General features: G+C 34.6%; 1 protein-coding gene across 30 annotated transcripts; it reads left to right on the top strand.

Moving 5' to 3' along the window:
• The first annotated feature begins 16,688 nt into the window (after nt 1–16,688).
• LOC128982782 (myosin heavy chain, muscle) lies at nt 16,689–70,394 on the top strand. 30 transcript variants are annotated; one of them, XM_054401763.1, is made up of 36 exons: nt 16,689–16,706; nt 22,759–23,022; nt 24,541–24,684; nt 27,096–27,252; nt 29,057–29,084; nt 29,486–29,591; nt 30,554–30,646; nt 33,166–33,229; nt 33,610–33,708; nt 34,779–34,882; nt 37,030–37,167; nt 37,535–37,654; nt 37,959–38,108; nt 41,262–41,432; nt 44,017–44,196; nt 44,321–44,480; nt 46,324–46,376; nt 47,202–47,289; nt 47,461–47,578; nt 51,082–51,202; nt 54,595–54,731; nt 56,431–56,557; nt 56,747–56,956; nt 60,467–60,739; nt 60,886–60,986; nt 61,405–61,663; nt 61,941–62,194; nt 63,162–63,240; nt 63,873–64,118; nt 64,291–64,487; nt 64,926–65,275; nt 65,462–65,702; nt 66,715–66,856; nt 67,090–67,569; nt 67,890–68,315; nt 70,097–70,394. In XM_054401763.1, exons 2-36 carry the CDS (start codon nt 22,816–22,818, stop codon nt 70,184–70,186), a joined length of 5,913 nt encoding a protein of 1,970 aa, XP_054257738.1. In that variant the 5' UTR covers nt 16,689–16,706; nt 22,759–22,815; the 3' UTR covers nt 70,187–70,394. The 30 variants fall into 30 exon arrangements, with proteins under 30 accessions (XP_054257738.1, XP_054257729.1, XP_054257726.1 ...); XM_054401754.1 differs by lacking the exon at nt 51,082–51,202 and adding an exon at nt 50,465–50,594; XM_054401751.1 differs by lacking the exons at nt 41,262–41,432; nt 51,082–51,202 and adding exons at nt 39,605–39,775; nt 50,465–50,594.
• Nucleotides 70,395–72,089: the final 1,695 nt, after the last annotated feature.

Genomic DNA, 72,089 nt, shown 5'->3' with positions numbered 1-72,089 from the left:
TTCTGAAGGCAGGTTGTAAACCAGCTTGTGGATTTTCATATTTAGGCCTTTTACATGACGTTCTCTTTCAGCATTTCTTGTGTTAGTTGAATTCCTGGATACTCTTCCACGTTTTGCAGTTCTTCCCCTACCCAGTCTAGTTACTTCACTCATTATAATAAACGGTATCAGCATTCTGACACATACTTTCTCCCATAAGTTTGTCAACAACCTTTATCATGTGTAAGTGGTGAGGGTAAATATACGCAAATGGGATTTGTACAATTTTGTTCAGAATTTAAAGGGCTATAACATGCTAAATTTTTATCAATATCGTTCGGGCGATTTTTGGGAAAATCCGATTTTTCTGTTATTTTATGGGGGTTTTATGAGAAAATGACATAATTTACAATAACTTTTGAACCGTAATTTTGAAAGAAATGGGATTTGTACCATTTTGTTCAGAATATAAAGGACTATAACATACTCAATTTTTATCAAAATCGTTCGGGCCATTTTTTAGAAAATCGTATTTTTCCGTTATTTTATGGGGTTTTATGGGAAAATCCCCATTAAAAATAATAAATTCTAAAAAATTAAAAAAAACTATCAAAACTGTAAGGATCATAACATACTATGTTAAATCAAAACCGGATTTTTTTCTAAAATCCTATTTTTCGTTATTTTATGGGGTTTTTATGGGAAAATAACATATTTGACCATAACTTTTGAACCGTAATTTTTACAGAAATGGGATTTGTACCATTTTGTTCAGAATATAAAGGACTATAACATACTCAATTTTTATCAAAATCGTTCGGGCCATTTTTTAGAAAATCGTATTTTTCCGTTATTTTATGGGGTTTTATGGGAAAATCCCCATTAAAAATAATAAATTCTAAAAAATTAAAAAAAACTATCAAAACTGTAAGGATCATAACATACTATGTTAAATCAAAACCGGATTTTTTTCTAAAATCCTATTTTTTGTTATTTTATGGGGTTTTTATGGGAAAATAACATATTTGACCATAACTTTTGAACCGTAATTTTTACAGAAATGGGATTTGTACCATTTTATTCAGAATTTAAAGGGCTACAACATACTTAATTTTTATCAAAATCGTTCGGGCCATTTTTGAGAAAATCCGATTTTTCCGGTTTTTTATGGGTTTTTATGGGAAAATCCCCATTAAAAATCAAAATTTCAAAAAAATGAAAAAAACGCCTGGAGATACCATGGATTAGAACCTACATACCAAATTTCATCGAAATCGGACCACAGGTGTGGTCTCTAGCTCTGTACACATCCAGACACACAGACACACACACACACACACACACACACACACACACACAGACATCACTTCGAAAACCACTTTTTTGGGTCCAGGGGGACCCAAAACGAATATATCCACTCAAAACTCAAACTCGAAAATTTTGACGAAAACAATACTTTCTCCATATACTATGGTATAGGGGGAGAAAGTAAAAAGGGAAAACCAAAAAATTAAACGAATACATTTCATTTTGAAACATTATTTAACAACATTGACTTTCAGAATAATTAATTGTAAACATTACAAATAAATAAGCAACAGCTGATTGATTAGAATGCAGTCGTTTTTCAGTCCCCATGCTTTTCTTATGGTGGATATTTTACGTTATATTTCGTTTTCTGGTAACTTTATGGGAATTTTGCTATTTTTCCCGAGTCCCTGGGGTCAATGCCTTTAATTTAAGACCCCTCCCACCTTTCTGCGACTTCCTAGACGTCCAAAATTTTCTGGTAAAAATTTTGTCTTACAGAATTATATATAAGGATAGATAACAGAGAGCCATAAGCAGAACACCTATCGACCACTTCACAAAACTAGGAAACTTGACTATTTTCATTATAAGTCATAAAGAACTTGACAAGAGGAAAACAAGTTAGTATTTAGTATTAAAAACAATTGACAATTTTTCAAAATTATTTTAAACACACAGGACGTCTAACGTGCAACAAATAATTGTTGATAAAAGTCCATCAAACAACCCCAACTAACATGTTTTGAATGATCCAACCATGTCCAACATAACAACACCATAAACAACAAAACAGTCTCACGCTTTTTTAAAAATAGAGTGGTGAATCCAGTTATAATCCATTCATCTTTTTAAAAGTTCTAACATAGACAACCAACACACAAGTGGACTTATCATCCCATTGTACAATTTTGAAGCACGTTTTTCGTGTCTAGTTCATGCACGGTGACACTGGGCGCTAGTGTCGACGAAATTTTGTTTCTATTATTTTAGGGTTAATTTCTTGATTTGTGTTTTATTGTTTGTTTATAGAACTAGGGGACATGTTATTGTTTAAGACTAGATCGTATTATTTGGTTAAACTAGGTTTTAAATTACTGTAATAACGGGCGGGAAGCGAATTGTAAACAAAACACGACCTCTACATAAACCGTACAGAACTAACAATAAAATTTTCTTCAGCTGTTCCTTAAGGATGAGAAATCTACTGGTTCTAACTAAAAAAACCTATATGTAGAGTATTTTTCCTTGTGTCATGGACATTAATAAAATTAATAATCATCCGGCAGTTTGCATTGGACAAGTCGGTGAAATATGAACCATATCTTCTCTGCGTTGTCTCCCCGTAGCGAGGCACGGGCAGAATACTTACAATACCACAAAACGAGAATAAGGTAGTAATAACTTAATTATGGTATAGTGTTGGGGTAAATAGGTATCACTGTTCAAATATGTAGAGGGCTTTATGATTTCTATTTATAATAATTATTGTTTACAGGCAAGTTTAAAAAAACAAATACCTCATACAACATGGATAAAACTAATAAAAATAACTTGTTAGAACTCGTGTGAAATAAATAACTTTTACAAATATTATATAATAAAGAACTGATTTAATGCAACAAATATTTAAAACATTTCTATGTAACAAAACTGTAATGTTCCTTTCTTTCAAGATGTCAAAATACTCTTCACTCTTAAGCCTAGATACATGGTTGCAAATTGTTTCTTGATCTGTCACAGGAATAGAGATCTTGAAAGAGTCATTTACATTCTGAAGAGTAACAAGGTAATTTTTGTGAGATTTTTGTTTTAGATTTACTCCACCAAACAAACTATGATTTATGACTTCACTACCTGTTTCTTGTAGACCTAATTTAGTGACACAGTCCTTAGTTATGTATGACCTCTGTGAACCTGGATCTAAAAGTACTCTTCCCAAATACTCTTTACCTTTCTCATCTGCAACCTTAACTAATAGAGTCTGTAATAGAGTTTCTCCTGTACCATTTCCAAAATTACTGAGAACCTCTGACTTAGGCTTAGTTATACTTTGCTGCTGTAAGTCTGGTTTGTCAACATCAATTTTAGATATACTTTCGTACAAGTCCCTACACATGATCCCATAATGCCTTTTACGACAGAAGAGGCATTTTACAAATACCTTGCACTTTTTTGCTGCGTGACCTTGCTTCATGCATACAAAGCAGCAATTTTTCTTTCTCGGATGCTCTTTTCTTCCATCTAAAGTTAATTGTTGAAAATAGGAACAATCTTGAGCATTGTGCCCTCCTTTAGAACAATAAGTGCAGTTACTCACCAACCTTCTAGGACCCTCTGTACCAGTTGTCAATAGAGCTGCTATCATAGGTTGACTCTGACGAGGTTCGTGTACTGTTGACATTTTCCTGGGGCTGCTGCATTTTCCATTATTGTCTCCTGGAGTGGCAGATTTAAAACTCGAAAGAGCAAGTGCCAGCCTCTTTTCACTTTCCACCTCAGCCTTTAGAAAATCAAGAAGTTCTTCTAGAAAATTACTAGAAATTACGATATCTGACAATGTAGAAGTTGAGGGTGTGTGTAGTAACCTACTTGAACGATGCCGCTCCCAGGCTCGTAATATTTCTTCGGGCAAAGCACATTCTACAAGAGGATACAGCATTGAAGCATACTTGTCTGAAGTGACTCCTGAAGTTTCAAAAGCCCTCCCTTAACTGTGTTTTTAATTTGTCATACAGTCGGCACAGTTTAGTATTAGGACCTAGCGTTACTTGTTGGATCACTAAACTGAGCAGTTCACTCACATATTATACTCCTATTTAAAAGTTATCCCTACCAAATCTTGCTTTTAATTGTTCTAGGGCCTTTACATAATTAGTTCCCGATGGTGGAAAACTTTCTACTTATTCCCTGGGGTTTAAAACGATCCTGGTTTTAAAGATTGAATGAGGTATTGGAGCTTATCCTCAGGTTATAGATCAGGATCCTCGTGGACCTTTTTAAACTTCCTCTAAACCCTTATCCAATTTTTGACATCTCCATCAAACTGGTTTAGTTGCAATTTAGGTAGACTTAAGCCCTTCTTAGGTGCTAATTTAAGACTGTGAACGGTATCTCCGACTTCACTTCTTGACTGTTGGCTTAGGCCAACCTGAATAAAGAAATGGTAATTTTTAGCTCTCATTCAAGATAACATGTCTCTGTAAGATTCTGTAGTATCAAATTCATCTTCTAAGTCCTCTTCTTTTGTTGCAGGATTTCCAAACAAGGCTTCCTTGATGTCTTCGTCTAGCTTAAAAAGCCTATCAGCTTTATCTTGCAGCTTGTTTAAATTACTTTTAAATATTACTTCATCTTTACTATCTTCATTCAGTAATTGGTCCATTTCATTTCTGCACTTTGTAAAAGTACTTCTTAGTTGAGTCCTTTCAGTCTTTAATGAGCTCAGCTTATCCATTGTAAGTAAAATATAAGCTTGGTCCTACTCTGAATTTAACTATACATATCCTGTCACGGTCGCTACTATGTTAGAACTCTTGTGAAATAAAGAACTTTTACAAATATTATATAATAAAGAACTGATTTAATGCTGATACATAACAAATATTTAAAACATTTCTCTGTAACAAAATTGTTATGTTCCCTTAAAAATCCTTACAACTCTTCTCAATTGTTTAAATAAAATTAAAACATAAAACATATGTGACTTAAAATCAAAGCCTAATAAATAAGTATATTTGATGATGATCAATCTTGAATCTGTACGATATAAAAATAACGAGATTTCCAACATAACTAATAAAAAACTGATAATAAAACTAAGAAACTATACAAAAAAAAAAAACTATGGATAGTTTTCCAATCATAAGTCTTTTATGATACAAAACCTTATTTCTGGACATTTGAATCAGCTGACTAAAATGCCAAAAGTTTGACCACAACGAGAGTGAATAACAGATTGATGTATCTACGTTAAGTGCACACTGGAAAATATCAACCGAGCGTCCACCGAAAACATTTAGGAATAATAAACAAAGCCCTTTATTTATAGGTAATTTAGTTAAAATAGGTTTGCCTCGAAATAGTTATTCCAACTTATAATTTGATGTTAATTATCAGTGGAACTGGAATGCAATCTGCAATGCTTATTCATGTTTTGCTTCTTTTTTTGGGTGAACAGGATTCACATAAGCTGTTCATTTTAGTTGTTGAGGCCAACGAGAACCGTTTAAGTGGTAAACAATATATTTATGACACTAAACCTCTAATATGATCAGGTACATACCTTTACGTCAACAGTTCCATTTTGTAGTGAATAACTCACAACATGTTTCGCCTATTCAGGCATCGTCAGGTGGTATCCTAGCAAGAATGCTTTGTCTTCATCCATGATGGAGTCGTCAGGAAACATTTAAATAAATAACACACACATTACGCACGAAAACCTTTAACAAATAGAGTAGGCCTACTATTACCGGTCGCGGTACGGAGGCAGACTGAATTTGCTGGAATTATGTAACACCGACCCCTCCTCCGTTATCAGTAGTTGTACTACAAAGGTCAAACTGTTCTGGTCTATTGTTGAAGGATATTATGGCATTGAAGATAGAGTGTGATTTGAAATTTAACTGGTCATTTAAAATATGGTTTTTATTGTGGCTGTCTTGGAAGCTTTTGTAAATTTCAAACTGTTCTAGAGAATCCAATTTATTTCCTTTATTACAAACATGGAGAATTTCCAGGCTATTGTCAATTGTATCTATGGTGTGATTTTTATCTAATAAATGCTGGGCGAAAGTGGATTTTTGTTTGTCTGCTCTGGGGTCGGGGCGATGTTCCTTGTGTCGTTGAGTAAATTTTCTTAAATTATGGCTAATTAATGGCTGTGTTGGTTACAAAAATGTATACATTACATAAGAAGCATAAATGCTGCTTCCATAATAGTGAACTACAATATGACCATTTTACTGACTATAAATATACTTCAAAGAAGACTACAAAATAAATGACATGGACTGTACTAAATCCAAGCAAAGCTCAGTCCCCAGTAACAGTTTTATAAATAGCACCAATACTAAAGCATGATAAAATGTTATCATATTATTCGTTTGGTTACATAGTTTTAGGCTGTATTTTATAATATTATTTTTCGTAGACCAGAATGAAAACCAAATTTATTACAAATCTATTCTTTATATAATTCAGTTTTAAAAATCTTTGTACAACTAAATCTAGTGTTCTACTGGACCGATTTTATTAATTAATGGGTCGTTGGAAAGCTTAATGCGTGTAGATTTGCAAATTATGCAAGTTTGTTTTTGTCATGAATCATGTTAAAAACATGTTTTCCATAAGAAATACATTAAAATGGGTGTTTCCGCACTTTTTATTTGTGTGCGACTTTTGGCTGCCATTTTTTAAGTATTTCCAAGAAGTGCATGGTATCAATTCGAGTAGATTTGCAAATAATTATGAAAGTTTGATTTTATTACATATTTGAGGTAAAAAAAAGAGAAAAAACAATTAATACATCTAAAACAACTATTTTCCAAGTTTGTATTTGTAGCCAACCTTAGGCTGCCTTTATGGAGTATTTTCAAGAAATGCATAATAGTAATTTGTAGGAAATGTTATTCTATATCAAAATATCACCTTCCACTTCGGTCAATTTCCTCACCATTTCAAGTTATTTGCAAAAATATTAGGCAGCCTCCAAATTTATAGTGGTGAGAAAATACTGAATTAATAATATTGTAATTACATTTTGTACAATTAAATCTACAGTTCCACTGAACCGATTTTATTAACTAAAAGTCATTGTAAAGCCTAATTCATGTAGATTTACAAAACAAATTTAACTCCCATAAGAAATGTACAGGAAGGCAATTTGTGTAGGCCTATAGCTCGAAATATACGTCAAAATGAATGTCAATGGCAAATCTATGATGCGTCCATACCTTTAGTTTAAGGCCAAAATTATGAAAATCGGTCCGGCAGAAGAGCTAACCCAACTCGGAAAATAAAAACCAATAATTTTTATAGATGACAATACAGAAATTGGTTTACCAGTGTGCATAATCATACGAAACTTGTGATTATAATTTAACAGCTTATTGTTATATTGTTATTTAATAGATTTTTCTTTGATTAAATGTTGTTGTTAGCAATTTTCATTTGTGTTCAAAGTGTGTTCTTTATGTTAAGTGTGTGATTCCAAATGTTATGTGCTTAATCTGTACCATTAATATTAGTGAGTAAAGTGGTGTATGGATTTCATAACCATTACTTTACTAGAGACAGTTTCATTTAACCACAACGGGCTCTGTTACTAGTCATAAATATATATTTTTGATTTGTTTAACCCCATAAACAAATAAAACACCACGATCAATGTTTGTTTCTCTGGTACTCTCATCTTATCTGAAATACTCTTTCCAGTCAGTGTTCACTCTCGTTTACCCAGAGTCAACATGTGTTCCTTGCTCCTTGTTCTTTCTCTTAATTATCAGTATACAGTAGCTATTCGACTGGTTTAACGTTACATAAATAACGTAACACGAATTAATTTGTAAAGCTATGGGTTTTCGCATCCCTTCCTCCCACAAGTCAGTGACTTCCGGTTGACTGTCACAGGACTTTAACCAAAGTGTTGTGTCTGGAAGACCTCCTAATACTAGTGTGAAAAACATTTCGCTTAAAGTTAAGATTCTACAGCTAGAGTCCCGTCTTTCCTGTCCTGGAGAAGATTCATTCATCAAAGACTTCCTAGTTTCCTCCTCTTGTGATCTTCTTACTCTACGCTTTAACCGACTGCTAAACATCTTCACTACATCAAACGCACTCACATGCAACTGTGTATTTAATGATTTGGTTTATTGTAAATACTCTAACATATTCCCTCATTTTAAGACATGTATTGTAAATTTAAGTTTGAATTTCTTATTCGTTTCTCAATCCAGTTTTACCACTCTCTAATTTGTATTGATGTGTCAAAACCGAATCTCAAATCTAAAAACCATCAACACTTTGGAAAAGTCTTGGTTTCGAGATTTTATCAGCGAGTTTTGAGATTCATAAGTTACTAAATTGAAAATGTTGCCACAATTACTTTGGAAACTGCTGATATTTTTGTTATTATTATTGTTCATAACACTGTTTACACACAAGCTAATAGCAATGGAGCAATAATATCACCATTAACACTAATGAAATAAGTCAATTGTATTCTGAACTGTAAAAGGCATCTTGAGTACAGGAGCATTGGTCAGTTATTTATAATCTACTTATATATAATTAAGTTTTAAACATCTTTGTACAACTAAATCTAGAGTTCTACCATAGATTAAACCTTTTATGTATGGTTCTACCTTATCTATGGTTGTACTAAACCGATTTTATGAATTAATGGGTCGTTGGAAAGCTTAATTCGTGTAGATTTGCAAATACTTATGAAAGTTTATTTTTGTTATGATTTATGGTAAAAAATCACCACATGTTTTCCATAAGAAATTAATTGAAAACGGTGTTTTTCACACGTTTTATTTGGGTGCTTCTTTTGGCTGCCATTTTTAGTATTTCTAAGAAGAACATGGTATAAATTTGTAGGAAATTTTATTTTCTTTCAGAATATTACCTACACTTTGGTCTATTTCCTCTCCATTTAAAAGTTATTTGCAAAAAAGCTAAGCAATCTCCGAATGTTTTCTAATGGGAAAATACTGAGTTAGGGATATTTTTGTTTAACTTTGTACTACTAAATCTAGACTTCTACTGGGCCGATTTTGTTAATTAATGGGTCATTGGAAAGCCTAATATATGTAGATTTGCAAATAGTTATGAAAGTGTGATTTTATTAAATATTTGTGGTGAAACAGGAAAAATAACAAAAATATATTGATAATTAAACACTGTTTTCCAAGCTTCTGTTTTCATGTTTCTATTAGCGGCCAGCTTTTGGCTGCCTTTATTAAGTATTTTCAAGAAATGCATAGTAGTTATTTGTAGTAAAATGTATTCTCTTTCAGAATATCACATCCACTTTGGTCGATTTCCCCTACATTTAAAAGTTTTTGGCAATAAGCTAAGTCACCTACAAATTTATAGTGGTGAGAATATACTGAATTAGATGTATTTTTGTTTAACTTTGTACAACTAAATCTAGACTTCTACCGGACCGATTTTGTTACTTAATGGATCGTTGGAAAGCCTAATTCCTGTAGACTTGCAAATAATTATGAAAGTTTGATTTTTTGAGGTGAATAAATAAACAACATTAAAAACGCATTTTTTCCAAGTTTTATATTTCCAAGTTTTATAATTCCAAGTTTTATAATTCCAAGTTTTATAATTCCAAGTTTTATAATTCCAAGTTTTATAATTCCAAGTTTTATATTTCCAAGTTTATATTTATAGTCAACTCTAGGCTGCCTTTATTTAGTATTTTAAAGAAACACATAATAGTAATTTGTAGGAAATCTTATTTCCTATAAGAATATAACCTTCCACTTTAGTCAATTTCCTCACCATTTCAAAGTTATTTGCAAAAACGTTAAGCAACCTCCCAATTTACAGTGGCGAGAAAATACTTAACTAAAGATGTTGTTGTTAAACTTTGTACAATTAAATCTACAGTTCTACTGAACCGATATTACTAATTAATTGATCATTGGAAAGCCTAATTCGTGTAAATTTGCAAATAGTTATGAAAGTTAGCTTTTTTTAAGATTTAGGTGAAACCCGTCAAAGTCGACAGTTACTGTTGAGGTTGCAAGCATAATCGTTTGACTATACATCGATGATAAATAACTCAATTTTTTGAACAATTTGGGTTGTTCGTGATTTAACAGTGTGCTTCAGGTACGTCCGATTTTATTATTAAAATCGGATTAATCAATAATTCAAATGGAAGCTGGAATTTCATTTAAGGTTCTTAGGTCAAAACAAATAGAATAACGTAATTAGAATTGAGTAAATATATCTCAAACTAAATTCCATATTATCCAATAGTCAATGATATAATTAAATTTGTGTTTTCTCATTGAGCGATACTGTATCTTTAACTTAACTGATTTAAACTAACAATACCGGTATGTCAAGTGAAAGCCTTTGATATATAGCCTATATACTATATATGTAAAAAAACAATGAATAAATAAACTATTAATTAATAACAATAAATAAAATCTTATCTAAAAAGTAATAAAAGCAATAATTTAATAAATAAACTATATCAGCAAGCTGACACATTCTTTCATTCTTTCTCCCATTAGCGTTTCATCAACCTTTATCTTGGGTAAGCAAGCGGTGGGAGTAACAATGATATTTCATAAGGAAAATCACTAAAGTTGCAATTGCTTTTGAACAGTATTTTTTAATAAAATATGGGGTTGCACTATTTTGTTTAGAATAGTAAGGACCATAAAATACAAATTTTAATAAAAATTGGCTGTATTTTAAAATCGGATTTTTGTTTATTTTATGTTTTTATGGGAAAATAACTTAAGTTACAATAACTTTTGAACTAGAATTTTGACACCAATGAGAGTCCATTTTGTTCAGAGTTTAATGGACTATAACATACTAATTTTTTTTTCAAAACCGTTCGGGCAATTTTCAATAAAATTTTATTTGTCCGGTATTTTATGGGGTTTTAAGAGAAAAACACCATTTTAAAATCAAAAATGAAAAAAAAATCACCTGGAGATACCATGAATAGAGGTGTCATCTACCATTACTGTGGGTGTAGACTCATCGTCTCTGCGACGAATTGAAAAATGAATGTAACTTGTTTTTGATTTTTTATTGTTTAAGTTTTTAGGTTGGAATTTTTGAATGCAGGCGTTCAGATTGATGAAGCTTTCAATTTCAAGGGTTTCGTGGTATTCTGATAAAAAAATGGAGAGTCGTGTAATCTGCACACCGTATGACCTTCCCACTGTTCATTGAGGAGTGGATGCCATTGAAATAAATCAGAAACAAAACGGGACCAAGAAACGATCCCTGTGGGACACCTTGATAGACCCTTGAAGTCTTTGAATAACCATCCGACACCTGTACATACTGAATCCTACCAATGAGGAATGGCTTCAGCCAGAGAAGGGGCACCCCGCGGATGCCACTAAGCTCTAGTTTTTGTAACAGTATGTCATGGTCCACACAATCAAACGCCTTAGAAATTTCGATTAAAACACTTAGTTTTTTTGCGATTGTCTAGTCTCTCGAGGCCATCTTCAATTAGCTTGTTTACCGCATCAATGGTGGTTTTTCCGGTATAAATCCATACTGATTCTCTGAGAGAACATTCGAGAACATTATCAAATATATTCTCAATATTTTCTCAAATAAATTCTTTTGGACATCTTACTTAGAACTGGTAAGATTGCAATTGGGCGGTTGTTGTTTGAAAATTGTGGATCATCCTTTTTGAAAATTGGAATGACTTTTGATGATTTGAATGCAGATGGGAAAGTTCCAGACTGAAGAGACAAGTTAATTAATTTTGTTAATGGGGTTAGAATAGGTAAATATACTTGCTTAAATACGCACATTGATATGCCATTCATGTCTTTGGATCTTTCGTAGGTTGGGGATAAAACCAGGGAGAGACAGGACTGTGCCAGAGTGATTGATATTTGATAGCTTTCTTGTTTTTAAATTTGTATTTCCTTTCGCGACAGACAGGAAAAATTAATGATATTCATTCGCTACAGCCTCTGGTTTGCTTGTCCTTATCACATATTTTACTGTCCTTGATCATTTGGGTTTTAATAATTGGCCCTGACAAATGAAACAGCGAGTCTCAGTCAGTAACCAAGCTACATAAGGCATTTGACTTCGTCTTACACTCATCCTTCACTCATAGTTGGGTAAAAAATTATAATATGCGCTTACTAACCTCAATGGAAAATTTAAAATTGCCACGACGGCGGATTTTTATAATAATGATCCATACTTAAACTGTCAGATCTTCTCGGCCAGGTAGACAGGGAGAAACGGGAAACTTACAATTCCCATTTCCTTTCTATTTTTAGCGAATTATAGGGAAGTAGCCATTACCGTAGGTGGCACGGTAAGACTTAGACCCGGGATCGATTTCCTATTTCATTTGGATGCCACCCCCCCCCCCCGATTCGGTAAAATTTAAATTTATACATGTGTTTTAGTGTGTCTGTGAACGCCATAACTCGACATAGCTTGAGTTGGTTTTTATGGAATTTGGTTAAAAATGTATGGTGGGATAAACTTAAATAAGTTCGCGAACCAGCAAGATCGGGTCATGTGAATGGGGAATAATAGGGGTTTAAAGTTTTTAAAAAATATGTTTTTTCACACCATTTTTACCCATGTGAATGTCAAAATTTCAATTACGATCTTTGTGTAGACCTTAAAGGCAAATCATTTTGTACATTAAAGTGCTATAAATTACAAGCGTATAAATTATAAGCGTTATTTTGTACAATTAAAGGTAACGTATAGAATAAAAACAAAATTGTATATTAAAAACTACCATGTTATTCCTTTGGAGAAAAAGAAAGCTGCAATTTAGCTGCTGCAAAATGCTATAAATTGTTATGAAATTTAGCACATTTATTAATTTTATTCTATACTATTAACATTTGGAAAAAATATTGTTTTACCTCCACTGTATCAGCAAGCCTAAGCACTAAATGTAATATACATCTATTAAATCTAATCTTATATATTTAAAAAAAAATGTGGGTTTTCTTTTCTGAGTTCGTTTGGCTCTTCTACCCGACCGATTTTCAGGGTTAGGTCTCAAATTGAAGGTATGCACGTACTGGTTTCACATCAATTATCGGCATATATTTATCTACAGTCCAATTTGGCTTAAAATGTAATATACATCTATTAAATCTAATATTATATATTTAAAAAATGTGGGTTTTCTTTTCCGAGTTCGTTTGACTTTTCCACCCGACCGATTTTCAGGGTTAGGTCTCAAATTGAAGGTATGCGCGTACTGATTTCACATCAACTATCGGCATATATTTATCTACAGTCCCATTTGGCTTAATACGTAAACAAAATTTGCTCCCCTTGTATTTCTTATGGGAGTTAAATTTGGGTTTTCTTCCGAGTTCGTTTGGCTCTTAAACCCGACCGATTTTCATAATTGGGGTCTCAAACTGAAGGTATGCAAGCACATATTTCACATCAAGCATCGGCATATATGAAATTGCCACACCACGATTGGAAACCCTGTTTTATTTATTAATTTATTATTTATATTTAAACAGTAATTTTAAGTTTTTTTAAGTTTCTATTTTATGGGTGACAGTTTATACACATAAAATATGTACGTAGGCATGTCAACTCTTTCTACTTGAAACGTCAATTGGTTTTTATTTATACTTCAAAACATGTATCCTATTGTACGTATTGCATTATAATGTTCTGTAAGTTCTACGATGCATATACCTGAAATTTTAATAATATTGATTCCCCATTAAATATATAGGTACATTCAGCGCATTGCTTTTTTATCTATGAATAATATAAAAAAACAATACTATCTAGATAACAAAAAAAATTATATACTGTAGGTAGATATTAAGTGAAGAAAAATGTAAAAAAAAACCTTCTATAACAAAGGAAAAAGTTTACATAGGCAGGGCCTGTGCCTGTACTCGAGTTGGGATAAAGTTCCTTTCAATGGGAGGTAAACAAATTGTATGATAAAATAAATCAAATAAATTTCTAAATTTAAATTTCTTAAATTTTATAATTTTGTCTTGCTTGAAACTAAACTTTCAGTGTTTTCTGGACTAACATTAAGGATAAAAAAAACTCGTTGTACAAACTGGGTTAATGAATTACCTGCACCTTCGTATATTTTCAAAGTTACTTTTTAGTAAATACAAGAGGACTTTGAAATCCAATGATAAAATATCAGTGTATTGATTCTTTAACACCAGTAAAGCACCATAGCGGGTTAAGAGCTTTAGTGTTACACACATTAAAAAGCATTCCGAATTTATAGATCAAGAAGCCCACCTAAATATGGCAGCCGAAAACTTTGAATCATAATTTATAGTAAGTCAATCTGTATAATTTTAGACAAGATTTTAAAACGCATGTTACCTGTACTTATTTGTCTTATAGTAGGACCTAGATTTATGTGTATAATGTACGAATAATGTGTTTTCTAAATATATTTAAGGCTTACAAAGTGTAATACGTCCACAGTATTTTAATGCCTACGATAATTGAAGTGACCTTGCTTCTAATACAGATTTGTGTTCCTACAGAAAATAGTTAAAGTTAAATATATAAACTTTATGAATAATTGTTTCATTAGAACAATAATTACAAACAACTGCAAACTTAATCCTTCAGAAAAAATTACTTCTGCCTGTAAACTAAACTACTAAAATATTACTTAATTTAAATTGAAAGTTAGTATAGTTTTTAAAGTTGTGAGATCTAGATAAAGTAATGAGCAATGATGTGTTTCAAAATTGTCATTGTTATAGGTAAGGGGAATAAGAGACTTTCCTATTTCCGTTTCTTCCTGACTGTTGCCAAACTGACCTTAGGAATCCACAGTGACAGTTTCAGCATGGCTTATAATAAAAGGTCGTGGCATTTTCAATGTGCCAGGGTGCGTCGTTCAAGGAGTATTTAAATGGATTAATAAATCATCACTGTTGAATGAATAAGATACAAGGGGTTTCACCTTTTCAGATCATGTGGCTCATCACTGGTCCACGCGATGAAGAAAAATAAATGGGTAGAAATGTAGAGTATCAACATTTTAACAATAGTAAAGTTAGTTATATATGTGTATGGATTTCAAATCAAGCTTAATATTGTATCCGGATGCACAAGAGGAAAATAACAAATCTAGGTATTAAAAATACCCCTGCTACAGCAAACCTACAGACTAAGCGAATTTCCATTTACCTGGCTGGATTTCTAGAAAAATATTCCCTGAAAATGGTCAGATTTTTTTCCCTATTTAAATAACATGACTTTTAATGAGTACCTAGGTATGATGCTACAGGGAAGGTAGGTGTGTTTTGTATTGAAATGTTGATAGCTTAGTATGAAATAAACAAAATTGCTAGATTTGATTAAAATATATCCATAAACAAGCAAATTACAACAGTTCATTTATTCTCCATAAGAATAACATGGACATTTTAAATTTCAAGTTTTTTATTATCTCCGTAACCGTTAGGCATACAACAACACTTCGATATACAAAATTATTTGTTTTTTGTGCTCTACAAAATAGCCTGGAAAGAAATTGTGAAAGTTTATGTTTTTGAGTCAAAAATGGGAAACCCCAATGTTTACCCCATAAACCCCCTTATAAACCCCCGTTACCATAGTCCGATCATGCTGGTTCGCAAACTCGTTCGAATAAACGTAGGTTTACACGTAAATTGAAATGAGAATCGGTCCCGGGTCCAGTCCTTACCATGAGTACAGTTAATTCCCTACGGTCCTACGGTAACAGCTAATTCCCTATATGGGAAATGTAAATGTAACCTATAATATTATTATTAAACTGCAAAGTCTTGTTTGTAAATAGATTGTAGTTGTAATTTTGTTATTAATTGATTGTATATATTGTTCATTGTTTAAGTCATTTGAAATCTCTGTCTTGATTGTTATTATTAATCAACATTGTAAAAATGGTGGAACCGTTGATAATAAATAAATGGGAAATTCACTAAAAGAACATCTAAAGCAGTCACTAGGAACATTGCTACATTAGATGTTTCGTAAGGAAAAAGTAATAATACTCAAATGAAATCTGATTCACCAAGTAGATGTATCATATAGATTAGTAATAACTTTTATCTAAATATTCTAGATTGTATGCCACATTGGTATCCATAACAAAAGTGGTATAATACTAAATCTATCAACCCCTTCTAAATATGTACGTTTCTTGTTGCGATTCACAGCTATAGGCCTATATCAAGATGAGATAAATGTCAGTTTGACTATTGAAGAGACAAACTCTCTCACGGGGTCAACGTATTGGTTGTCAAGTTCAAGTCCTCCCGATGGTTCAGTACTCCGAGTGGCACGATATACCACGGAGACATAGCTCAACAGCTGATTGGTCAGTTGTTGCTGTCACTTACCTCACAGCCACGGGGGGTAGGTTTGTTTACCCCCAGCCCCCAATGTTGTTTCTTGTGGGGAAGGCACGGTAGTACCTGGGGGCACCGTCCACGGCGCCACCGTCGCTACAATGCCCCCTCATTGTCACGGTATTTCAGGCGGCCGGGGCGAGCCTAAAAATGGGCTCCGACCCGCCACTGAGCTATTCCCTGATTGGTCGAAATCTCCGCCAATCGCAATCCTCGTACCAAACCGGTATCACGTTGCAGACGTTTATATCGGGAGTACGGAGGGAGGCGGTCGACACTAGGCATCCATACGTAAGTGAGAGTGTACAGCGTGCTGTGGTGCTGTGAAGTGATAAGAAACTACTGTAGTGATAAGAGTGCGGTGTGATAACGATAACACGTGGTAACGGTAAGTGGCGGTACACCGGATCTGTGCTTTCTGGATTACCTGTGGACATCTTGGTGGACTCCCTTCATCTCCGGCGTGTGATAAGCAGAGTGTGGACTATCTGGCTGAGTTAACTTCGCGAATATAAAAGTGACCGTGTAAATCCATGCTACTATTGTTCATCTGTTGTGATGCAGTTAATTTTTTAAATTAATTTGATTAGCTGAAAGATTTGAAATTAAATTAATCATATTTACATAGTAGCAAAGCCGAACAATTATATTGCAGGCAGTCATAACATAGTGCCATGTTATAAAAGCAATTGACTGCACAAAGGGTGTAACTGATATGACAGTTAAAAACTTAAATAAATTTGTAAAGAATGAAAAATAAAAGGCAAAATGCTTTATAAAAAATAGTCCGATCTAAATTTAATATACTCGTATTATAATACACAGGATTTTAAGATGAAATTTGCACTGAATACGCATACATTTGTAATAAACCGCATTCATAATGAACCGTGTTAAGATTTTCAAAACTAGCTTGTTAATTTATTCAAGGTCAGGAAGTAAAAAGAAAAGTTTCCAGCTTGATATTTCAAATCGTACACATCTCTAAATTCGGTTAGTCAAACTACAGTATTGGCAGAACTTCAATCGCGAAGCCGTGTAGGACTGGTTCATTACTAATCTACATTATGAATTCTATTTATAAAATTATAATAATTTCATCCATGATATGTGAATTGTTTCATGAGTAAACGGAGAGCACAGAGTTGAGATGTACTGTTGCTGGTTGCCATGGCAACAGTTTAGTGTTGACAACTCTGCGTCAGTGTTGACAACCTTAGGGGGCAAATTCACTGCAACAATTGAGCTATCGCTTGATAACTAAATGAAAACTAAGCCTCTTTTACTATGTGATGGATCAATAACACAAATTGAATCAAGTTAGAAGATTAACAAAGTAATAAAGATATACATTAAATATAATATACCTATAGGCCTACATAATATTATATACATAAAATATACATTGAAGGGAGAACAAAAATCTTTTCAATTATAGCCTACATAATAATGGAAATACTATCTTAAAAAATAAACCTCATCTAACAATAAAAGAAAATATTTAAAAAATTTACGCTGGCCTTTTTGTGGCTTTATTTATAGTAGTATTTAAAGTTTACACATACAAATCGGACGATCTTATTCAATTAAAATGGTACCGATAGTAATGTGCCACATACTAGTTCTTCATTTATGGGTTTCAATGCTATACCGAATTGTTTACTTGCTTACAAACAATACTTATTAACAATAGCACACCCCGCAGTTTTTCTCGGACAAATAAAAACAAAAATAAAGAAATAGACCTGAAGAAAAAACAATTAATTTCAGTCGTATTTTAGTAAAAGGATACGGTTGTCAGGTAATATTTTCCTTATATACTTTTTAATTGTTACTGTTTAAATTGCTATAAAGAAGCCAAATAATTATTTACTTGTCTAAACTATCCCTTAATCGTACGATTACTTTGTACAAGTGCCGGATCACATTTCCTCTTTTTGGGCCTTTGCTATTTGATTCTATATAAAGGAGACAATTCCTAGAGACCGGTGATTGGCATGTTTTAAATAGGCGGTACATCTGATCCAAGCGCCGAAGGGGAGGGAGGGGCGCTATTTTTGGCGCTCGCGCGGGTCCCCGTCGTATTCTTTGCTCAGTCGCTCACGACTTTCGCTCCTCACCACCGTCCGTATGTATAAGCTCTCCTTACTGATAACTCCCACATTCATAAACACACATGTAATTCATTATAGACTCTGACTTACACTACTAGTCTATATTACCCAGTTCACTGCATAGCTGATAGTCATGTTGACTATTAGCTTTGGAGCAAATTACAAATAGCATTCCATTGTTGTTAACGTTTATATAAAGCAGAATACCATACTTTCCGAATGGTAATGAATACATATTGAAATTTTTTAACCGTGACTTACACTTTATGATAACACCCAGTGATCTTAAATATTTTTAATAAATAGAACTAAATGTACAGAAAACTACGATAACTTGGCTTGTGCATTAAACAGTTATTCTTCCAAATAAAAATAAATGATGCATTTACAATTTTATACTTTAAATGTTGCACTCCAATATATTTGTCAAATCTTAATTCATTAAGGAAAGTAATAGTTATTTTTTTAATGTATTAGTAAAAGAAGTGACGAGGTGTCAATATTTATTTCAAGAGTTTTCAACACGAAACTGTCGCTCTTAACTAACTATTAAACAATTAGTTAAAGTTTGTGTTAACATAAACTAGCTAACCGTATCGTTAATATTTTACTAACATATATAACAACACTTACGTTTAGTCTCTTGTAGTAATTTGTTATAATGTTCATAATATATATCCATGTTCTAAACTGTCAACCATAAAATATATATATATTTTAAATTAAACTACAAATGATATTACTTCACAGTAAGTAGTACGGATTTTTATATGATGGTAGTTTACGGGCACAGTGAGGTAGGCAAATTAATCGTGGACATTGTATACGTCAGTGGAGAATACTCAGTTAAGAATAAGCGTTTTCAGTAGCCTATGGTTTTATTCCTGTTATTTGTAGGGGACAATGTAATATGAGGAAACCAGTAATTTTAGAAATTTAATAGACAGACATTTTTTTCCACGGCTAAGTTTAATCACGTGTTTGAAAAAAGTTATATACTAGATAAAAAAATAGTCGATAGTTTTAAAATGAATGTGTGAATCCGTGTAGAGGTCACTGGAAGGTTATTTCTGATGAAACACCAGCGAGGTCGAGGCGAAGCGATGAGCCAAACTAAACACACACTCGCCATCTTGTTTTCATTTTCAGTTTGTAATCATAACATAAATGCTTGAATATAAAAATTAGTGTAGATACCTGCTTCATAGTAATCCAAATTGTAGTAATCATAAGAAGCAGGTATTTACACCAATTTTATATATTCAACGTAATTCGGAGGCAAACATAAAAAAATAAATGCTTAGCGTTTCTAAACAAAATGTTATAAACATAAAAGTTACTATAATCATTTTATGATTTTACTGTGTTGTACATTGTTTGTTATACACACTATAAATAAAAAAAAATATCAAAATGGATGAAAACTGTGATTATAAGAATTTCAAACAAAAGTAAAATATGTAGTAAGTGTTGTTTTTCATTTTTTTAAAGAACAAGAAACGTAGTATTACAAGAATAAAAATATTATTTTTTATTTTGAAACATTAACAAGTACATCCGTACAACAAGCTTACGATTAGGGGGCCTTAGTCTAAGTTACTCTACTGAATTTCGCTACAAACCACATACAAGGGGACGCGCCCGAACATAGACAATACCCGCACAACGTAGCTGTAGCCATATCACATCCACACCGTGCCGCGCCTAGCCGCGCCTAGCCGCTACGACAACGTTATCCACATACAAGGGGACGCGCCTGAACATAGGCAATACCCGCACAACGTAGTTGTAGCCATATCACATCCACACCGTGCCACGCCTAGCCGCTACGACAACGTTATCCACATACAAGGGGACGCGCCTGAACATAGGCAATACCCGCACAACGTAACTGTAGCCATATCACATCCACGACGTGCCGCGCCTAGCCGCTACGACAACGTTATCCACATACAAGTGGACGCGCCTGAACATAGGCAATACCCGCACAACGTAGCTGTAGCCATATCACATCCACACCGTGCCGCGCCTAGCCGCTACGACAACGTTATCCACATACAAGGGGACGCGCCTGAACATAGGCAATACCCGCACAACGTAGTTGTAGCCATATCACATCCACGCCGTGCCGCGCTCCTTCACGTGCGATATATGAATCGCACTTGGTCAGTTGTCATGCGGTATACCGTAATAGAAAAACACGTATTCTTCAAACTAGAACAGTGATGGTATTTTGTGGGATTTAAAAGTTAAATACAGAGATTTTAATAAACAATTTCTTTGTTAAACTTAGTCTTAAACAGCTATTGTAATTAATTCAATTATATAGACAGTATCGGTTAATCACTGTTTTTAAGACGTGGAATTAAGATGATATAATGATTTAAAGTAGTTATGGTGGTAAATAAACTTATTACACCAGCTTTAAAACTGTTATTATATCATGCTGTTCATATTCAGGTCTTTGTTTGGGCTAGTTTCGTAGAATGCATTGTGGATCTTTGATCATCGGTTGGTATTCATAAACGTTTGTTTGTTTATCTACTTAGCTTGCTGTTATAATAACACCTTGGTGTTACCAAACAGAGTATTGTTTGCCAAGCCAGGTGCTACAAACACAACAATGACTCAGGTTTCACCGCAGTATTGACAGATTAGCTGGCAAGTGGCAAATTGCATGTTAGCTGACGCTTGCTGTACGTAGACAGTCTGTAGCCCTGGGCGTGCGCTGCGGGTATTTCTGGGCCGCGAATGACCACGAAAATAGCCTTGACGCGTTCCATCGGCCAAAGCTCGGATATACAACGAGCTTATGCTGATGTAAACTCTTGAAAGAAAAAATACAGTTCACTTTGCATCGCCCTAATATGCTTAGAGAGAAAAATATATAAATAGTACAACGGCAGGGAGAAGAATGAGCCAACATACACTAGACGCAGTTGATATAGTGTAAAGTACATACTGGGTTCTGTAAAAGAACGTGAGAGTATGTTGTTTGTTTGTGTGTGCAATACAAAAATACAAGTTCAGCGTTAAGTTTCAGTATTATTTCGAAAAAAAAACCACATAAATCGATGTTATCACGACAGAATTAGCTTTAACACTAACTGCATTTACCTAGGCCAAACTGTAGTTATTAAAACCGTCTACTGGTTTAAAAATCTCGATCTCACAAGTTTTTTTTTAACCTTGTTGAATAATTGAATGATTACAAACAATGAAATCACTGTGTGATAACCGATAACACTCATGTAAATCCCAAAAAAAATATGGCGTAATACGATATATACTTTGATGAATGATGTCAAAACTCAATTAATCTCGCTGGATGTCAAATCTACCACCGGAATCGTAACTAACTAGGTGGCAGTGACTGGCGTCCAAACAAAAACACAGTTCATGCTGGTCTTAGAATTTAATAAAACATGTATTACGTGACTTCTATCTTGAAATAGATCTAAACTAGAGTTGTTGTATAGGTGAATGTTAAATATCAGACTCATAAAAATGTATACGAACTTATATAGTTTATCATTGAAAGAATTTAGAGTAGTTATGTTACTCAATATTTATTCACAGTTATCGTTTGTATTGTTTAGGGCAAAGTAACCAAGTATAAGGACATAATTGTCAACACAAAATCTGATGAAGAGTCGTTAGTCCTGTACGTTGATCAGTTCATCTGTTGGAGTGTGTATATAGGTGCGGCTAGTCTAGTGGTTAACTGTCCCAGGTCCAAGTTCAGCCAAACGCCAATAATTTAAAGCTAGAAAAAATGTCATCATCTGTTCCTTGGGTACCCACCTTATCTGTGAGGCCATTTATATACAAAACAGTTATAGGTCTCTCAAGTAAGTTGAGTTTCATCATAAGCTGGAACAACCACAAGGTATATTTCTCAAATCCTCTGTGTACCAAATCGATGGATATAATTTCATATAATTCTTTAACGAGTGTATTCTGTCACGCGATATATAGGCTATACTCAAAAATACCACTTGCTGATCAAAGGAAAAATAACGATTGTACGTTTGTAATAATCATACTCATAAAAAGCTTATTTCCTATATGAGAAATTCGCTAAAACTGGCGTAGGTGTAAATTACGTATAGCAATTTTGTTGTGCTAAAGAAAATGACCAGGTGAAAAGTTTGATAATGGATGTATATTAAAATGGACAGTTGAAATTAGCCTTGATAGTGATAGATTTTGTTGACGTGTGTTTACAGAGAGATCCGAGGGCTGTCCTACAAGTGTCTCGCTGTACCTGATCTCCTAGTCTCAACATGCCGAAGCCAAAGCCACAGGAGGGTGATGACCCCGATCCCACCCCTTACCTGTTTGTGTCTCTCGAACAGAAACGTATCGACCAATCGAAACCTTACGATGGCAAGAAGGCTTGCTGGGTCCCTGATGAAGCTGAAGGCTTCCTCCAGGGCGAGATTAAGGCTACCAAGGGAGACCTTGTCACCGTTGTACTCCCCAACGGCGAGGTAAGCTTCTCAAACGTCTGCTAAAAGATATTTTTTTTAATTAAATCGACAGTCTATATAAAAAGCTACAATAATTGCAATATATGTAATATGCCTTTTAGTAATATAATCTCTGTTAAATATGTAATGGTAAAAAGTCTCAAGAACGATAAGTTTGTTAAAAATTACTTTTCAATTTATTTGTGGATCTAAGTTTAAATATAATATATTGCATTTTAATAATTTTTGATTATGTATGCGTACAATACTTTTATAACATACATTTTTATATGTTAGAACACAAATATAGCACTCCAGTAAGCAATAGTAATCGTAAGTGGTTCGTATTAACTAAATACAGTGCTGAAACTGCAATGTTTTAAAAGTTAAAATCTTAAGAGGGTTCCACCCACCGGCTGTTACCACGTAAACATGGCCCTAAAAAAGAGTCTCGTGGCATTATTAAAGTGTTTATCGAGTTGAAATAAACTGTAAAATATTCACAAAGATCCAATCTATGCACTGAATGAACTTAAACTTCGTTATTGTTTCTTAAAAAAAATCCGTAAATTATTCTTTTTTACGTGCGATTTTAACTTCTAAATAATAGTTAAAATGAATTTTCCCCTATCCATTGCATGCTCTGATTGTAAAGAGCACAACAAGCTCACAATCACTGAAAACAAATTGGTTTTAGAATGTTGTGAGCTTTTACAATAGAGGCATGTTCAATCCCGAACTATATTTCAATCCATATAACCCGCCATCTTGAATTGAAATTCAGGCTGCCGGGTAGAACCCCCTTGATGTACTACTTGTAAATTTTTAGTTTGTCGTAAAAATTATTTTTAAGTTCTATCGGAGATTTATGCTAGTTTCAACCTAAAGTTGTTTAAGACGAGGTTTATTTTGTTCCCGAATTTATAGTTTTTACTTAAATTGTGCCCATAATACTCTTATACACCAAGAATCCCAATACAGTATTCCTCAGAGATTACTGTTGACTACCTGTCACAGATCACAATCCCCAAGCCTCAATAATCATTGTCCCTAACTTATAATGAATCATGACCCACTACATTCATGGTCCACCAACTACCCTTTCATAGATTATAATCCATTAACCCTTATAGATCGTAATCCAAAACCTCTCATTGTTCACAATCCCTAACCATTTCTGGCTCACAATCTATAACCCCTCTCAGTTAAACAATTCTCAACCCCCCAATGATCACAATCCCTTAGTCCTCATCTACCACCCCACTCCGCCAAGTGCCCGAACGGCCGGCACCGCGGGCTCCACTAACGCATATGTAACCTGAGCAGGAGAAACACCTCAAGAAGGAGCAGGTCTACCAGGTCAACCCTCCCAAGTTCGAGCGGGTAGAAGATATGGCGGACCTTACTTACCTCAACGACGCGGCAGTCCTTCACAATCTCAAGCAGAGATACTACGTCAAACTGATCTACGTAAGTCCACTTCCGAGTGACCTCGCTGATGTATCACCATATTAATATCATGTATCTGTGTTCCAACAGACCAAGGACTTCAAGAAGGACTTGGTAGGGCAGGTGAACCCACCAAAATACGAGAAATGCGAGGATATGTCCAACTTGACATACCTGAATGACGCGTCCGTCCTGTATAACCTCAAGCAAAGATACTATCATAAGCTGATCTACGTAAGTTTGGCCCTTGAGAGTTGGTTTCACCTTGGATCGTCGGGTGTCTGCATGTGTGGAAACCCTCTGTCCCCTCCATACACTGATGCATGGGTCATCTATTGCAATGAAATTTCAACTAAATAGGTTTTTAGCATTTAGCTACATCATTTCTGAAATTCTTAACTCTTTATACATGCTATAGTGATAAAAAAAATAAAAACAATAAATAGATTTACATAATTATTTAGCTCCTGCAATACATTTTGAAACGGAAACGATTCAGTATTTTGGATAGAAAACAAATCCTCCTTGTCCCTCGTAACTGACAAAATAACGTCATACGTATAGTTTTAGCAAAGGTTTTATTGAGGTGTTTTGTTATTAACCTCTGTCTAAAATGTTACATAGATATTGGAATATAACACTTGTATGGTTTTCTACCTGTAGACATGATCAGAAATATGATTATTTCGTTTCTCGTACAACCCAGATAGGAGAAGGAACACCCTACATCACCCAGCATGGATGCCCAAGGGATGGAAAGGTGCATTGACCACCCCGCCCTTAGTTGTGTAAAAACGCACTCAGCCGTGCGGCTATAGTGAAAATCCAAATTTGAAAATATTTGATCAAATTTGGGTATTTTGTGGGATTTATTGTGTATTTGTCCTGCTGCACTTTATATATCTGTTTTTCGTACGTTTGAAACTATCGTTTCAAAACAAATAGTTTCAAATGAAACATTTATAGAATCAGATTATAAGATGCAGTAAGGTTAAAATTATTTTTTGTGCATGATTTCAAATAGTGTGTGGCGTGATTTGTTGTATATTTTGTTTTCAACTAATTGCTTAAGTAGCGCATGTGGTTAGTAAGCTATTGAAGTATATTCTTAGAATAATAAAGTAGTATTAGTATTCTAGAGTGGTAAACTGTTATTATACTTTAACTAAATCATCTTTTACCTTGCAACTAGGTAGACTTGATGGACGGGAATAAACAATAAAAATAAATAAAAATCATTGTAAATAAGTTCCCTTACAATCAAATTATATTTCAGAAGCGAATTGATGCTTTATTATAACCTACGTTGACATTTTAACGGTAGGACAAGAATCAAAATTACAATAGCTGTTAAATAATGTAATTTTAGTCAGTTACATTTTTTCTAAACATTATTTTTCAGTCCATCTATCTTTGATTCTGGGAAAACTATGATAAATATATGTTAGTGACAATCTGCACTGTTACCAAACATAATCTTTATACCATTTACCTAGATAAATATAGACATTAAAAATTTATTATTTTGTCTGTAAGCGATTACAACCACTTCATTATGAGTAAATTACTTTTTATATGGCTGTGCATATCGCGATTGCTTAATCAGTCCCCTAAGTTTTCTTTTCTTTAAAAATAAACTCATTAAATCTAGTAGCTTTACAGGGTTTCCAGTAATTAAATAGCCAAAACTCTGAAAAAAATTGTGATATGGGTCAAAATAAAGAAAAAATTAAGAATGAATATATTTTTAAAACGCCTCTCCAACCATTTTGTGTTTTTAACATACACGTTTGGTATACGTTTCAAGGATAACGAGACCTATGTTAAAATGAGGTGCGCCCTAGGCCCTTGGCTTTATTATGCTTTACTTTACTAAATCATTCGTGATATTTAGCTATTCACTATTCGATCTTTTTGATCTTGGTGTTGTTTGAAAGGAACAAACCGTAAATACGAAAAGTGGCATTGAATTAGTTATCTAATTTATTATATAAAATATAAATGGAATCTGTTTTAACAATTCCACTTTGAGCCAGGCTAAGCTTGTCTAACGCAGGTATCGTTTACTTTAATAACATAGGCCGTTTAAGTTCCATATGGATCAGTTAGAAAAATTAACCAAATATCCCCCGTTTAGTATTTTTTTCATAAACATTTTTATCTTAACTAATAGTTTTTTTAGAAACATTTTTTTTTTTTTTTTTTAAGAGGTTGGCGGCCTCTTCTGTGATTTATTCTTAATCTTCTCTTTATATTGACGCATAGAACCATCTATCGTTATTTAGCGGGTTTTGTCAACAAAAATTATAAAAACACTATGTTGCTGAAAGTTTTTTGTTTAGAATATTTTGAACCCACCAGATCTATAATTTGGTATTTAATGACCCGTTACAAAGTATAATTTTCTTGCAACTGCAATTGCATGGTATAATCCAATGCCTGGCGTCATTGAATTATATAGCAAAGGCCTAGTTCAACCTGTACATACAGAATTTATACTAAAATAATAACACAATCCATAACTGCGTCGAGGTAAGTTATAATGAAAGTAGTTAGAAGGGTTGCCAGCTTGAATGGTAGCGTTCGTTGCATACTCTATGTCGTTTCAGCTGTATGTCTCACTCTGTATTACTCTGTGTCTATAGACCTACTCTGGCCTGTTCTGCGTCGCCATCAACCCCTACAAGAGGTTCCCCGTGTACACAAACAGGTGTGCCAAGATGTACAGAGGCAAGAGGCGTAACGAAGTCCCACCCCACATCTTTGCTATCTCTGACGGAGCCTACGTCAACATGCTTACCAGTGAGTTACGAGAGTAACTGTATACTTTAAATTAGAAACAAACTCATAATACAATGAAATGTACATTGTAATATAGTTAACCGACCCTCCCCAGCACACATCGACGAGTGTGGATAAACACCTCTAAACGCTTCTTTGAAACGATAAAAACGTTGTTTTCGTTATACATACTGCTGCAAAAACGGGTTTTAATACATGCGTTGTGGGGCTACAACAAGTCTGTCAACTCCCTAGGAAAAATACTAAGCTATGAGTCGAGGACATCACCTGTTCATTTTCAGACTTCAAAATTTGTCCGCTGATCATTATTCCCGATTGATACAAATCAATAGCAGACCGTCCTCAACATATTTTGGTCTTTATTGTCTCATCATATTTTATGTTTCACTTCAATCACATCAACATCTGCCCTTTATTTAGAGACATTATCAAATTTAATTTTTTTACTGTGCAGGTACTAATATTTGTAATAGCTGATCGTATAAAATATCCAAATAAGACTGAAGTAACTATGGAGGCTGATTGATAAGATAATAGAATTTACCATAATATTGTGACTTAGTTAGCTTATACAGGCGTAGTACTATAACGTTAAGTATTGCTTGTCACATGGCCAGATGCCTCAATCACACGGCCTGATGCCTCAATCACACGGCCTTATGCCTCAATCAACCGGCCTTATGCCTCAATCACACGGCCTTATGCCTCAATCACACGGCCTTATGCCTCAATCACACGGCCTTATGCCTCAATCAACCGGCCTGATGCCTCAATCACACGGCCTGATGCCTCAATCACACGGCCTTATGCCTCAATCACACGGCCTTATGCCTCAATCACACGGCCTTATGCCCCAATCAACCGGCCTGATGGTGTAGGTTTATTAATTAAAAACCAATTAATTAGCAAAGTATTGTAAATGCCTTAAACACATTTAAAAACTAGTGCAAAGATCCTCAAATCTATATGTTTGGTAAAATAAAATAATTTATTTTTTACTTAAGAATACTTTTGAATTTGTATTAGATTTTTTATTAATTTCCGGCTAGTATTAATTTTAAAATTAACAGCACTATGAGTATGTATTTTAACGCTTCTTAAAAATAAGGCTTTAAATATAAACGTAATTTTGTTTCGTAGTAACTTTAAAATGACAATACGTGTGAATGTGAAAAAATCACAACAAATATATTCTTAGGGATATTGAATTATGATGAATATTTTATCCTAAAGCTCCTGTATTTAATTTGCATTAACCTTAATCACTTAAAAAAAGTATACATCAATTTCAAGCTAAAAATAAAAATTAAACTTACGCTACAATAGTCAAATAAACTACCACGACCACAAGAGTCGTTAATTAACTTAATAACATTAAATTTAAAACTTTCAAGAAATTTATTGGAATATAGTTTATTAATAACTAAACACAGAAATAAACCCATGGTACAAGAATCAGATGTTTTAACCTCGTAATAAAAAAGCCTTTTATTAACAAAGATTTGCATGAAATTTTTTAAACCTCACAGTGAGAACTTCACTTAGTTTCGTCTAGTTAATATTTTAAGAAGTTGTCAGTTTTGTACGTAAATCAGTTGAAAAATGTTAGATGTTTCGATAAATACCAGTATCATTTATTGAAATATTAGTTAAGAAAGATTGACCGTTTGAACGCTATAACCATTGACAGAGTCTGTAAGATTGTACAATCGCACTTGAATAGTTTCGTATTTATATTTATATTAAATGATTGTTGACTACGAAATCAAATTTCACACTAAACCCATTTTTTATCTGTTTCCAGACAAAGAAAACCAGTCTATGCTTATCACGTAAGTAAAAATACAAAGTATTGAAACTTTCACATATAAATTTACAGTTTACAATAAAATTGTTACGATTTAAGGAATGATTCGTCAAATATTACTTTTACATTCATTTATGTTATTATTAAAATAACAAAGACAAATCATTACACAATAATATTCTTACTTAAATGGGCATTTTAAATATGGACCATGTTTACAAAGCTTTATAATTGCAAAGTAGCCCCAGTTATTTGTGAAATAATTAAGTTCTATTAGAAGTAACAATTAAAATTGTTTCACTTGTATTTTCATAACTCTAATACAATTTACCTCACCTCATTGCCTTTGAGTTCATTTAACACTTGTCAACTTTCTTGTCACAAATTTCCTATATTCCGTTTTATGATATATTTTGTGTCAAACAGAGGAGAGTCTGGTGCGGGAAAGACTGAAAACACGAAGAAGGTAATCGCGTACTTCGCCACCGTCGGTGCTTCCTCCAAGAAGCCCACGGCTGAGGAGACCAAGAAGGTACATAAGCTTTTTGTAAACCTTACCATGTCATATTGTACAAACTAACACAATCTATACTTATTTAATACGCAAGCAGGATTTTTGTGACAATTACTCCTCCGAAACTACTTAACCGATTGACATGTTTTTGGTGTCATTGGAAAGAGCGTAACGTGAAGTTGTGCAGGAAACTTTATTTTTAGGGAAATAATGAGAGAGTGAGGCCCTGGGACCCTTTAAAGTTTTGTATTTCTCCTTAAGATTAACATGGTAAACAAACACTGTTATGAAACTCCAGCTGTTGTCAGAAATAAAAAATGAGAAGAAGAACATATGTTAATTGTAAACAGTCAGTAAGTTTACTAATTTAACAGTTTGCTACAAACATTTACTGACTTTGTTGAAATTACTATTTGTATTTGGGTTGGTGTAAATATTACAATGGAAAAAGCGGGAGAGCCTGGATAATTTGATATACTAAAAAGGAAACTGAATTAACGCTGTGCTGCATATCTTAGTAATTATTGAGAGAGCCGCTTGCAAACTATGGAAACATAGGAAAGTCATAGAACACCACCAAGGAGAAGAAATAGAAAATATTTTTTTGTTTAATTTATTATCGTTAAAAAACAAGATCAGCTTTAAAAAAAAGATGTTTACAAGAAATGTTGATTATATCGATGTACATCTTGAGTATTTCCATAATCTTTAAGTCGAATCTTAAAGTCATCAGAAATTATGACTGTTGTTCGTTTTAAAATAAACCCTGTAATACTTAGCAATTGCTCGAATTCGAGCAACAGGTACACTAGTAAGAATAAATCGGAAACCTTTCTTGCAAAGCATTAAAATTCAAACAAATAAAACTTTGGCGCATAGATGTTGTAGTTCGTCAATTAGACAGAACCATTTTGAAGTTGTAATAGAATATGGCTAATGTTTGGTACATAATCGCTAAGTTTTGTATGTTGGTGTTGTAGGGAACTCTGGAAGATCAGGTCGTCCAGACTAACCCTGTACTTGAAGCTTTCGGTAACGCTAAGACAGTGCGTAACGACAACTCTTCCCGATTCGTAAGTATCTTTTACAACTTGACAATTTTTAAAAGCTTATAGTAAAATTTTATGGAATACAGATGTACTAGGGTTGCTTTCAGAGAGGTGAAAGCCAGTTGAGCGGAACAAACGTGATTAGATATTTGAATAAGTAACTAAATGTAAAAAAGTCAATAGATGTACTAATGCTTGTTTTATTGATTAAAATTATAATAATTATTTTTTTTCCTACATCTTGTTATTCAGATACCTCTTCCAAAAGTGGATTATGGTAGTTTTGACCAGGAAAATATTACAGTAGTTGGAATCTGATATTAACATCAAAAAAAAATACTAAAATGGACTGAATTATCAATCATGTATTTCAATGTGTAAAAACGTAAAAACTGCAAAAAGACTATTGAACAAAAAAAAGACGAAAAAAGACTTATTGAACAATAAACTAAGATGGCTGAAATGTATTCCTAAACTTAAGTAATAAGTAAACATCGCATTCAGCAGATTTATGTAAAAACAGAATAATAACAAGAAGGGAAGACATGCCTTAAATACACAATGTAGATTTGGTCTCCAATTACGTCATCGTATCTTGTCACAACAAAGGCCTAATCTAAACAACCCAAATTAATCAGCCTAAATCAGAAATTTCCTTACAACTTTTAGCGTATTTTGCGTTGTTTATTAGACGTTTAAAGTATATTTTTATTCATCCACGCTGTAATATTAGTTATGCGTCATAAACATATTATTTCTTATATTGATTGTTACGTCAATCACATATAATCACCGCCTTCATTAGAAGCTTGGAAACATTCAGGAGGAGGGGGGGGGGGGGGGTGGAGCTAATAGCTAATGCTACTTAACCAATAGTAGTCTCAGCGACCGCCATCTTCTAATAATTTCTGGTGACAGCTTCTCCCGCAATTGGCGAATGGAAAATACTGTAGTAAGCGACTAAGCGTTGCCGGTCCATCTCCCGGCTGTTTGCCATTAGAACCGAATGAATTGCGGTACAGTGAATGAATTACTTAAAAATTATGTAAGTTATATTCCTAATAATGAATTATAGCAAGAATAAATCAAATACAATCCTAATAAACTACAAACAATAATTCAATAGGCTATACTGTATAATTAGAGATTAGTAGCCTACTTCTGGACAGGCCTAGACAATTATCCATACCGTGGTTAAAAGTGGACTTCTATAAGCGTAGGTAATTAATTATTTACTTATTATTATGGTTATAACTGGACGTATGTATAGTCCGTGGCTTGGCAATCAAATAGCAGTAGGCCTATTTATATAGGATAGGCTAATGTTAACATTTGAAATTAAATTACTGAATTGTTACCAAATTACAGTTTCACAAAATTCAGATTCCATTTTCAGCCGAGCCATTAAAATGAGGATTTGCCGAACAATTATTAATTTTACAGAATAGTATTTAATGATATACAACTTTTCACACTTCATAAATTATATGTTAGATTTTCAATGGTCAAAGGTCCAAATCCAAATATTCTTTTCTTTTGGTCTGTATGTAGTAATTTGCTAAAATCATTGACTTTATATAAAGTCAATGCTAGAATACTGTAGATGGTTTGTTAAGACCATGTGCAAGCATTTTTGAAATCGCTTCCCCGTTTAACCAACTATTCCAAAAGATAAAAAATAATATGGTGCAACACAAATAAACAACCCGATTACCTACCTATAACCTACACTTTACCTTCCTAATCTAATCTTACTTCAAAACACTTAATGTAGTCACGAATACTCATAAACCCCGACCTACAGTACCTTCCCCACATGCCTAAATTAGATCAGTATTCAATCTGCGTTTTATTAATAAGTGTAATAACTTACTGTACCGTCGATGTAATTTAACATAATATAACCTGTGAGATATTATCGGATTAAATATGGATTTCGATGCGGTTCGATATATCGCTTATTAAATCCTGATTTCTAACATTGATTTGCTGGCAACACAAATAGGTGCCCAAGAGTAAGTAGTCACTGCGATATACTCCGCGCATTGAGAAAGTAGTTTCGTATATTTTCGCAATTTGCAGTGAATTCCGCGATTTAAAAAATGTTTTAGCGGTATTTTCTTGTTTATAAAGATCATAGAATGGTTTAAAAACGTTTAAAAGAAAAGTCTAGAAAGTTCAGAATTACCTTATGATTATCTTGTTTACATTTTCCTTGTTAATTCATAAAACTGTCATGGCTACTTTAGTCCCATAATTAGCCTAATGTTAAAAATTGGAAATTTTAAGTTACTTTTAAATTGCATTATCATTATCTAATTGAAATTTGTTTGTTTACAAACCATCTAGTCTAAGTAATCTTGCTAAGTTTGGCTGAAATGCGTTCAGCCGTTATTGAGTGATTGTGTTATATTGTTTGCATTGAAGTTGATCCAAAAGAGCTTCGCTCGCTCCGCTCAATTATTAACTACGTAACATAGGACATTGTTTAATTAAATTCTACACACAACTGTTGCTAACGAGTTGTTTGTCTCCTTGTTTAGGGTAAGTTCATCCGTATCCACTTCGGTCCCTCTGGAAAACTGGCCGGAGCTGACATTGAAACATGTGAGTATATTTTAGCTTATAAAACAATAAATGCCTTTGCAATAAGTATATTTAGAAATATTAGAAATACTAGTTAAATTATAAGTATAAATTAGTTGAACATTTTCTGTAGGCTGATGCAGTTTTGCAAAGTAGAATTGGCAAATTAATGCTATAAAAGGTTTTATGAAAACATTTTATCTTTTAAATAGTATCCCTTTTCAGTCATATGAGTATGGTGTTTATTAAGGTTAAATATATTTGGTTATTAAAGTACTTTACTACATTACCATTATGGGATCAGTAACACTATTAATATAAAATGAACATATTAATTCATCACATTTTCTGGAGATATAAGTGAACGAGTACATGTACGACAATGAGTTGTGTTTGTCCAGATCTGCTGGAAAAGGCCCGAGTCATTTCCCAGCAGTCACTAGAGCGGTCCTACCACATCTTCTACCAGATCATGTCCGGCTCAGTACCAGGAGTCAAAGGTACGTATCCTACACTTCACAAACAAACGCCAGTTAGTTAAACAAATTAATGAACCATTTGTTTGGAAAATTATAGTCATAATGATCATTGAACGAAACAAAACAGATATTTAATTATACACATTTTTTCGAAATTTCTTGGTAATCAAAATGAAAATGATACGAACTGTTTTAAAACTCATATCAAGAAACATTTTTACCAAGCTTACAATTTCCATAGAAAAGTTAGATCCTCCTAAACCTTATTACTTACAATTTTTTAATAAATGAGTGTAATTTTGCATATTTAATGTTCCATGGGCATAAAGCTAAGTGATAAAACCAATGATATCGAGTATTTTATTTTTGACAACAACAGTTGGATTTTCTTTACTTTAGCAGCAATGATCAGTGAGACATTGCTGACCAAGGCCAACCCAGTGAGCTGCAGTGGTATTGGGAAATATTTTACAATAGTTAATTCTTGAAGGTTCTAAGTAAGGTGTGTTTTGAGGTTGTGTGTTTAACAGACATGTGTCTTCTCACCGACAATGTCAACGACTACCACTTTGTCAGCCAGGGCAAGACCACGATCCCAGGAGTTGACGATGGTCTCGAGTTTGAGTTGACCGATGTAAGACTTGCTCTCGTGACGATGCTTAAGTCTGAACGCTTTAGTATACTTGAGCGCTTACTTGAGTAGACTTGGCGCTGAAGTAAGATCTGGTATTTGCGAGTAGAGGTTTCTCGCTTATACTGTACCACAAAAACTATTTTGTGGCTTTAATTTTGTTTTTGTGTATTTTTACAACTATTTCTATAAAGGTCACACGACGTCATCACTTAGACCATATACTGGCATTCAACTTGAATCATATTCCATTTCACACCATTTACAGTATTTCATTTTTTTATTGTTTGTTATTTAACAGTACATTTTTTGAAACATCAAACACACAGATATTCTTATCTATCCCCCAACCCTCTGCTCCAAAACCTGTGGCCCAGTAAGACCCTTTCCACGTCTCAAAACGGAGAGGACCCTGAGATGACGTAACCTATCAATAAGAATGCCCACCTTTGTCCTACAGAACAGTGTCTCCTATCCAACAATGTGAACGATTACTACTTCGTCTCCCAAGGGAAGACCACCATTCCCAACGTAGATGACGGAGAGGAGTTTACTATCACAGATGTAAGTAACCCTGTCTCCATCCTATCTCCAACCGTGACATCCTGTACACACAGTAGTTACAGGGCTATCGTCTGATAGTGGATTAACATAGATGTGTTTATGTGTTGTAATGTTGACAGAGATGTGTATGTTGAGTAACAGAATGGAGGACTATTACTTTGTTAGCCAAGGAAAGACCAGGATTCCCGGCGTTAGCGATTATGAGGAATACGAGATTACAGACGTAAGTCTTCTCTTCTTCGCAAAGTCCTTCATACCATATTTTCAAAAACGCTTTCAGACTTAAAATAAAACTATCATGAACACATTTTTCGTATTGAAAATACGCGCTGGTGTGCATTTCCGGCAACCTATTTGCTAAGATACTTGGAGCTCACTTTAGTATATAAAGTGAGAACATTATATACTAATTTGCCAAATCCGTTAGAAAATAAATAACACAGAAGAAACTATATTTTTCCGAACAACATTATCTGATCAAAATTGTAAGTTTGTAATTTGACATAATGAGGTAAACTATTCAACACAAAACATGATCATTTCGTTATGTTAAAAAAATATAAAATAAATAATTTTACATGGCAATGAAGGACTTAGCACCGACTTACTCTGAGCTTACACCATTAACTCGAATGCACGTCGCCAATCTCTAATATTTTTATTTTTACAGGCACCGATCAAATCAGCATCCGCCGTTTCGTCTACAGTCGTCCTTGGCTTATCTCGCTTAGCTTTAGCTTGGCATAACTTAGCTTCTCGCTTAACTATTGCTCTGTCTCAGCTTTGTGCTTCCTGTCTGACAACATCTACGACTACTACAACGTGTCCCAGGGAAAGATCACCATTCCGGGTATGGACGATGGAGAGGAATTCCAGCTTACCGACGTAAGACACTTTACATTCACAGGGCATCATCCCCCTCACCCTTCCAAGGGCACTTGAGCAGAAGCCCTGATAAATACTTAGATGTGTGACACTCTGAACATCTCGACACAGTTCACGTTATAATTGCCTGAGTTTGGTGCACCTATTAAACACAGCTGCACATGTACAATGCAGTTTCCCGAACTTTAGTTCATAGACCCAATTCGTGAGTTTAACGTGGGGATAAGCACCAAGTCTACAGTGGTTGCCGTGCATGTTCCTTCGATTGTCCTGTCTTATCGTTTGACTATATATATCAATGAACCAGGCGGACTGGATTCTATATGTGAAACTAAATCTTTCAAATTTGGTATTTTTTTTTTATTCCTAGTAAGATGTTGTCTATAACAACAAGCTATGCAAATATTATACTATCTTCAGGCAACTAATACTAAATGGCTTTCGTAGGGAACGATAATAACAGTTCTCGTTGTTTTGTGCTGTAAATACACAACAACTTATATTTCACTAATTTTGTTAACAGTAAATCATAATCTTCTTAACTATTTTCTTAACCCAAAATAATTTTAAAATTGAACACTGGCTTCAATATATTTAGTTTTGGCTGTTTCATATTTTTCTTGTATGGAATTTGTAAATCTTCGTGCTTTGCTTAAAGGTGTAAATTTATTATATAAATGTTTCTATATAGTAGAAAAGCATCGGATTTTTATCACAAGATGTCTGGGGATTTTTTTACGTGTTTTGATCTGTGGTAAGTCTTTTTGTTGTTTGCCTGTACTTTTGTAGTAATTTTGTGTTTTTTCTTGAATTTTTTTATTTTGTAGTTAATATTTTTTCTTTTAATATATTATGGAATAATTTTTTAAGCGCTGCATAATTTTTTACAATTTTTATGGATTTACCACATTACTATTTTTATTACACTATTTTATTATTAGTTTAGAACATTTTATTTTGAATGATCTTGATAACGAAAACAAGAGCTCTTACTTATCATATGTTATATTTAGTTCCATTTTTCTGACTGACTTTTGCATTTATCATTGCTTAGTCATTCTTCATTTTTTCAAACTTGTCCAAACACGTTCAGCTCTTGTATTGAACAAATATAAATTTAGAATACTTGCTTGACTTAATTAAAGTCATAAATCATTTTTACAGTCAACATGCTCTAAATTGTAAACTTGCATTTTTTGCGTATGTAGAAGTTTATTTGTAATGATTATTCCTAGAATTAATTTTCACTGTTCTGTATGCAGCAAGCCTTCGACGTCCTGGGTTTCACTCAGCAGGAGAAGGACGACATCTACAAGATCACTGCCTCTGTCATGCACATGGGTGGCATGAAGTTCAAGCAGAGAGGTCGAGAAGAGCAGGCTGAGGCCGACGGTACTGAGGTAAGATCTGCCAGGACAAAATAACTGTTGAACATTTCATAATCATCTAAAACTGCTAATTTACTACCGTACTAAATTATTCTTGCTATGCTATTTTTTCGGGAGTGAGCTGGTATAGTGGTTAGAACGCGGGACTTCGGTCCAAGAGGTCCTGGGTTCAAATCCCACGAAATTACCAATGGATTTTATCTAAGCGATAATGCCGCAACCCCTAGGGTTAGCCTGAAGTAATGTGAAAAACAATCCCGGGCACGTTCGAATATAAATTATCAAAACCTTATAAGTTTCTTTAAACAATCCACTCGTACACTTTAAAACGACAAAAGTTATAATTACTGTTCTTGTAAGCCCGTCTTGTGACTTTCAGGAAGGTGAGCGTGTGGCCAAACTGTTGGGTGTCGACAGCGGCGACATGTACAAGAACTTGCTGAAGCCCAGGATCAAAGTCGGTAACGAGTTTGTCACTCAGGGCAGAAACGTCAATCAGGTGAGTTGACTAAACTTGGCCATTACACTTTTGAGACCAAGTTTTGTTGCTAAGTACGATATTCACCACAACTATAAGATGCTACATATAAATTACGATCTACTTCGAACTTTTAGTTTCACGATAATTTATTTATGCTTTGACAGCTCTAGTGAAAACACTACTGCTGCAATTATGCAGTTCCAAGTTTAGGGGTTCGAGGAAGTAGGGTACTATCGCATTATTTGACTGGTTCATATTCACTTCTTAATATAGTGGTATAACATAGGGGTTATCAGCTGACGGTGGTTTTACTATCTCACAGGTATCATACTCCATTGGTGCCCTGGCCAAGGGTATTTTCGATCGTCTGTTCAAGTTTATGGTGAAGAAGTGTAACGAGACTCTGGACACCAAGCAGAAGAGGCAGCACTTCATCGGTGTACTGGATATTGCCGGGTTTGAAATTTTCGACGTAAGTAATGCAAACAAGAGAATACCTTTTAGCCCTGTAATTTTTATTAAAATACGCCACAAGTGTTTATAAATTATTCTAATTGGCAAAAGGTACTTAAAGTATTTTCATGTGTAAATCCTGACTGAAAACAAAAAAAGTTGAATTACAAACAACTTGAAATAAATGCGAATTTCTGATATGGAATATTTGTTGACGTAGATGCTGTTGTAATTACATATCATTTGAAGTTGGAATCAAGGTACAGCTTAAAATCAATTTGTGGAACTAAACAGGCTACAAGTGTTGTAATGAAAAAAAAAAACAACAACATATTCATAGAGTATACGTAGTTTATCATAATAAAAATCACTCGTTATACTTTAAGTAATCCTTTTTTGTTTGAGTTGACAATCAAGAGATAAATTGAATAACAGATCAAAATTTAAAAGAATAAAAACACAACTTTAAAAATATACACTTATTTAAAATTGTTGGTTAGATGTAACTTTCGATCATAATTAGTGTATATTTAATTAGACTTAAGATTATTTTGTACTGTAATCCAAGAATTCTTTATGATACATAAAGGTATTTTTTGTATGATATCTATAATTTAATTTTTATTCGTTTTAACATTTTGTATTTTCAGATATCTTTTTCAGTTTTTCCACAAACACAAAACATGCGAGAATGAAACTCACAGCTAATTCAGGTTTTTCGCCATATAGTTTGCTGTCCGATGTGTAAAGGCACCTCGATTCCTGGGTTTCATATTTCTGCTGTTTAACGCTGTGCTGAATCATAACGCTTTCAACCGCTTTGCAATTTTAGTTCACAGATTAATAAATATTGATATACCTGGATAATCATTTATGCCATTCATTGCACCAGCCACTTATCTAACATTATTTTCACTACTTTCAATCTAAGGCCACACTATTATACTAATTCGGGAAGACATTTTTATAAGGCATCAACATAAGAATCCAATTCTTATAGTTTTACTAACTTTGTCGTTATAGTTCAACGGATTTGAACAACTTTGCATCAACTTTACCAACGAGAAGCTGCAGCAGTTCTTCAACCACCACATGTTTGTGCTGGAACAAGAGGAGTACAAGCGGGAGGGTATTCACTGGGACTTTATTGACTTTGGGATGGATTTGCTGGCTTGCATCGAGCTGATTGAGAAGGTATTTAGGTGGGAGGGTGTGTACGTCTCGTCCGTATATCTCGTCCGTCTGTCAACTGTCGTGTCCAAAGGCTGCAAGAGTGTATGTCTGTCTAGTCCTAGAGTAAAACAACCTGACGTCGTCCATATATCCTATTTACAGATTAATCATTCATTAACGTTGATAATAATTTGTGCCATTCATTAAACTAGCCATTTATCTAACATTATTTTTACGACTGTCCATCTAAGACCATACTATTATACTAATTCAAGAAGTCATTTAAAAAGGGGTGAACATAAGAACTCATTTCTTAATTTTTCATTTACTTTGTCGTTGTAGTACAACGGATTCGAACAACTTTGCATCAACTTTACCAACGAGAAGCTGCAGCAATTCTTCAATCACCACATGTTTGTGCTGGAACAAGAAGAATACAAGATAGAGGGTATTAACTGGGACTTCATCGATTTTGGAATGGACTTGCTAGCTTGCATCGATCTGATCGAGAAGGTACCTAAAAGGAATATTTGGTTTATAAAGGTCACATTCCTTGGCGATTCCATTCGGAGAAGGTAACAACGTATTTTACTGTGTCAAATCTTCTTCTTCGCCAACACCTGAGGACTAAAGTGTTGGTTCTTTCTCTTCTTCTTTTTGAACAAATCCATTAAAAAATGAAAAGTGTCATACATTGAACTTTTATGGCCTCTTGCATTATTCTTTATTGCACATTTCTTAATGTTTATCATCTTGGAATGTTTTGTTTCTTTTCCAACTATTGCAACGTATCCAAGGCGGAAAAAGTGTTTGTGTCACTGACCTGGAGATCTGGGATAAACTGCTGCTTTGTGTTGGCTTTGACTTTTATGTGAGAACGCATCAATCATATAGCATTTTTTAAGAATGTTTGTCTAAAAACTTGTTCTTAAACCTTTTTCAAATTAATTTTTGAATTTTGCTTTGCTTAATTTTTCTATGCACTTTCTTTATGCTTCTTGTTTAGTCTTTATCACTGGTTAAGCTTCAAATAATTATTAACGAATTCTATTTCTTATTAAATTAGCTATATAATCTGTGTATGTGTGACCAGTTAACATTTTGATTTTAATCCTATCAGTACAATGGATTTGAACAACTTTGCATCAACTTTACAAATGAAAAACTTCAACAATTTTTCAACCATCACATGTTTGTTTTGGAGCAAGAAGAGTATTCCCGAGAGGGGATAGTATGGGCGTTTATCGACTTTGGGATGGATTTACTCGCTTGCATTGAACTTATCGAAAAGGTAAAATGTAGAGTATACAATGACTTGATGGACCAAGTAGTTATTTTAGGAACCCTCGTATACCAAAATTGTATCAATGTTGTAGTTAGATATTTTGTAGTTTACTTGTAAATTTTATCCCTTGTTAATATATTATTTTTTTAACTAAATTTCTGATACGTGATCCGTTCTATACTCTATTTTAAAGAGAGTTGCACGTGTGGTTTTCTATCACGGTTATAAATTAAATTTCGAAGTCTAATAGCGTAATATTCGGAGAAAAAAAACTACGTTATAGAGATCTAGGTTTCAGAGTTACAGCTAAAGCTAATAACAAAGCACCGTCTGCGATTCGATTAAACAACAATTGTTTAACATAGTTTTTGGATTTGGAACTAATTTAAAACTTTAGATAAACATGTAACCTAATTATCAAATACACTTTCATCTCACTTTTCGTTTGGATCCATTTCTTTTCTTGCACATATGTAAAATATTATACTTTTACAATCCTTTGTTCCCCGCATGATACTATCTTTGTTCTTTGTCCTCCTACATGTGCTTCCTTGTACTAAACAATAACACCCAGGTCGACGGGAGGAAGTTGTCTTACATACATCAGCCAATCACAGTTTTTACCAATATACGACTGACAAAGCCCGATCAAACGGGGTTTCCATGTGTCATGTTTTGTTTGTCATGTATTGTTATGAGTGTAACCCGTTATAGTTCAACGGATTTGAGCAACTTTGCATCAACTTCACCAATGAGAAACTTCAACAGTTTTTCAACCACCATATGTTTGTGTTGGAACAAGAAGAGTACTCGAGAGAAGGTATTGAATGGGCCTTCATTGACTTTGGAATGGATTTAGCTGCCTGCATTGACCTTATTGAAAAGGTATAGCGACATGGCCAGTCGTAGTAAGGTTAATCTTCTGTAACCTATCCTTTCATATTCATATAACTAACGCATTGGAGAATAACAATTCACAAGCATGTTGACAGGGCCGAGCATGCTGCTACCGAGATCACCTTTTTACCCTCACAAATCCCTCTCAACGGGACTTTCATTTTATGTTTATGTGTGTAACCCGTTATAGTTCAACGGATTTGAGCAACTTTGCATCAACTTCACCAATGAGAAACTTCAACAGTTTTTCAACCATCACATGTTTGTGTTGGAACAAGAAGAGTACACTCGTGAGGGCATCGAGTGGAATTTCATCGACTTTGGCATGGATTTAGCTGCCTGCATTGAACTTATTGAGAAGGTAAAGCGCATTAAGGACATGCGTTGAGCCGCTGCACGCCTTCAACCCATCTGTTGTTGATCCGAGTATCTTGCCACATTTATGAGCAGAGTGCAATATACACTCAACTGGCCATTGGTTGTAAAGGTCTACCAGTTATTGTAATTCATGCCGAGTTCTGAATAAATATTTAATATGGAGATTAGCTTACTTTATAATAAAATTAATTTGAGCTCTCGGCTGGATATGGCAAGATACTATAGATCAGCCGACCGAGACTACCGTGCTTATGTGATGTTCTATGCTTACCTACTATTCACTTTTTCCTTCCACCCTTAGTACAATGGGTTCGAGCAGTTGTGCATCAATTTCACCAATGAAAAACTTCAGCAGTTTTTCAATCATCACATGTTTATTTTGGAGCAAGAAGAGTACAAGCGAGAAGGTATTCACTGGACATTCATCGATTTTGGAATGGACCTTCTATCTACAATTGAACTTATCGAGAAGGTAGTTTAAGTGTCGGGTAGCTCCGTCTGTGTCGAGTCAATCTAGCCTAGATCTGTGTAAAAAACCCTCACATTAAAAGTAGTTGAAAATGTTTAATTCTTTTAGCTAGATTCGGTGTCGAGTATAATTCTTCGTTAGCTGTTAGCATGTAATGTACGTCACGTGCAATGTACTAAAATGTATAGCTTTTAGCTGCTATCTGTGTAGCCGTAAATATAATACTCGTGTCTCACGGTAATCCTTGCCATACCAGCACCCATCAAGTTCTTCGATTACAACATTTTACCATTTTTTTAGTTTAACGGATTCGAGCAGTTATGCATCAATTTTACAAATGAAAAGCTGCAACAATTCTTCAATCACCATATGTTTGTCCTTGAGCAAGAAGAGTACGAACGAGAAGGAATTAAATGGGAGTTTATCGATTTCGGTATGGACCTTCAAGCCTGCATCAACTTAATTGAGAAGGTACTGTTAGTTCGTCGCTTGTATCGCCAGCCTTCAGGATAACGAGTAACGCTGGAAGTATCGTAATCAAATTAAAAAACGTACCGACTTAAGCTGCGGTTTTCGCTATTGAAAAGTAGTTTTGTGCACGTTGTAGATTTGATATATTAGCTTTTTTTGATTGGAAAAAGTCGACCAGTCATTGTAATAAAACTGCTTTATTATCATTAAATAGTAGATGTTGCTGCACTTTTGTATTAAAAATGTACATCGTTGTAGTACATCGTGTAGTAACGTTTGTAAAAGCTTACTTCTTTTTTTTAATTTTCCCATTAAACTACTGCTGATTTGAAAAAAAGTAATCCAACTTATATAATTTAATAAAACGAACGTGAGATTTTTTAACGTAAAGTAAACTAATCAAATATATTTATCACTAGCGCAACTCCGAGTAATGAAATGTACGTGTCCTAAAACAAGTGTCTATGACAGTAGTTTTATTTCTTATTTTTTTTTTTGAAGAAAATAAATGCCCGGAGGCGACGTCTGTTATCTCGACCACTACTGCATTCAGCTCATCCACCCCACAACCACCTCATTTCCACAACCTTATAAGCTTATAATTAACACTTGTAGTAATGTCTGTGTTGTGTGATTTGCCTTCAACGCTATGTTGCTACAGTTCCAACCGTAATCAGGTAAAGTAGAAGTGCTTTGCGCTCTTATATCGTCATTACAAATATAACCTAGTTGTATTCAATCACTACGAAATTCAACTTCAATGTCAGGTAATTACGAATAAGTATTTTCAGTTGAAACGACCTTGTCTAGAGTCAGATCCTCCAATGAAACGTCTATGCTTTGTAGCACAATCTTAAAATGTAATAAAAAAATAAGATGATTAAAGTTGAAAACGTAACAAGCTATTTTATTTATTTATTTGAAAGTAATGTTTAAAAATCGACAGCCTTGAAAAGCTTTTTTAGAACTCTATATTATGTTCGATTTGATATATTATGTTATTAATTTTAATTCGCTACATTCAGTTAAGAAATTGTAATCTCTTTATAAGGATCACCAACATTTTTATAAAATGATATAATATTTTATATTTACAATATCTACAACCGTCAAAAAAACGCACAATAATTCAAATTATGTTCATTTAGTGAGACAATTTATTTATTATTCAAAATTTGCATGGTAATATTCCACTAACTACTTAACTTACCACCCGATCAGTGTTTTTAATCTTTGCGACTCTGTCTCTTTCAGCCCATGGGTATCTTGTCTATCCTTGAGGAAGAGTCTATGTTCCCCAAGGCCACTGACAAGACCTTTGAGGAAAAGTTAATGAACAACCACTTGGGCAAGTCTCCCAACTTCCAGAAGCCCAAACCTCCCAAGCCAGGCTGCCCAGCCGGTCACTTCGCCATCGGTCACTACGCTGGTGTTGTAAGTATCCTTTGACAATTATTGACCTCCTTATCAAAGCTACTCAGGTTCTATGCTAATTTCAAACAATATGCTTCTAGTATGTTGAGGCTTAAATAACAACTTGTCGTATAATTGCCTTCAGGTATCTTACAACATCTCTGGATGGCTTGAGAAGAACAAGGACCCTCTGAACGACACCGTGGTCGACCAGTTCAAGAAGGGCAAGAACGCCCTGTTGTGTGAGATCTTCGCCGACCATCCTGGACAGTCTGGTGGTGCTGACGCCGGTGGCGGTGGCAAGGGTAGGTATCAGCAGTAATGATTATATGGCTAAAAGATGAATCAGAAGATGTACTGGTGTCAATGGGTCAAATACGCTGTATAAACTGTAAACAAATAGTAAAATATTGGATCACAGAATAGCGGTGTATTTGAAGATCTTTGTGTGAAAAAAGTTTATATGATATTAAGTTTACTTTTATTAGTTTGATGTTAATACACGAATCACCAACTGAGTCCATGTACGTACAACAGAATTCCAGTAGCATGGTTTGAAAAAGTTTAAATTCAAAACCGATAACGATCTTATTTCTATTCTGATACGAAGTTTTGGCGAACGAGCTGGTCTAGTGGTAAAGCGCAGGGCTTCAAATACAATCTCCAATGACTTTAGGCGTGTAGTAAATTCCGCAACCATCTAGCCTAGCTTAAGCAATGTGCAAAACGGTTCCGTGCTAGAGCTTAGGGTTCTAGGAAAGATCGGAAATGTGTAGCTTAGCATGCTGACATTTGTTTCACACATTGTATAAGTTGAAATCGAATTTTAATGAATCCAGCAATGTTTATCAAATCACATCATAGTTTATAGGTGGGTACCCGTAATCTCTTACCACAGATCTCAGATTTAATAACATAACTAAACAACAATACAAGTGATCATTTGTAATAAGATTAAGAGATTGAATTGTTAGACACTTTGTATTGATATATTTTCCAACTAAATCTATATATCTAACTTTATGGACTGACGAAGTAACCTAAACATTATTTTTCCGTGATTCCCTTCATACTTACGTAGATAAATGACTTGTTCTATATTTATGTTTGTTGTAGTACCTATCTTTAGGATATGTGTGAGAGAGAGAGTGTTTGGTATGTTACGATAAACTTCTACTATCAGTTTCCTCTTTTTCTGTGCTCCAAAATGTCACACTATTGTAGTACTTACTTCTGCTCTGTAACTGCTATCACTAACGACTTCGATGTTAGTTCGCTTCCGATCTTCAATAAATCCGCTTAAAACAACGCTGAAAACTATTCCCTGTCATAAATAACCTGATTAGTTAGAAAATAAAAACATAACGCTTCTATTTTAACGAGTTATCTATATTTCAATTTATGCGATTTGTTTTGATAACTATATTGATTGACGATAATTTTTAAATGCTAGAATTCTGACTGCTTTGTCTCCCCTTTCTTCTAATATTAGTTTAACGAGCAGACTGCAATTTACATAACGGCTAGCTTTCTTTATTGCTTTTCTCTTTACGACGTGCTGTGTTAGCTTCAGTTGCATCAAAAAAGTGCCATTCCGAGACGTGGAATAAGTTTGAATTATTGGAATTTCTCTTTTAACAGGTGGAAAGAGAACAAAAGGTTCAGGTTTCTTAACTGTCTCCATGTTATACAAGGTAAATACAGTTACTACAAAGCCTAGCCTCCAAGGCATTCCTTTTCTGAGTGGTCTTCAAAAATAAAACTTAAATTATTGGTTATAGACCAAAATACTGGACAAGGTACGATGATATTTCAACAATTTCTCTGTAAGTGGACCAATTTTTTTATTTGGTTGACCTTTTGCAAGGGGCGGATTAAGAAGTATAACTGGTGGTATAAATAGATGGTCAAGTGTTCGATTTGTTTTTATAAAACTATACCGTGTTATTTTCTCCAATTTCCCGTTTAAAATGTCCAATATCCTTCTTTGATACGCTCTTCATTGTACCTGTCCATGAAGATAGTCTATTATGTTCTTGAAGATCACTCGAGATCCCCAATGTATCAGTATGAGTGGAAGAATGCGAGAGAAAAAGTGAGCTTTAGTTAAGCGATAGATAAGTTACACAGATTCTTTGTTAACACCAGGTGGCCGAGGAAAGAAGGGTGGTGGTTTCGCTACCGTATCTTCATCTTACAAAGTAATCAGCTGACATTGCGATGGTGACGTTGTTGTTTGATAAAGAATTTCATCAGGTGCCTTCACTGTTAAATAAGATCAACTCAATATCGAAACTATTTTAAAAATATCACACAGGCTGTATAAAAGTAGTTTGTTCTACAAATATCAGTTAATTTAACTTTTATTTGACAGTTTTCTCAGTGAAGACACCTGCATGGCCGAACGCGTGTTGAACCGTAAAAAACGGAAACACATGGCCCAGCTTGGACCTACCCCAACATTGCTTGTACATATATCTAGCATACAGATAGTTACGATCTCGACCCCATTGCATGTAAACAGATGTATGTATCATTCATTGTTGTCAATCAGTTAAACCTAAACCACCTCATGTAATTTATTATAATCGGGTACACTTAGATTTTTGACCGCCCAGAACCCTTTCCGCCACAAAAATGTGCAGGACACAAACGTGGCTTTTAGTAGACTGTGTGTGAGTGAATCCTACTTACCATCTCCTTATAGAGTTAATGCATGCATGCTCTTTACAGATATAAAAAATAATAATACATGTCGTTGTCAAATATCTTGACACTTTTTCTAAATTACACAAACGATTTAGAAATATAAAGATAACATCTGTTAATTGAAGGAAAATGTATTTTTTGGACCTGAATTAAATTACATTTAGTTTGTTTAACGTAAAGTCTAATTGTTCTGGTTCTGATTGTTTAGCATATTTGAAGTTTCCAACATATATTTTTTGCAAAGCTCCAATTAGCCACACCTATAAAACTGTTGAATCAAACAATCTTAAAGTTATGTTTCTCTCGTTTCCCTACAGGAACAATTGAACAACCTGATGACCACTCTGAGGAGCACCCAGCCTCACTTCGTACGTTGTATCATTCCCAACGAGTTGAAGCAGCCTGGTGAGTAATCGCGAATTAAATGTACATTTTATTAAATCAAACTAGTTATCAACCTAGTTACTATCAAACTAATTACTTAGTTTATCATCCTCAAGAGCTATTAAAGACCAATCAAGATTTATAAATATTTTCCAGGCAGAGATGATTGTTTGTCTCGTTGTCTGTTCCCAGGTGTCATTGACTCTCATCTAGTTATGCACCAGCTCACTTGTAACGGTGTACTTGAAGGTATCCGTATCTGTCGTAAGGGATTCCCCAACAGGATGGTATACCCTGACTTCAAGCAACGGTAAGTTTCATAATGTTTGAATCTTGCGGATAGAGTATTTGCTCTTATTGTACCTAAACTGTTTGTTCAAATCCATCCAGTCAAATATACAATCTGCAAAAAAACTTTACAGTTTAATTGTAGACCTAAGAATATTTTTACAGTTCACTTTATAGTAGGCTTTCCATATACATGTTTAACCTTAGGTTAGCTAAAAAATTTAAATATTAGATATAAGTGAATGATAACAAACATCAAAAATTGTTTTTATATCAATTTTAAACTTATATTAAAACTGTTAGATATGAGTATAGTTGACAACCAGCACATTTTACAATAGTTAAAAACTGTTTTACAACTATATTGTAACAATTTTACAACAATTTGAAAACTGTTTTTACAACAATTTTAAAATTGACTTTGCAACAAGTTAAAAATTGTTTTCACATAGGACCAACCATCCCATGGGCATATTCTACATAAACACGAAATAATTAAGATTTTGTATGAAATGCATATATATCAGTTGAGAATTTTGATTAAACAGTTCATAAAAACTAATTTTGAAAAAAAAACTAAAATCAAAATTATCATCCCCCACCAGGTCTTCAACCCAAGACCTCCAATTTGGGAACCCCTTAACTTACCTCAGAGCTATCTGTGGTTGTTGATTTTCATGTTTTCAATCGGTCAAAGAGGAGCCGATAATTGCAATGGTTGCAATACTTAATATTTTTGATACTATGATTATGTTTAGGCATCAAGTTGTTGAATTGATTTTCTAGGATTTGAGGAGGATACCGGTATTTGAATATAGATGAATTAATTATCATTGCTAATGTTATTATAATAATTGTTATATGATTAATTCATCCCTCCCCCTTTAAATTGTTCAACTACTAAAAATTTGCTCAAATAACTAAAAAAAACAACAAAAATATTTGCATTATTAGTATTATTATTATTTTATGTTAAGCAGGTGTTCCATCACTGTATCTAGTATCACAACTATCACAATTAACGTCATCGGTAACTTATCACAAAAATCGGTAACTTATGCATAATGAATTTACCTATTCAATTAATTTAATATTCATAATGTAATAACTACTACGAAATTATAAAGAATTGTATTATATTAAAAAAATTCTTTATAAGAAGAATTATTTAATTGCCATGCTTAACCTGTACAATAAACCGAATTTTTTACGTATTTTAATAAGTACTTTTCCAATTACTTCATTTCATTGTTTAATTACAATTAAAAAAAATTAAACATTATAAACTGTTATTTAAACATGGTTGATAAAACCTATTTATCTAGTATATATCAAAATTAAATGCAAGCAAATTTAAAAACTGCCATAAATGGGATACAACCCATTAATTATTAAGATTAAACATAAATAATCAAACAAATTAAACATTTATTTCAAAATTGTTGGAACTTGTATTTTAATAACTACAAAATAATTGTTTAAGAGTTTTGTAAACAATTTAAATGTTAAAAAATTGATTTCAAAATTGTTGAAACTTGTTTTTTGAGAACTACACAAACAATAATTGTTAAATAAATAGCATTGTAAACAATTTAAACATTGTTTTAAAATTGTTTATAGAAAAACTAAGAATAAAACAATTTTAAAATTGTTGTAAAATAGTCGCAACTCGTATTAAAACCTATTTTTTATACTGCAAAAACTGATTGTTAAACAATTTAAAGACTTTCAATCTTACATTAAAATTGTTGTAATATGAAGTCTAAACCAAAATGGCATACAACAATTGTAATACAGCTTTTGACAATTTTTAACAATTTTTTGCTTATTGTCAAATTGTTGAAACTTGTATTTTAAGAGCTGCACAAGCAATTATTAAATAGTTTTCTAAATAATTTAAATATTATTTAGAAAATTGTTTTAAAATTGTTTACACTGTGATTAAACAACTTATTAGAAAACTAAGTATAAAACAATATGAAAATTGTTGTAAAATGGTTACAGCTTGTATTAAAACTAATTTTTTAAACTGCAAAAAACTGATTGCTTAATAATTTTGAAACTGTTGTAAAATAGTTACAACTTTTATTAAAACATATTTTTTTTAAACTGGATAAAACTGATTGCTAAACAATATTAAAATTGTTGTAAAATAGTTATAACTTGTATTAAAACCTTTTTTGACAGGAAAAAAACTGATTGTTAAACAGTTTTAAAATTGTTTCAATTTTATATTAAAATTGTTGTAATATGAAGTTTAAATCAGAATGTTTTAAATTTGTCATACAAGAATTGTAATACAACTTTTGACAATTTTTTAAAATCTTTTTGCTTATTGGACATGAAATTATAAAAAATGGGATGACCAATTTATTATTAAAAGTTTAATCTAATAATTATATATTGCTTTAAATATATTACCTTTGAAATTTATTTAAATAAGAATAGTGTGAAAAATGACATTTTAATTCCATTTTTCTACATGTTGTGTTGATTTGATAATAAGTAACAGATCCAGCAAGTTAAATTGGCTGATTCAGTTGTATCTTGGATTCCAAGTTGAAGTGTGTTGAATGTAGAAGGTGGACTAAGTTTGTTGTGTGTGTGGGTATAGATACATGATCCTAGCTCCTGCTACCATGGCTGCTGAGGCTGACCCCAAGGTTGCCGCTGCCAAGTGTCTTGAGGAAGTTAAACTTGACCCCGAGAGCTACAGGATTGGCCACACCAAGGTTGTCCTGACCCTTGCACCCGTGTGACCCCGCTTATCAGTATCTTGGAACATTTCGCTGATAAGCTTTAGAGATTTATCCCTTTGCCAGTTGGGTAGTTTTGCCCTTTGCCCCCGAACCAGTAGAGGTTTTGATCCTAGCACGGAATGTTTCATTCAATCTTTCCTGCACGCTAGGTACAAGATCCTTGCTCCTTCCGTCGTTGACAAGCTTGTCGCTTCTGGAGCAGAAGAGAAAGCAGTGGCAGAAGCTGTTTTAGAGAGTGTTCAGTTGAACCCCGAGAGTTACCGTCTGGGTCACACTAAGGCATGTACCCCTGTGTCCCGAACTGCAGAAAACACAAAACACACCAACAAATATCTTGGACTGCATTTTCTTAAATTAGTATAAATGGTATAGAATCCATATTAAATTTTATGATTGTTTTATTGGTGTCAGTAAAGCTACGAAATAATAAAATACCTACTTTTTGCGAGTTGTTCTATTTTAAGCGTAACATTTCTCAGACTGTGTTTTCTGCAGTTATCCACTGATCAGTGTCAAACATGTGACTAACTCATGTCACTAATCTCGGAAGTCCCTGTAGACACGGCTGACTACCGAGGTGTGGTGTACTGTATAGGTCAACAAAGCCGATGGAGTTGCAGACTAGTTGCTGTTGTTTGTAGATAGTTTGTAGATTTAAGCATGAGTAGTGTATTAGCATCTCACAATCAGTAGCACACACCAACTGTTGTAAGATGTCTATTGTAGTGTATTATGTGTTGGTTTTACCCCTTCCTCTCGTGCTCAGATACAAAATTCTGAACGCCAAAGCAGTAACTCCGACTATGACTCCTGAACAAGCTGCTAAAGCCATCCTTGAATCTATTCCTTCTTTGGAACCTGAACAGTACCGCATGGGTCATACCAAGGTAGGTTAAGGGTACCCTTCCTTGCCCTCGCTTCTGTGCGTACGTCAGATGCAACTTGAATTACTATATATATAACCATTCTTCATGAGTTTGTTCAACTGTATAACACACTACTATGTCAGCAATATTAACTGTGAATGTAATCGGCTCACTAAAGTATCTCGTACAAATTTGACAGTAAATATGCTGTCAAAACGTGTATACAGTATATGATTTTTTCATCTTCGAGAATAATTATTATGTCTAAAAAATAATAACACTTTGTAAACCAAATCTATTACTCAAGTTTACACTATCTCAACTTTTCGGGAATATTACTCTTAAAAAGAACCGCCTGTTTACAGTTTTGTAATCTTGATTATTGGTTGACTGTGCGACTTTCTATAAAATAAATCTACTGTGAAATCCATATATAAATCACAAAGTACCCATGAACTTTTGAGATAAATACAAGTCACACGTTCATAAACTATATACTTAAAATGTTCGTCATGACGAGAAACCTTGCGCAAAACTATCCATTATTTCATAAATTGCCCTTTAAAGTCGTATTCCTTTCCAGAGGGAACTTTCCACATACCTAATGTTAAAAATACCTCACCTGATTTGTATTTTATTCTTTCAATTTATCAACTTATTAAAATCATGTGTGATTATTTACTTGCATTGCTGTATTCTGTTTTGTTTATTTCAGCGTAACTTATCCAATCAATAGTTTTGTTAATACCATTAACTATACACTTATGACGTCAACGGGGTGAAGCCCGTGGGTAACAGGTAGATTATTTGTAATCAGTGTTGTGGTTTACTGATAATAAATACATCATTTGTATATTTTTGTCTGACAGTTTGGACCTTAAAATAAATACAGTTGTTCTATTTAGGGGTTTTACATAATTTCATTCAGTAATTTTTTACGTATTTGGATGTCAATGGGTAACGAAACATACAAAAGTATTATTTCAACATGATTCGATAAAAATACATAATTTACGTACAACAAATATTTATTTATAGATTTATAAATTATTCCACACATACGACATGGTAAAAATACTTAAAAAGGCTACGCACGTTGTTAAGTCGTGATTAAGGCCCAATTCACACCGAACGGACGTCGGGCGGAGACGTGGCACGGACGAGGCACAGACGTGGCAGTGACGTGGCGTGTTCAATGCACACCGAAGGGACGGTGAAGGGACGGTACAGTGGCGAGACAACCTGTATGTAGACTAGACGCTTTGGTTTTTGCTTATTTCTATTAATGTCAATGGTGTTAGTTAATTTCTGACAAATTAATTAGTACAAAGAAGGGAATTGTTCTACTTCCTCACAAAATTTTATATTAAATTCAATGTCGTCTCGCATAGTGAAGAAACAACTCACAATATAAACACAAAAACAACTCTACACAGGAAATTTGGTAAGTACAAGCACACTCTACACAAGAAGGTTGGTAAGTACAGTACAATATTTGCAGTCCGAACAACGGGCGCGCTACGGACATGCCACTTCCGATACGCCACGAGGGACGCCGAAGCGACGTGGCGGTGGCGGGAGGGCGGCCGCCCGCGCCACGTCACTTGTGTGTGCATTGACCAATTTGTTTACATGGGGAGGCGAGGAACGGACATATGTCCTCGCCACGTCCGTGCCACGTCTCCGCCCGACGTCCGTTCGGTGTGAATTGGGCCTAAGAGGTTTGTAAAACTGTAACTGTTTTTAGAAGTACTTAAAACCCACCGGCTACTTTAAATTAATACACCTTGCTCAGTATATAAAGATGATTTTTTTTAAATATTTTCAATGTTAACTACCTTAATCTCCAAGAATTGTTAAGTATTTATATTTTATAGCATTGAAGCTCACAAAACGGTGACATCTTTAATTCCGAATAACAATTTATCCAAATAAGTACATTTACACGCGGAAAAATTTGTTATGAAAATCCTATTTACTCAAATAAATAAAACGACAGCATATAAGACTTGAACTTGCTCACACATGTTTGGCGTAAAATCATTTTTTGAAGTTTGAGAAATGCGGTGGTTTGTGTAAGAAGACTGGTAATGTAATTAAGCTCAATAATATCCTAATTACTTTAATTCATATTAACTACACTAAATTCATTTGAAATAACTACAATAAAAACACTTCCGTTATTCCATCTAGATTACGTATACAAGAAACATAAAGAGAAATTAACTATTAAAATTGCTGTAACACTAAAAATAAAATAAGAAGGCGGATAAAGCAACATCCTGCACTCACGTCCATTGGGTCTAATGTCGGGAATATCTTCCAGTCGTATACTGTAGTGTAAACACGCTAAGCCGAGGCCGCACTATATCTCACATGAAATTGGGCGTCTTGCGTAAACGGAACTGGCTAATGCGGTCGCGTTGGCTCGCGAACAGACGTGCGTTATGTCGCGTAAATTAAACTGATCTAAATCAGTTCGTCCATGAAAACCTTCGTCCCCACCATAGAGTAACCTATAACCTGTACAGAAAGTACATGGTCATGGTGGTTCAATTAGTAATACTGTACATGGTAAAATACGAAATCGATGTATACCAAAATATATTGTTTATACTAAAATGGTAGGCTATGACATTAGGTAGGCAAAATAAACTGTTAGAACAAATCCATACAATTGTGATGTGAATATTTTCAGTTTGGTAAGCTTACGCGTAAACCGAACCGTCGTCGTGAAATATTAAGTTTTGGTTTAATTATACTTTTGACAAATTAGAAAGGTCAATAATGTTTTTGTGATTATTTCTGTTCATCAATAAGATGAAATATTGATCCAAACATTTACCATTAACTTCCTCTTTCACTATATTCGAAATATAGATTTTCATTGTTTTGATACAATCGCCTCATTTAGAAACATTCATTAACCCCGACATTATGAAACAAATTTAAAAAATTGAGATAGTTTCTATCGGTCTGTCCATGTTTTACTAATCCATCAAATTGTATGATAAAATCTTACCTATTAAGGTAATTAACAGAAATTTCCTTTTTGAGAGTGCACCAGAATATTTCTCCTCTGACTCTACGCGAGACTCTCTTCATGTACCTAATCTTGAAACCCCTTACCTTCGCTAAACAACTCCTTTCTCTGCACGTTTATTTGTGAAAATAAACATATTGTGTTGCATGACCTTCTATGTTAAAAAAGTCCTATTTGTAAGTGTATGTAAATATAATTTGTACTTACTTTTCGTAGAAGTTTTTTTTTACTTGTAAATCGTCAGATAGACTTGATAGTTTTCATTGAATTGACGAATTAATAATTATTAAAATGCAATGTTGTTTTTTAGAGAAATATCATTGTATTAGAGTATATTTGCTGACTGTTGTGTCGGGTTGGGTGGGTATAGGTGTTCTTCCGTGCCGGAGTCTTGGGTCAGATGGAGGAGTTGCGAGACGACCGTCTGGGCAAGATCATGGGATGGATGCAGTCCTACATCAGAGGTTACCTTAGCCGAAAGGATTTCAAGAAGTTGCAGGAACAGAGGTAGGAAAACGTGACAGAAATCTGAGTCTGTCTGAGGAAATAAATCTATAAATAATCCGGAATGTAAAATGATCTCAGAGTAACAGGCCGACGACGACGTCTGAGTAGAGGCCCTCTAGGGATTTCACTGTTGAAAATGTGTTGATACACTTTCCAATCTATTTACATAAATCTATTAACATCCTTAATTTCTGATTTGCATAAAATTATAAACAAAAAAATCTATTATTTAACGAAAATTTAATGTGATCGAAGGTAAAACACGTGTGGCATTTATAGGTAGAGAGTGGAGGTAACATTTCAAAATACCATGACTATATTATAAAATATGACTTAAAAACCAAACATGAAAACTTTGTTGCCAGAAAACCTGTCATAATAATAACTATTACTAGAAATGTATTTACAAATATTCGTTCTACATTTGATGGAATTAATAGTCTTAAATTGTATTTTAACAATTATATTGACTTGGAAACTTAACTATGTGTATTTCCATAATTAATGGTGAGAGTGAGGTGTATCGCCTAGCTTCGTGGATTGTTTTAAAATTAATACGTTCAATAACACTTTGTATATATAATAACAGATCGACGGTACCCACAAAAAACTGCCAAAATTTCATGGCAAGTTATCAGGTTTCAAAAATAATCAAAATTTACTTTTTAACTACTCTAACTCTGGTGAAATTGTAATTGGTATTTACTTTTGATAATTATGAGTAATAAACGAGAAACCCAGTTTTAGTAAAATTGCTACCCAAAACCGCAAGGAAAATGTGAAAACTAGTATTATAGTAACAAAACTATTATCATATTAATTATTGTATATCTTCTCCAATTCACTGATTTCCAGTTTTTCCTTAGAGACAATTCTCAAGCCAATAGCTGCAAAACCTATTATATTTAAAACTATTAAAAATGACGAGTATACTGGTCATGATGGCTGGTTAAGGTAAGGCCAAAATTAGACGGGTGAGTTGTACGACCTGTAAAAATACCTGTGCTCCAAACTATTAATACTGGGAGGCGATTAGTTTCTTTTAATAGGGTGGTTATCGTTTCCATGCCATCGAATGGTGACACGAAGCCAACTTTGGGGATCACATTCCCCACCTCCAAACTTTATGAATATTTAAATTCAATCAAATCAGGATCCTATAGTCATATTTTATAACGTCAATGTTTTCTGCAAAATTAATTTTTTCTAGGGTTAGCTTCTTATTAATGAAAGATTACAAACTTTATTTACCTCTTTAATTTTAGCAATACCGCATAAAAATCTTGCAAAAAAACTGCACATAGTATCTCTTTAAGATCATGTAATATAGTATATGAAAAACCACTAATACGCTGTTGAACAATCCTTTAAAAATTAAACTAATAAACTCAATAAAATGAAATAAATGTATATTTTTTATATACAGTTTAGTATTATCGTCCTTTTTTTTACACGAAAATTTTATATATTAGATAGTAACAAATCTTGTAATTTTTTTAAATTACTTAATAATTCTTAGTGAAATTATCAAACATTTTATAAAGCTGTTTAAACTATTTTAACTATGGCACTTTAGCTGGATGAAACCCCGCTCTGTATACTTTTGCCAGGCCTTTTTACACGTTGAAAAAACCATTGCATTAAAATGTGATTGAACACAAAGGAAGGTTTTACGACTGATTGTGTGGTTGGCCTACAGGTTGGCCCTGCAGGTGGTACAGCGCAATCTGCGCAAGTACCTGTCCCTGCGCACCTGGCCCTGGTGGAAGATGTGGCAGAAGGTCAAGCCTCTTCTCAACGTCCAAAACGTGGAGGAGGAGATGAGGGTAAGCTATTTCCGTCACTGTTGACATCCCCCCTCACAAAACTCTAATATCACCGATTCTGTCTAAATTCGAGGTCCCCCTTCCACCAACCTCCACCTCTGCCTCCGCTCCTGACTCTCTAACTTGCGAACACTCGTAGCCGCGGTGTGCTCCCGACCGACCATGGCTGACGGTGAGGACTTGTTGCAGAAACTCGAGGAGAAGGTGGCCAAGGCCGAGGAGGCGTACAAGAAGGAGGCAAAGGCCCGCAAGGAAGTCGAGACTCTGAACGCCAAGCTACTCGAGGAAAAGACCAACCTGCTCAAGAACTTGGAAGGAGAGAAGGGAGAACTCAGCTCCATCCAGGAGAGAGCCAACAAGCTCGCTGCCCAGAAGGCTGATCTGGAGAGTCAGCTTGCGGTGAGTACAGATCACACTGCTATCTATTGTGCACTTTTAATAACGCATATTTATTTCTCATGCGGATAGATTGTGTCGGTGACCTACTAGTAATTACCATAAAACTGTTTAAAAGTATATGCTTTAACACATTTTTCATCGGAACAACCAGTCGTTAAATTTGTCGTAACGATATTGCCTATTATTTAAGTTAAAGGGTTTGAGGTTTGGTAACGTAATAAGCAGAAAGTTTATAGTGTGATTACATTGTATAATAGAATTACATGAATTTGAATTACATAATTCTTTAATAATAGTAATCTAAAACTGATAAAAACCGATCTGCAACCAATATTAGGACTCATGTATGTATATTTATTTTTTCTCATCAGTAAAAAACAACCAAAAAACCTTTTTTCCTTATAACTATTTAGATCCTACTAAGCAAGGTAATTTAATAGTTTAATTAACACGGGAGCACATTAAATATCCATAAATGTTAAGACTCTTAACGTAATTTCTTGCCGGACCAGAATATAAAGTATGTACGATACGCATAAAATTAAACACACACACACACACACACACACATATATAAAAGTAAAAATGAGTTGTTAAACCAATAAATTGCGAGCGGTGGCAGTAACGCGACACCGCCTGACTCCAGTTGACTCACCTAGGGTATTTCTGGCGCCACATATCATGTCTGGAATTTGTAATTCCTCGCTCCACCAAAACATTATTTCCGTCTAGAAATATGGAACACATCAACGTTCCGTAAATTTGTCGCATCCGAGCGGCAAATGATATGAACGATGGTATAAATGATAGAAAGCTGGTTCTTAATTTTGCCTTTATTATCACACTGAACTTCTGGAGCGGATTTAAAATCTTCCTAGGATTTTGGATTGGGGTTTTTTTTTATTAATTTACATACAATTCAAGGAGATATTTTTAGATTTTTGTAATTTTGGTTTCAGCCTTAAAATGCTAATAAAGTATATACTTTATAGTAGTATAGTAATCTAATAATACTTCTATTTATTTATAAAAATCATAAATCAATAGCTATCGCTATTTAAAGTTTATGGGTAAAAATAAGTACAATTCTAACAAATATTTTTGTTTCAAATGAGCTCAAAATGTCATAAGGTTCTACCCACGGTAACCGTTAGGCCAGTTTCCAGTTTCCAGGTTATCGGTTCAAATCACCAATTAATTAATTCATATCGTTCCGCACCCGGGTATATAAATAGCGAGGCGGTCCTTGCAAGCACCTGTCTGGTATAATTAGCCCCTCCCCCACCATCCCTTCGTGGTTATTGATGAGAGCGATTCATCCTGGACACCCGGTCTTGGGTCTTCAACGCGGTTTATGCGGTTTTATTTCGGTCCGACTGTAGTGACAAATGTAAAACCTAAACACGAGCGCTGTGAGAGAAACGCCTGACTGGACCGACTCCCAGGTGATCATTTAACATCTTGACATCAGTTCATCCTCCATTTTTGTAAATTACACCTAACAAAATCATTTGATTCCCTTTCCCGATTATACATCATCTGATTCCTTTTCCGGTTATTATGTCGACTGAACTGTTGTGCTTAAACGTTACTGGACTACATTAAATTTTGATTCACGATGACCCAGTTTGTTCCGATATAATTCTTTGGTTTATTCTATAGTATCAGTTTATTCTATGTATCAGTTTCCATACTTCAATTCTGTATTGAGAAACTTGACTCACTATGTTTAATATGCCTGTTCTTCTTACTGAGCCATGAAACAACAATACATTATGACAAGCTGTAGGCCTTAACACGAATTTATGAATTATTTGCTGCGGAAGCTTAAATAGACGAAGTGAAATAAGTGTTTTAAGTATTCACTAAGAGTGTTCAGGAAAAGCGTGTGAAACTAATTCGAAATAGGTCTCGTTTGGACTAAATTACTACAAATTAACACTAGGCTTGAATCGTGGAATAAACTAAAATTTTTACAAATTACTAAATTATGTTTGTCTACCTTTGCATATCGTGCATAGTGTAGAACCTTATGGCTATTATGAATTAGTAATTAAGTGAGTGCTGAATTTGATTGGTATTCTATTACTAAAAATAGTATAATATATAATTTTATTGAATGTATAAACACCTTTAAGGACCTTGTTAATTTTATTTATACACAAAACATCGTTGCAACGAAAAAGTAAAAAACTGTACAATATGATAACGTTGATCACACAGCCGACAATACAGTACTCGTATTCTGATCTATGCAATTGTAGTAAATAAATGGGTCATAACCTGTAATGGGACACCGACAATTTGGATAGAGTCCAGCCATTTGGAGTATAATGTATGAATGGAGCAGTGTCTCTAGCTCTAGACAAACTGTTATTGTCTGTTAATGATCTGAATGGCTTGGTGCCAATAGTCTCGTGTAGGCCTACCTACCTCATTACACCACCTCATTAGTGGTGCAGTAATGATCCCAGCCACTCAGAGTACAACAGTTAATTTATAATAGTGACTTTAACGATGGGTGGATATGAGGGCTCCGTTTAAATGATTATTGAGGCCTCGCTTTCAATTAAACTGTATCAATTATGCGATAGAGAAAACACAATCAACTTAAGGTTAAAACTTCGTAACTAGTATTGCCTTCATTCTATCAAACACATTTGGTTATATTAGACGAGATTCAAAATTATATTTAGTGGTAGTTTCCAAACGGCGTGTGATACTTTTTATATAATATTTGATAAAAGGCCATCATCCGATTTTTCCCCTATAAATTTTACCTTCCATACATTTGTCGAAATACACTTTGGTAAGTTTGGCTAAATTATGTTCAGTCGTTATTGAGTGATAGTGTTCGAAAGTTTGCATTGCAGCCCGAAGAGCTTCGCTTTGCTCCACTGAATTATATTTTATGAGGTCGAATAAATAAGCCATATAGCCAAGTAGTTATAACCGTTAGGCTTAATGTGTACAATATCATAACACTTATAAAATTTATTAAAATACAATATCAACTCTTAATGCTGTGAATTTAAAGTAAACATAAACAAGTATTAATTTCTTAATAAAAAAATATCTTTAAAAGAGGAATCTATTAAGCATTATGTTAATATTGTCAATGCAGCCTACATCTGAAATAATAACTGTAATGCTTCATGATGTTAAAGGTAGATAAATATTAAAGTTATTAAAAACATGATAACATAAGTAAGTTACCTTTAAGTAGTTAATATAATTCAGGTAGATGCAGAACAGCATGACTTACACTACTTTCATTCCTGGTATTTAGTAATTACTTGCATACTAGAATCAATAATTGTAAAGTTCGTTTATATATTTATCATAAACATCAAAAAAAATTTCGATAAGAAGCTTTATCAATGTATTCATTAAACACTTGATTTTTTCATAGCTATGACAACTTTTAGAAAATACGAACTTCCTACCTACCTTTATCCTGAATAAATTTATCAAACAAAACTATTTTGACACTTTCATTGGTTTCCACAGGACACCCAAGACCGACTTCAGCAGGAGGAGGATGCCAGAAACCAACTGTTCCAGCAGAAGAAGAAGTTGGAACAGGAAGTCGCTGGTCTGAAGAAGGACATCGAAGACTTGGAACTCGCCGTTCAAAAGTCGGACCAGGACAAGGCCACCAAGGATCACCAAATCCGCAACCTCAACGACGAGATTGCCCACCAGGATGAGCTCATTAACAAGCTTAACAAGGAGAAGAAGCTGCAGGGAGAGACCACTCAGAAAACCGCTGAGGAACTGCAGGCAAGTTAACAACTTTGACCAATCCCCCTTTTTGAAGATACGGCACATTTCACCTAGTTTAAAGGAGAAATTATCACATCAAATTTACCACTCTTAACTCATCAGTAATAATTAAGTTCAATATTTAATTCATTGTTTTTCTTTAGGCTGCTGAGGACAAGATCAACCATCTCAACAAGGTTAAGGCTAAACTGGAACAGACCCTGGACGAACTTGAGGACTCCCTGGAACGTGAGAAGAAACTGCGGTAAGTCGACAACAGCTAAAATACTATCTACTACATACTACATATTTATTGAGCGGATCAACTCTTATATTAACATGTATTGCTTGCTGGAAATATATACAGTAATATGTAATAGTACATATTTGGCAACAAAATCCTCACTGGTTTACTCATGTTTATAAAGGCACTAGTTGATTGAGTTGTTAGAAATTGAATTCTGGATTGTTATTGATTTTGTTAGTATACCTTTGTTAGTGTAAATGAGTATAAATTTGTATTCGACTATATTTTTTATCGTACTCATTATAGTACACTATTACCATCATAAATAATATTTTGATGCTTAGTCAGTTTTGTTATTTTTATATACTTTATAGGAGCATTGAGAATCTAAATAACAAATTACTTATAACCTAAATTAAACTATCGTATTTTACAGAGGCGATGTTGAGAAGACCAAGAGGAAGGTTGAGGGTGACCTGAAGTTGACTCAGGAAGCCGTCGCCGACCTGGAACGCAACAAGAAGGAACTGGAACAGACTATTCAGCGCAAGGACAAGGAAATCGCTTCTCTCACCGCCAAGCTCGAGGATGAACAGTCTCTGGTCGGCAAGCTGCAGAAACAGATCAAGGAACTTCAGGCACGAATTGAGGAACTGGAAGAAGAAGTCGAGGCTGAACGACAGGCTAGGGCTAAGGTATGTGGGCTAGTATATTTTATTTTACAATTTGTTTCAGTAATTTATCTTCTGAATGTCTAAAGCTTCTACATTAAGAGAGCAAATGTTTCTAAAAAGTCATCCCACGTAAAAAAACATGTTTACTCTCTTGCAGAAGCATCGCAAGGCTCAATATTACAATATTGTGTTTTGAACCAAAACAATAAGAAAAGAAAATTTATTTTGAAATCGTTCATATAGGTAATGAACGTCACTGGGCCTACGTCTTTATAATATGATTATGTTTCTTAATAAGGCTGAGAAACAACGCGCGGACCTCGCTCGAGAGCTGGAGGAGCTTGGCGAGCGTCTGGAGGAAGCTGGTGGTGCCACCTCAGCTCAGATCGAGCTCAACAAGAAGCGAGAGGCTGAGATGAGCAAACTCCGCCGTGACCTGGAGGAAGCCAACATCCAACACGAGTCCACCCTCGCCAACCTGCGCAAGAAGCACAACGACGCCGTCGCCGAGATGGGAGAGCAGATCGACCAGCTCAACAAGCTCAAGGCTAAGTGAGTCTGATGTATAAATTAATATCACAATTTTTTACTCATAAAAATATTAAATCATAATACCAATAGTTATTTTATTGGATTTTTAAAATGAAATTTCTACTACTTAGTTTTCAAATATTTAAAACCGATCACCAAATTCATATAACTACTTAAATGGGTACAATATTCTAAGGGATAAAACGGATTTTACTATAAGTGTACTAGTCTAGGTTTAACAAGAAAAATTTTACAGACTTACATAATATTTGTTGTCAAAATATTTACGTTTGAACCACATATTTTTAGATCATTGGCAGACAAATGATTTCAGGTACAACTTGTCATGATATCTAAAGTGTTGTAAACTGGTTGTCGCAAATCTGTAATCTTTCATAGTAACCCAGTCGTCACGGGCAGAGTGTATTAGTTCTGTAGAGATTGGTTGAAAGTTAACAAGGCCGTTGTCTCAAATGGTTTTGCTGATCTAGGGCTGAGCACGACCGAAACTCAGTGCTGAACGAGCTGAACAACACCCGCGCCGCCGTCGACCAACTCACCAGGGAGAAGGTACCCGCATCCCTCAACCCACAGCATGATAGCATGGCCCCCCTCGACCCCCCCCCTCGACCCCCCCCCCCTTACTATCTCATTCTGTCTTACAGTAACTGCAGTGGACCCGAGCGAGTGCCGCAGCAGTACCTATGTGTTTCCTGATTCCCTTCAGTGTTCATTCACTCTTCGTACTCTTTTATCGCTGTTACAGCTGGTTTATTTATGCTATTTGGAGCTTACAGAGCATTTATTCGATGTACATTATTATTTCAAAGGTATTACACACAGTCATTTTCATTTTTTAATTCCAACATATTTACAAATTACATTCCGTACGTGTTTTTGTCATGCGAGTCGGTATAAACAGACGAGGCTGAAACAATTGCACACTGTTTGTCTGGGAGTGTTGTTTGACCCCTTGTTGTGTGCACAGAGCAGAGAAGGATAAGCAGCAGTACTTGATGGAGCTGAACGACCTGAGGGCGGGAGTAGACCACCTGACCAACGAGAAGGTAGAACATACAACGAACAGCTGTGCACAGTAACACACACTTGCCAAGCTTTAGCTGACACTAGAGTAGAGCCGTTAATATCTAGTGGAGAGCCAACATCGCTTCAGTTCGCTTATGTCTATAACCACGTGATTGGCGAATAAAAACACATTGTTTTACATAAAATAATACCAGTTAAAATAGAATAGTTAACACAAACATGTTATCATAAAGTTAGATTTAGCTGCAAGGAGATTAGCTAAATTGGACTTAAATAGTTGCTTTGTTGTAAATAACATTTCCAGCCCCACTAAATTGTGTGTTAGTCCCCTTTGTCAGATGTCCGAGTGCTTTTTTCGTGTTGGGTTTTAGACTATTAATTAACCTTAACAACATTCAGAGTTTTTATAATAAAAAAGTAAACACTCATATAATATCCAATATTTCCATTTCGATTGATTTGAATGTAAAACAGTACTCTTCAACTAACCCAATTATACATTAATATTTTATTTTTAAAATAAAAAATATAATATTAAAATGATACCTATTTAAAGAACGTAAAATGTAGGCCTTATTATGCCTAAGGTGGACTTTGTGAAACCCCTAACAATCTTGATAACTTTTCTAAAGCGATATTTACGCAATAACAGGCTGCCACAGAGAAGGTCGCCAAGCAGCTGCAACAACAGTTGAACGAGGTCCAGGGCAAGCTAGACGAGACCAACCGAACCCTCAACGACTTCGATGCCGCCAAGAAGAAGTTGAGCATCGAGAACTCCGACCTTCTGCGCCAACTGGAGGAGGCCGAGTCTCAAGTATCTCAGCTCAGCAAGATCAAGATCTCCCTCACCACCCAGCTCGAGGACACCAAGAGGCTGGCCGACGAGGAGTCCAGGGTAAGAACAGAACAGTTGCCATGGAAAATGCAACATTTTATTACTACGATTCCGATTGAAGTTTTTAAAATATGCACGTCAAATTATAGACTGAATAGGTACTTAAAATACACCAGTAGCTGTCAAATCTATTGCTGTTCAAAGATCCTAAAGTGATCTTACCAACTTACAGGAGCGTGCAACTCTCCTTGGAAAGTTCCGCAACCTGGAGCACGACATCGACAATCTGCGAGAACAGGTTGAGGAGGAGGCTGAGGGCAAGGGAGACCTCCAGAGACAGCTCAGCAAGGCCAACGCTGAGGCTCAACTGTGGAGATCCAAGTACGAGAGCGAGGGAGTCGCCCGTGCCGAGGAGTTGGAGGAGGCCAAGTAAGTTTAATAATTTATTGTCATATAACTATTAACTATTATTCGAATCAATTTAGTATTTCAAAAGGTTGGATGGTATTCAATATTCCCTTAAGAATTTATCTAGGAAAGACTGTATTCGCAGTAATTTCAATTAGTTTTTGTAGTTTTTATCTTCTTACGTAGGATCGTCTTATTACGTGTTTACTTTTTAGTTTCAAGTAAAAGTTATAATTATATAATTGAGTATGTAAAACTTCTTCAAACCACATTTTTTGCCACAAAACTTATGAATGTTTGTTTGTATACAAAATATAATTATATTAGAAAATTGTGTAAAACGAGAGTGTGAGTAAAAAAAGTTGAAGTAATAATATCAAAATATTACAGCTAGCTTTCTTTTTGTATGATATTTCCCCTGTTAAGTAATGGACACTCTTATGTTTGTGTCTGCTCTAGGCGCAAACTCCAGGCTCGTCTTGCCGAGGCTGAGGAGACCATCGAGTCACTGAACCAGAAGGTCATCGCTCTGGAGAAGACCAAGCAGCGTCTGTCTACAGAAGTCGAGGACCTGCAACTCGAGGTTGACCGTGCCACTGCCGTCGCTAACGCGGCCGAGAAGAAGGCTAAGGCTATTGACAAGATCATCGGGGAATGGAAGCTCAAGGTTGACGACCTTGCTGCTGAACTTGACGCCAGCCAGAAGGAATGCAGGAACTACTCGACTGAGCTGTTCAGGCTGAAGGGTGCCTACGAGGAGGGCCAGGAACAGCTGGAAGCCGTGCGCCGTGAGAACAAGAACTTGGCTGGTCAGTAGTACTTTACTGCTTGATAAGGGTGTCTACACTGAACTTAAAGATTTATGTATTTATGCAAAATTTTCAATAACTTATTTTTTGGAGTTACAACTATCTAAAGAGTAGTTTAAAAACCTATTTTACAATCATAGTTTATCCGAATATGACTAACATAACATAATTGATTATTGCCTCCAGACGAGGTCAAGGATCTGCTGGACCAGATTGGAGAGGGTGGCCGAAACATTCACGAGATCGAAAAGGCACGCAAACGTCTGGAAGTAGAGAAGGACGAACTGCAAGCTGCTCTGGAAGAGGCCGAGGCTGCTCTGGAACAGGAAGAGAACAAGGTTCTGCGATCACAACTGGAACTGTCTCAGGTCAGACAGGAAATCGACAGGAGAATCCAGGAGAAGGAAGAGGAATTCGAGAACACCAGGTAAGAAAATACGTATTTTTATTGTACATTGGTTCTCAGTATTCTTATCTTACGTAAACTATGTTCTCATGATTAAGATCTTACCAATGACGTTTAACTTATTAAATAACTAGTTGAATACCCGCCCTTCGTACGGGGTTGGCGTATAAGAATAAAATGCTTATTGCAGTTATAATCATGCTTTGTGTTTGCAATGGAAGAGGGCACGGTTTGAGAAAATTTGGTTCTTTTAATTTACGGAAGCTATAGTATAGGACATAAAACAATAAAAAAGTAAATTATCGAATGTTTGCACAATCTCAAAACATCATTTTATAAATTAAAAACATAAACTTAACTGTAAACAATCCTACTTTAACAGTTGCATCACAGCTTTTTGTTAGCTTGGATCAAATTATAATTTATTATAATAGTGATAAATTATAATTTATTTATAAATTATATAATAAAATTATAATAGTGCTGCACCCTGTTGGTGAACCTTATAACTTGTAATAATATTGTATATCATAGAACAGCATGTGTAATTGAAACAGCTGACAAAAATCCCTTTTCAATATGAATACTCATAAGGTTAACATGGGAAACTCCAGAGCCACTGGGGCGGAGCCCGAAAGGATTTTTGAGATAAGAATATGTCTATATGTTAATTGGGAATGTGAGCTATCATCATACCAAATTTCAGCCCAATCCGGCCATTAGTTAAAGCGTAATTGGTCTTCAAACAAACAAACTAACTAACACACAAACTTTCACATTTATAATATTAGTAAGATTTTGCATTAAAAGTTGAAGGTCACATAGACATTTTTACATTTAGACATTTTAATAACTTGAATATTTTAAGTACTTTCCTAACCATTTTGACAATATTTATGGACCCACTTTTTAAATTCAGTTACACAGTTACAAATAGTTGTACTTGAAACAATTCATGAACTTTCTTCAATGATGATGTATACATTATTTCTATTGATTTTTTATTAAATGATTAAATTGTTCTTACTATCAGAAAGAACCACCAGCGTGCTCTGGACTCCATGCAGGCAAGTCTGGAGGCCGAGGCCAAGGGTAAGGCTGAGGCTCTGCGTATGAAGAAGAAACTAGAGGCTGACATCAATGAGCTCGAGATCGCTCTTGACCACGCCAACAAGGTGAATATAGAATTTTATGACACCATATAAAAAAAACGTTTTAACAAATTCCCATTATTAACATTATGTTTGCATATCGGTTGTTATGTTTCAAGGTTTGAATTTAGACGAAAAATCAGTAAGTTCATCTGCATAAAAACATACTTCTCTTGTGAAAATATTTTACTCAAATGCAAGAAGTTAATGTGTAAATAATGAAAATGTATTGCTTGAGACTGAACACATTTTTACAGGCTAATGCTGAAGCCCAGAAGAACATTAAGAGGTACCAGGCTCAGCTGAAGGACGTGCAGACCGCCCTTGAGGAGGAACAACGCGCCAGAGACGACGCCAGAGAACAGTTGGGCATCAGCGAGAGGCGAGCAAATGCACTCCAAAACGAGCTGGAAGAGTCTAGAACACTCCTGGAACAGGCAGACCGTGGTCGACGACAGGCCGAGCAGGAGTTGAGCGACGCTCAGGAGCAGCTCAACGAACTGAGCGCCCAGGCAACATCAGCGTCAGCAGCCAAGAGAAAACTCGAGAGCGAGCTACAGACCCTGCACGCGGACTTGGATGAACTCCTCAACGAAGCCAAGAACTCCGAGGAGAAGGCGAAGAAGGCGATGGTGGACGCGGCGAGGTTAGCCGACGAGCTAAGGGCGGAACAGGACCATGCCCAGACACAAGAGAAGCTGCGCAAGGCGCTTGAAACACAGATCAAGGAGCTCCAGGTATATATGTTGGCTAAGTTGTTCATGCCAATATAACAATTTATCTCAAAATATTAATGTAACCTGATACAATACTAATCAGGAAGTCATTTGACGGTATTAAGTAATAAATGGCTATGAAAATGACTCTAATCCTAACCTAAAATTTTATATTAGCTCAAGAAATGCACCTTCAATAATTTACTCATATTCCTACATATGACCTCCTAGTTGTTGGTCATATTGATGATAAGAAAAGTATGCTTTAAAATTGTTTCAGTGAGGTGGGTGTGCCTAAAATTCTCAAGAGAGCTTCCCTAATTTAAAATGCTTGTCTGCAGGTAAGACTAGACGAGGCTGAGAACAACGCACTCAAGGGAGGAAAGAAGGCGATCGCCAAGCTGGAACAGCGAGTGCGTGAGCTGGAGAATGAGCTGGACGGCGAACAGAGGCGACACGCCGACGCCCAGAAGAACCTGAGGAAGTCAGAGAGACGCATCAAGGAACTGAGCTTCCAGGCTGACGAGGACCGCAAGAACCAGGAGCGCATGCAGGACCTGGTTGACAAACTGCAACAGAAGATCAAGACCTACAAGAGACAGATTGAGGAAGCTGAGGAGATCGCAGCCCTGAACCTGGCCAAGTTCCGCAAGGCACAACAGGAGCTTGAGGAAGCAGAAGAGAGGGCGGACCTTGCCGAACAGGCGATCGCCAAGTTCAGGACGAAAGGCCGAGCGGGATCCGCGGGACGAGCGGGAAGCCCATTGGTAAGTTGAACCATAACACGAAAAATAAGCTGATCCACGACAAGTACAAGATATTTTGTTCTTTATGAAAACATATTGACAAACCGAGGAAATACCTTAAGTTGTTATAATCAATACTACTGTATAAATTGTAAAATCTATCAAATAAAACCTCTGATAGGTATCTGTTATGTGAATATTGAACATATTCAATAGGCCTATGATTTACTCACCTTTATTTTAAGATGAAATAATTGAGAGGGACACGTGATAAAAAAAGTCTTAATAAAAATTCACATTGAATTTTTACCTAAAATATTTTTACAATACTGATCTTGCTCTCGTTTTATTCCTTGCAACTAATTTGAATGATAAAAGAGTGTCGGTTCTAGCCTTTCAACATTTGAGTTATACATTTTTTTACTTTTAATTTTGTACATAGGTACTCAAATATAAAATGAATCTGAATTATGTTGTTTCAAAACCACCCCATAATCGTTATGATTAGTAGACATTACAGTATCTATACAGTATACATGTACAGTGCATTCAACCAATAACCTCTAATACACTTAAACTAACAACCTAATACATATTGTATGGTAGTATTGAATACTGCAAAATACTTTGAATTTCAGTAGATTCTACCAATACAATGTTTATATTTTCATTCAAAAGGTAGTGAAACATAAGATAGAACTCTAACGTTGTGGTGGTTGTAGGGCAAGAAACGCAATGTCGCTGCAGAGTAAATTCTTTACTTTCCATAGTAAGTGAAATATCGATTGTTTGCGGCATGATATAGTTTACCCCCCCCCCCCCACAGAATAGAGATTATATGTGATAGTCCATCCAACTTACCTAGGTCTAGGTCCTAAGCACCTCACCTAGGATAGAACCCGCTCTGATTCTGCGGCATGATATAGTTTACCCCCCCCCCCCCCACAGAATAGAGATTATATGTGATAGTCCATCCAACTTACCTAGGTCTAGGTCCTAAGCACCTCACCTAGGATAGAACCCGCTCTGATTCTGCGGCATGGTTTGCACTAGTGGGAATTGTACCTCTTCGAATTTCATGTTTTTAAGTGTATATTGATGTAACTTATAGTTGTTTCTAGAATGTACTTTCTCTAAATCCATCCTAACCATTTGTGGATTTACCCTCAAAACCTATGAGCTGGTACAGTGATATGAACAACCAACCAAACCTGTGTGTGTAATCCTTAAAATGGTGCATTATGTATGTTATTTTGTTCGTTTTATTCCTATGATTAATAACTTAAACCGTCACACCGATAGTAATCTTGTCACTAACTTGATCCTACATTGTATCGCCCCTCAGCTGGTCGTTTTATCAATCAAAATATGCAACAAGGTTAGAAACCAATCTTCTCAAGTGACATTACACTTTTCTCTGATTCTCTCGTAACTGTATGTTATTTATAATGGCTTCTAATGTCGCCATTATTAGGATATAACAGAAATTTTGCATTGACAGTTTTAGAAAATAAAGTCGTTGTTCAACACATTTCATGTCATACAGTAATTAATTTTTCTTTTTAAAATATAACTAATTTAAAATTTGCTCAAGAACTGTATTGGGGTGTCCATAAATATTCACGATGAAAGCTATTGATTGAATTATCAAATAGTCCATTTTAATGTTGGAGTTGCAATCTTGCAGTTCTTCGAAGGGCATTAACATAACGTATGATATCTAACCATCAATCCAATATAAAAACTATTCGTTTTCAAACTCTTATTCCCCTTGATCTAATATGGCAATTCTTGTTTTACAGACACACCGACCTCCCCCCATCAGGCCCAGTATGTTCGACGGCGCTTCTTTCCCACCAAGATTCGACTTACATTCTGATGGGGACTTTTAAGCGCATACAAATTATTTGTTGATTTGTTACTGAATGGATATGTATTTATTTTGACGAATGACTTAAGTTATTTATGTAAAATAATTCCAATGCTAGCTTCGGCTAGCTAAAACACTTCACGATGCCATACACGCAATATTATTATATAATATATACAATGACTTCTTTAACGTTATTTAATAAAGAAGTTTAAATCGTGATATTGTAATTTGGAGTTTTTGTGATCCCTAGTCAATTCCTTCTTAGGCTTTTCACCATCTCTTAGATTTAAAAATTGTATGTGCCCAAATACTAGAATAATATTGCCTAATATATTCACAGTGACATTGTATAGCTAAAATTAAGGATGTGCCTAGGAGTTGTAGTTTTTTCTTTTTTTTACAAAATTTAACAGTAATGGTAAATAAAAGAGCTCTATGTAATGCAAAAAAGAATTATTAGTTTAATTGTGATTATTTTGTTGCATTTAATGAACATTTTTTTCAATATACAGTATTTTCTGTTTGTCATCAAAGACAACTTTTTTGTAGTTACTTTCGTAAAATGATTATATTCAATGTAAATATGTTAATCCATAAGACACGGCATAATCAAGATACAGTATTAGGTAGTAAAGCAGATATTTACATGTAATATTTCGACTTCTTTTCTATATTTGGTGTTTGACTATTATTGTAATTAAGCAAAAGCTTTAGTTTTAAGAATGAAAAATAGTTTTTCTCCACAAGGACGGACGTTACTCATTAGGCCCAAAAACAGACACGTTCGAAACTAATACTGTAATTCTAAGTAAGTAGGTGCAAACACTATCCAGGACTATCTAAGACTATGAAACTAAAGGAACCCAGGGAAAATGAAAAGGTGTTGAACCTGGCATACCAAACCCTCGGAAGAAAATACCGAAATCAAAATTTGTGCCAGTGTGTAATTATATATTAAGGAAAATATAAATATCCCCGCCGCAGCAAACCTGCAGACTAAGTAAATTTCCATTTGACTGATTGGATTTACACTGAAATGTCTACTTAAAAATATAACATTTATTCTTGATTTAAATAGAATTAGTTTAACAAGTACTTAGGTTTGCTGCATCAGGGAGGGTAAAACTGTTTTTTTTTTTTTTTTTTTTTTTTTTTGTAAAATGTGAATAGTTAGTAAGAAATAAAAACATTTTCCAAATTTGTTCAAAATATGTTCACAAACAAGCAAACTACAACAGTTTACTTATTCTCCATAAGAATAACATGGGAATTTTAAATTTACAATTTTTTGGAATTTTCTCCGTAACCATTAGGCGCATAATAACGCTTCAATATACTAAATTATTTGTTTTTTTAAGCTCTACAAAATGGTTTGGAAATAAACTGCTAAATTTTATGTTTTTTGGGTCAAAAATGGGAAAAACCTATTTTCACCCCCTAAAACCCCCCGTAAACCCCCGTTCCCATGGTCCGATCATGCTGGATCGCGAACTCGTTCGAATAAACGTACGTTTACACGTTTTTACCAAATTTCATCAAAATCGGATCATTTTTGCTCGAGTTATCGTGCTGACGGACACACACATATATATATATATATATATATATATATATATATATATGAATTGGAACGGATGGTGTTTTTGGCCTCTAGGGACCTCAAAACGAAAAAAAAAATCGGTCCCGCGTCCAGGTCTTACCATGAGTACTACGGTAATAGCTTATTCCCTATATGGGAAATTCGCTAAAAGGTTACACTGAGTGAACATGAAAAAGTAAGTAAGCGAGGATTTGTTTATTTTTTGGTCAGAGAAAACTTTCAGGGGGAAAAGTATCGATAATTAGATGTTCCTCAGTTTTGGTTTCAAAGATTTTTTCATAAGATGTTTAGTTTATCACCACTAAGGTCGAGAATCGTGCCC

Source organism: Macrosteles quadrilineatus, unplaced genomic scaffold (assembly GCF_028750875.1).
Source record: "Macrosteles quadrilineatus isolate MER2022 unplaced genomic scaffold, UCM_ALF_1.0 Scaffold_1__1_contigs__length_201487025, whole genome shotgun sequence".
NCBI classification, from domain to species: domain Eukaryota; kingdom Metazoa; phylum Arthropoda; class Insecta; order Hemiptera; family Cicadellidae; genus Macrosteles; species Macrosteles quadrilineatus.
Note: the sequence above shows the minus strand (reverse complement) of the source record. Positions and strands in the feature narration are given on the sequence as shown.

Bases quoted from the DNA above. Each gene is read 5' to 3' on its own strand.
- LOC128982782 (XM_054401754.1), top strand. From the start codon at position 22,816: ATGCCGAAGCCAAAGCCACAGGAGGGTGATGACCCCGATCCCACCCCT. The intron at 37,168-37,534 runs GTAAGATCTGCC...TGTGACTTTCAG, and splicing joins CTGAGGCCGACGGTACTGAG to GAAGGTGAGCGTGTGGCCAA. The intron at 68,316-70,096 runs GTAAGTTGAACC...CTTGTTTTACAG, and splicing joins GACGAGCGGGAAGCCCATTG to ACACACCGACCTCCCCCCAT.